Source organism: Lepisosteus platostomus, chromosome 15 (genome assembly GCF_059453375.1).
Source record: "Lepisosteus platostomus isolate fLepPlt1 chromosome 15, fLepPlt1.hap1, whole genome shotgun sequence".
Lineage (NCBI taxonomy): Eukaryota > Metazoa > Chordata > Actinopteri > Semionotiformes > Lepisosteidae > Lepisosteus > Lepisosteus platostomus.
In genome coordinates this window covers 7,977,236-8,049,324 of record NC_142625.1, presented here as the reverse complement: position 1 = coordinate 8,049,324, position 72,089 = coordinate 7,977,236, and the positions used below count along the sequence as shown (strand labels likewise).

Genomic DNA, 72,089 nt, shown 5'->3' with positions numbered 1-72,089 from the left:
CTTACACAAATACATCCCATCCAGAAATGATGATAAACCAAAGCAGACACCATCTCAATCCAGTAGATATAAAAGCGAGGATTAACTCCTTTCTTCAGCTCAATGTGTCAAAAACCAAACACATGGTCATATAGTAGATTATAGAAAGCATCAACCAGATAAAGGATGTAAAATAAAGGAGGAGGTCTGTGAATTTATGTCAACCAAGCATGGTGCAGAGATACTACAGAAATCGCGATCCACTGCTCACCCGACTTAGAATATTTAATGGTAAAATGCGACCCTTCTACCTACCTAGGGAATTCACGTCGGTCATTATTACTGCTGTATACATACCTCCTAACGCTAATGCTAAGGAAGCAGTCAAAACGCTGTCCAAAGCTATTAGTAAACAAGAATCAGCACACCCTGATGGTGTTTTTATTATTGCAGGCAATTTTAATCAGGGAAATCTGAAATCAGTCCTGCCTAGCTACAACCGTTGACTGCCCCACCAGGGGAAACAACACTCAACAAGGTTTTTAAGTATTACAGTATATGGCTGGTCTCTGTACTTTAAAGATAACATACAGATGCAGCCATTCTAAGTGAGCGGTACAGACACCGCGGTACAGATACCGCAGGTATGATGACACAGGATACCGCGGTGCGTGATTGGTTGACCGACAGGGGCACTCGTGGTCCATTGGTCTGTCGTAGAAAGACTTACTGTAAACGTCTTTACTGTGCCCGTTGTAGATATTGAATTTTACCACTGAAGGGAAATCTTAGTAGCTGAGCATAAAAAGAATAGGAGCATACTGTAACGCGTGTGAAGGCCATAAATGATATTAATTTTGGAACGTAAACATACAGTATATAGCTGGTCTTGGTACTTTAAAGAAAAAAATACACACCGGTATTCCATTTCTCCCTAAACATTGTAAGCTTCGAAGTCTTTAACTAACATGATACCGGAGTCAACAAGCATACTTTTAGAATTTGATTAAAAGGGAATATAATATGGAATCGCGTATCTCAAGAAATTAATAACGGTATGATTATATCCGTGTACTGCGGCAGGGCTGTGTAGGGCTGTATATAATATGGAATCGCGTATCTAAAGAATTTAATAACGGTATGATTATATCCGTGTACTGCGGCAGGGCTGTGTAGGGCTGTTTCGCCTACCTGATCATACGAGCTGTCTTGTAGCCTACTGGTCTAGGTGTGTGACTACCAACTGGCAGGTTGTGTGTTCGAATCCAGCTGGTGCTGGACTTTTCATTTTTATTTATTTATTTTTTAATCGTGTAACATAAACATATTACCGTATGCAAACTGTACTGTATACAGTATGTATATGTATATTTAATGTCTTAACTGTGCCCATTTAATTGAATTAAAAAAAAATTATTTAACACGAACATTAAGCTGTTTACATCTTCCGCCTGAGAACAGTCACCCGTTGCTACCCAACGCAGAATGGTGATTGGCTGACACCATCTGACACCCCTCTGATTGGAGAAAAAAGACGTGCTGGTGTGCTATACACACTACCAGGAAGAGGATTTCTTTCTATTCAAAACGTGTATTTTAAAAGTTTAAGAAGTAAAAACCTTACAGCGTACACAGATTTCTAAACTGATCAGGATCGTTATCTTTGTCTTATGCATAATAATGTTCACCGCTCTGTCCAGCAAATTAATAATAAACTTTATTTTATATAGCGTTTTAAACGAATAAGTGATTAGATTGCTCATAAACCTAATCACTTGCTTTTTCTTTTTATTTAGGCTCAGATTTCAACTATAGATCGTATTATTAATAACCATAATAACAACCAACCAACAAAAACAACCATATAAACATAATGGTGGTGCTGGACCTTCCAGTTTTATTTATTTATTTTTTAATCGCGTAACATAAACATATTACCGTATGCAAACTGTACTGTATACAATATGTATATGTATATTTAATGTCTTAACTGTGCCCGTTTAAGTATTGAATATTCATATCTAATTTTACCACTGAAGGGAAATCTTAACATAAACATACAGTATATGGCTGGTCTCGGTACTTTAAAGAAAAAAATACACACCGGTATTCCATTTCTCCCTAAACATTGTAAGCTTCGAAGTCTTTAACTAACGTGATACCGGAGTCAACAAGCATACTTTTAGAATTTGATTAAAAGGGAATATAATATGGAATCGCGTATCTCAAGAAATTAATAACGATATAATTATATTCATGTTGCAAAAGAATTGCAACGGACATAAAAACTCCCTTGCATGGTTTCATTACGACCAGAATCGGTCTTGAGATATTTTTAACTTGATTACCAGTATTTGAGAGGTATGTCTTAACACCGATACTACAGTGCTTAAGTACTGCTCACGTATATGTTTCTAGGTTTATATTATGCATTTCATACGGTCAAATTACTTTTGAGCAACTAATAAGAAGCGCGAAACGGTATGCGTTTTAGTTTCGTTTTGTGCTGGGACCCGTGGATTGATTAGAGATATCAAGTACATACAAGTCATTTTTTAAATGTTGTAGTTCGTCTTGAAAAAATGTTACGAGTACATCATCTATCAACAATTACACAGGTTCTGTTTCCATATTGCGGATTTTGGTTACGTAATATTATTTTCTAGTAATATACGGTAATATGTTACGCGATTAAAAAATAAATAAAACTGGAAGGTCCAGCACCACCATTATGTTTATATGGTTGTTTTTGTTGGTTGGTTGTTATTATGGTTATTAATAATACGATCTATAGTTGAAATCTGAGCCTAAATAAAAAGAAAAAGCAAGTGATTAGGTTTATGAGCAATCTAATTACTTATTCGTTTAAAACGCTATATAAAATAAAGTTTATTATTAATTTGCTGGACAGAGCGGTGAACATTATTATGCATAAGACAAAGATAACGATCCTGATCAGTTTAGAAATCTGTGTACGCTGTAAGGTTTTTACTTCTTAAACTTTTAAATTACACGTTTTGAATAGAAAGAAATCCTCTTCCTGGTAGTGTGTATAGCACACCAGCACGTCTTTTTTCTCCAATCAGAGGGGTGTCAGATAGTGTCAGCCAATCACCATTCTGCGTTGGGTAGCAACGGGTGACTGTTCTCAGGCGGAAGATGTAAACAGCTTAATGTTCGTGTTAAATTTTTTTTTTTAATTCAATTAAACGGGCACAGTTAAGACATTAAATATACATATACATACTGTATACAGTACAGTTTGCATATGGTAATATGTTTATGTTACGCGATTAAAAAATAAATAAATAAAAATGAAAAGTCCAGCACCAGCTGGATTTGAACACACAACCTGCCGGTTGGTAGTCACGCACCTAGACCAGTAGGCTACAAGACAGCTCACATGATCAGGTAGGCGAAACAGCCCTACACAGCCCTGCCGCAGTACACGGATATAATCATACCATTATTAATTTCTTGAGATACGCGATTCCATATTATATTCCCTTTTAATCAAATTCTAAAAGTATGCTTGTTGACTCCGGTATCATGTTAGTTAAAGACTTCGAAGCTTACAACATTTAGGGAGAAATGGAATACCGGTGTGTATTTTTCCTTGTGATATTTTAAGCTCTAGTTGAATGATAGGTGTCGCATTTTAAATCATTCTCGTAGTTAGAAATTATGAAACGCCCTGTTAAAAGCAAGGAAGTTTTTATGCCCGTTGAAGTAAAACAAAATGCCTGACAAAGTATGGCTTGGACAGATTCCAAGTGCTTGTACAAATGTGCTAAAGAAATTATACTTTGAGTATACAGCTTGTCCAAAGTCATCCATTATTAATACTATTAGTAATATCTTCAGTAAAGGCTTTGATGCATAAATATTTCTGATAAAGGTAGGTTGTGTACTTTTGTCCAACTGAGCAATCTTGCTTTCATAAAATATACCAACATTTTAATGACTGATGATTAACATGCTGTAATACACAGTTCAAAATTAAAGGCTCAAATGCTGTACATGAGAGGTTAAGCTCCCCCTGGCGGTTTTACAAGACGACGCCGGATAGTTAGTCACGTGACACAGGTGAAATGCGTGATACCGCGTGATACCGTGACACGGCAACCGGGGTATGCTGCGAAATACCTCACCCATTTTGAATGGCTGCATCTGTACACACCAGTATTCCATTTCTCCCTAAACATTTTAAGCATCGAAGTCTTTAACGTGATACCGGAGTCAACAAGCATACTTTTAGAATTTGATTAAAAGGGAATATAATATGGAATCGCGTATCTAAAGAATTTAATAACGATATAATTATATTCATGTACAGCAACACAAGAATAGTACACACTGTACAATGTCTGCTGATACTGTTTCTGTAGGGCTTTTTCAACACTCCTCATGTGACCTTGCCAGTGGCGCTGTGAGTTAGGTTTCTCTCTCATCACATGTTGGGTGTTTGAATCCAGCAGAAGCCATGACTTTTTTTTAACAAACATTTCTTTGAAAAAATAAAACGTTTCCCTGCGTCAGAGATTAAATAAAACTTCACTCGCACCAAACAAATTAATATTTCTAAATATCACAACATGATCGAATTTGCCTGGAAAGAATAGTATGAGAAACTTGAAACAAAGGAAGGAGAGGACCAAATCTACAAGATTGCTAAACATAGAGCGAGACAGAAAAAATATATTATCCGGGTGGCAGTACTCAAGGATGGAGAAGGCAGAGTCTTGATTAAAGAAGAACAGATCAAGCAAAGATGGCTGGAGTACTACAAAAATCTGTTAAATGTAGAAAATGAGAGGGAGAACCTAGTGGAAGCAGAAGTAGTGTGTAGACCAATCCAAGAAATTTCAGTAAAGGAAGTGACAGAAGCTATCAAAGAGATGAAAGTGGGCAAAGCAACTGGACCATCAGGAATAGCAGCAGAACACTTTAAGAACCTCGATGAAGAGGGGATTCAGTGGCTGACAAGATTGCTAAACAATATTGCAAAGGAAGAGAGAATTCCAGAAGAATGGACAAAAAGCAGTATGGTTACCATCTACAAGGAGAAAGGAGACCCAATGGAGTGTAAAAACTATAGAGGAATAAAACTTCTGGAACATGGATTGAAAATCCTGGAAAAAATTCTGTACAAGAGACTCAGGAAGATAGTCAGGATCCACAACTCACAATTTGGATTCTCAGCGGGAAAAAGCACAACAGATGCCATTTTTGTGATGAGACAGTTACAGGAGAAGACACTAGAGAAAGGGAAAAAGCTGTATGTGGCCTTTCTGGACTTGGAGAAGGCATATGACCGTGTGCCCAGGGAGGTGGTGTATTGGTGCTTGAGGAAGAAAGGAGTACCAGAAAGCATGGTGAAGTTAGTTCAAGCAACCTATAGAGATGCAACTACGAAGATGATGTAGTGTGCTCTCTGAAGGCACCAGTTCTGTAGGGTTTGGGCATTTACTGGGACAATTATTAATTGTAGCAGTAAATCACAAAATTGATTCTTTTGATGGCCTTAGAATCCAACCATGCAATATAACTCAAACAACGCACACACACAGGTACTAATACACGTGGATACATTTATTAATACATAGAATATGCATATAAACCTAACAGATCTTATGGAGAGGATTATCAGAATACAAAAGGTATATATATTCAGTCAGTTACGAAGTGTTACATATATCAAGAGGACATACGTTCAGTATATCATTCATTTAGACCGTTTCGTAAATGCACTTGGTTATAACTTCTACATTAGATACTCAAAACAAGTACATAAATCTTAGGAATTAAATTGATATCAACTGGTTGGGATAACAATTTAATTCTCGAGCAGTAATGCAGTGAAGTTGAATACTCATCCAATCTCTGGAGATTCAGATCTCCTGCGGGCACAAAGAAACAGTTGCAGGCTTGTTGCTGTCCAATCCGAGCTCTCTGGCTCCGTGCCAGGCTGTGCTGTGCGGCTTGCGACGGTGCGCTGCTGATGCTCACTGACCAGTTAGTTAGTGTTGGCTTTAACAAGCAAAGTTTGCGCACAGGAGAAAAGATGACTGTGGGTCCCAGCAAGTCAGGAAGAGGACCGGTTCATTCCTGATGAAGAGCTAGTTCTGAATAGTGATTCAGCTGTCCACAGTTCTGACCTGTTCACGAGGCTTGCTGCTGATGCTAACCTCGGGTGGATCCTCTGGTTACTCTCTGGCAACCTCCACTCTTGACTCTTAGAACAAAGGAAAGTTCTGGCACTCGGACACACTGGCCGTTCCGTGGTTGTCCGGGCTGAGTCTCAGGATGGTCAGGAGGCGCGCTGCGAGAATGTCCTGCCCTTGGGAGCCTTCTGCTCCTGGGCCGTCCTGCCCTGGAATTCTCCTTTGAATTCCTTTTAGAAAAGTCCACAGAATTCTCTCAGGCCATCTGTGTTGCCTGTTTTTACCTGGAGGAACTTCAGCTCGTTCATTGGCTGAAAGTTTCCTGGGCATCAGAGTCCCACGTGGGTTACTCGGCCCTACCAGTCCCTGATTGGTTGATCAAGGTGAGATATGAGTCACTTACTCCTGACACTTAGGAATGCAGTCCATCTGGCACTCCCTAGGCAGATAGGCGCCAATGGATGACCATTGATCATGATAGCCAGGCTTAGCTAAGTGCATCCCCATTTAGGAGCTGTCCCTTATCAAAAGAAAACATCTTTAAATAAGCCTGCATGAATAGTTTCTCTGTGGCTGCACCACAGAGATGAACAGAGAGATGGTGCCTCATTTGGGAAAGCACTGCAACACTTAATTCTGTCTTATTAACAAGCATTGCCGCTACAATGATAACACAACGGGAGAGACAAAAGAGTTTGAAATCACAGTTGGAGTACACCAAGGATCAGCACTAAGTCCTTTCCTTTTCATAAACATTATTGACACACTGACAGAGGAGGTAAGAACAGAAGTGCCTTGGGAACTCATCTTTGCTGATGATGTGGCACTGATGGCAGAAGTAGAACTACAGGAGAAAGTGTTCAAATGGCAGAGGAGTCTGGAAAAGGGTGGACTGAAAATGAATGCAGAAAAATCTGAAATAATGGTAATGGAGAGAAGAGGAGATACTATGACCAATGTTGAGGAGACAAATGGAGGAAAACTGAAACAAGTTGATGGCTTTAAATACCTTGGATCAAAATTGGTAAAGGGAGGAGAAACACTAGAGGCAGTAAAACAAAGAGTGAAAGCTGGATGGAACAAGTGGAAAGAAATAACTGGAATAATCTGTGACAGGGAAATTCCTAGAAAGTTAAAGTGCAAAATGTACAAGACTGTGATTAGACCTGTACTACTATATGGAGCTGAATGCTTGGCAGTTGGAAAGAGGGAAGAGAACTTGATGAGAAGAACTGAAATGAGGATGTTGAGATGGATTCTGCAGATTTCAAAGAAGGATAAGATCAGAAATGAAGAAATCCGTAGACGATGTATGGTGGTGGATGTGGTTGAGAAGATGCTAGAGGCGAGGTTACGGTGGTATGGACATATCATGAGGAGGGACGTTGAGGAAGTAACAAAGAGGGTAATGGAATTTGAGGTGGAAGGTAACAGAGGAAGAGGCAGGCCTAGAAAGAGATGGATAGATTGTGTGAGAAAAGATATGGAGGTATGTGAAGTAAGTGAGGAAGATGTGCTCGACAGAGACAAGTGGAGAAGAGCAACCAAAGCAGCTGACCCCAGGACAGTCTGGGACTAAGGCTGTGAAAAAGAAGAAGAAGAAGAAGAAGACAACATGATCGAATTTAAGTCATTTTAATAACAATGAGTAGTCACCTATGCGTTACAATAGAAACATTTATATTGATTTAAATCACCTTTATTTAAAACCCATAAATAAAGCTGATACTGTTTAGACTTTTAATTATTTAAAACTGTATTACAGCAGCACAATGCACAATGCACAATGCAACGTAAATCGCTATCTTTGTCTTCTGCGTAATAATGTTCACCTCTGTCCAGCAAATTAACAAATTAACAAATAACAATTATTAATGAAATGCTTTTATTCATTCTTAATCGAACTCACAAGTTGTCATCTGCTGTTGAAGCTCTGTGAGACTAGACTCACACATGGCTAGACTTGACTATTTATCCATGACATTATGTTTATGTTTATTAATCTTCCTTGTTATGCACTGAGAATGATAAGCACCCCGAACATGGGGGTGGCGTAGCGGTCGGCTCTGGCTTTCCCATCTATACCAATGCTCTGCAAGTACAACCCCCCTCTCTGCGGGAGTGCTGGCTGTGATGAATTAAACTGGTTTCACAGGTATTTTCAAAGTAGAAGGGGGCGAGATTTCCAGCGAAAGACACCTCCCCCCCCTCCAAAACCCAGTAAGTACAGTACTTACTAGTTAAGAAAGTTAGGCTCCTCAATGAAATCGCTTTAACATGCTAATGCGTTGGTGTAACAGTCCGGACGTGGCAAGCTTCTAATGTCTCCCAACTACGGCGAAAGGAACCCTTCTTTCATTGGAAGACAATGAACATATTCTACCCGTACAGGAGAATATAATGCTGGCGCGTGGGCGCGGTGGGGTGCTGTACCAGCTGTAAAAAAAAAGTTTGTTTTTTTTAAGTCAATTGAGTGTCCATAATATTGCAGTAAGTGAAAAGACCATGGGCATTCTTCCTACCCCTACATTCTCAGAGTAGAATAGAATTTTCCTTTGACAAAACAAGCCTCGCCAGATAATGTGAATCGAAACCTGTTTTTCTAGCTTTTAAAGTCGTGCGATGTGTAAGCAGGAACACATCATTATATCTTACATATGAAAAATACATAATATAGCTCCCAAACAAACGCAAACGTGTTTTTAATAAAATGCTTTTATTCACTCATAATCTGACAATTTCAGGAAGACTAAGGAAGGACTAAGGAAATTGTCATCTGTTGTTGAGGCTCTGTGAGCTCGGTGACTTTAAGACCACTTGTTATCCCAAGTTGTTTGAATCGCCACAGTTCAAATAGAGAAAAAAGAGCTGACTGACAAGATTTAAGATGTGGCTGTCAATGTTGGATTAAAAAAAACACGTTTCCCGACGTTAGTTGCATTGCTTGAAAAATAATTTGATTTCGAGAGACTGGATAAGTAATTCAAGTGTTTTTTTAACTTCCTGAAAAACAAGTAATAATTTAACAATATGTGTAAATGTTTTATGATATGTCGCTGTTGTGAATGTCTGTGGAGTATATCTTATTTGCCTGTCCTGGCTGTGCTCTCTTGCTCGCCCCCCCCCTCTCTGTCAATTCAATTCAATTCAAGGTGCTTTATTAGCATGACAGATGGGTACAATCAGTGTTGGGTATTAACTTTGTAATCTGTGGTCCTTTTAACTGTTTTTACATCTACTGTATTGCTTTGAGATGCCACTTTTAAAGGTGATATATAAAATCAAGGCTTTAACTTGCTTTAACTCCGCAAGTCTGAGTTCTTGTGTCTGTCCTATCTGAGCCCGAAAGTATTACAATATGTATATTTATAGCAGGTGGTGTACAGCTTTTTAGTATAGATTACACTTTTCTAAAATGTATTTAAAAAATAAAAAAGATTACAATCTAATTTTTCCACGTTTGATCCCAAGATCCCAAGAAAAATAAATCTAAACGGGGAGAAAGCTATGCTGAAAGTTTATTAAGATACTTAGAAGACAAAGATATCAATTTATGTTGCATTTGTCTGATTGTGAATCAAAAAACACATATATTTAAACCCGCGTTTGCGATTTAAATCAAAACGCAATTTAAATCAATATAAACGTTTCTATTGTAACGCATAGGTGACTATTCATTGTTATTAAAATGACTTAAATTCGATCATGTTGTGATATTTAGAAATATAAATTTGTTTGGTGAGAGTGAAGTTTTATTTAATCACTGACTCAGGGAAACGTTTTATTTTTCCAAAGAAATGTTTGTTAAAAAAAAAGTCATGGCTTCAGCTGGATTCAAACATACAACATGTGATGTAGGAATCAGGAACCTAACCCACAGTGCCACCAGCAAGATCGCATGAGGAGTGTTGAAAAAGCCCTACAGAAACATTATCAACAGACATCGTGTTGCGGTACATGAATATAATTATATCGTTATTAATTTCTTTAGATACACGATTCCATATTATATTCCCTTTTAATCAAATTCTAAAAGTATGCTTGTTGACTCCGGTATCACGTTAGTTAAAGACTTCGATGCTTAAAATGTTTAGGGAGAAATGGAATACTGGTGTGTATGTTTTCTTTAAAGTACCGAGACCAGCCATATACTGTATGTTTATGTTCCACACGAGTGCCCTTGTCGGTCAACCAATCACGTACCACGGTATTTTGCGTCATGACTCGGGAGGCCGTAGCCAATTACCTCCGGTACGTGTCTGTGCCGCACACTTTGAATGGCTGCATCTGTATGTAATTTTAGATTTACATTATATTTAATAGATTTAATGATTTAATAGCTTTAATAGATTACATTTTTTTCTGCAAATATTATATTTAATGTCTCATGTTGTTCTTTGCTCATATCACAAAGACACTTTCACGAAACATTTTCAAAAAACATGAAAATGAATGCTTTAATAAGATAACATCTTAGTAAGGAAACTAAAACATAAAGATATGCTCAATTAATATTGCTAGTGCTAGAGTGGCTATAGAAAGTATTCATTCCACCTTGGATTTTTATTTTACATTTTATTGTGCTTCAGTATAAAAACATTATGTGTTTAACTGGGTGTTTGGCCACTGATTGATCACAAAACACTATAAAGTGTCATATTGAAAACAATTTAAATGTACTGCTAAATTAATTATAAATATAAAACATAAAATAACTGATTGCATAAGTTTTCACCCCCTCTTAGTCACTCTATGGTAAAGGCTATGGTCAGCAATTATAGCCATGAGTTTTCTTAGATATGTTTCTACCAGCTTTGCACACTTGGACACTGCAATTTCTGCAGAAAGAAACTTTCGAAAATCAATTAAAGCAAAAATAAGATATTTGCTGAACATTTCTAGTGGTATATGAATATGTGTACAGTGTTATTTTCTACAATACATTCACTTGCTATTTCAATAGCCGCAAAAATCCAAGATTATTTTGGTGTAGAACAACAGTATTCAAGTGCTTCATACATTGAAGATGCTACCATCTACTCTTAGGGATGAACCTGGTACCACTTACATGTGTACTTGAAATAGATGCACAGTTTATACAGTAAATAGAAAATTATGCAACATTTTCTGGGGGAATATCAAGCATCAATTTATAAACAAAATGTTTGCAGTAAATGTATGTGTTCATTATTGTTCATCTTTGTTCATGGATTGGTGCCTTACAGTCCATTCAGACCACTAACTCCTAAAGAAAATTCAGATGTCTGCCCAAATTTTAACTCTAATGGGGAACTTGTAGATGAGACTGACATGTCTTTTTCAAGTTAGATGCATCAGAAAATGTTTGTTAGATACCCCTGTAGGGGTTTTGTGCATTTACTAGGACAATCACAAAATGATTCTTCAATGACTATTAGAAAATCAACCTTGCAGAACAACTCAGCAAAGCACATGCACATATACTAATACACGAGAATACATTTATTTATACATAAAATGTGCATACTGTATATAACAGATCTGATAGTGAAGGTTAGCAGAATACAAAAGGTATATATTCCATCACAAAGAGTTACAAATACCAAGAGATACATTCAGTATACCATTCATCTATACCAGTTAGTTAATGAGCTTTTTGATTACAACTTCTACACTAGAGACTCAAAAGCAAGTGCATCACTCATATGAATTAAACTGACATCAACTGGGATGGAGGTAACAATTGAATTCTCTAGCTGTAAATGTTGAATACTCATCCAATCTATATGGATTCAGATCTCCCACGGACACAAAGGAACAGCAACAGGCTGTTGCTAAGTCCAATCGGCGTCCTCTGGCCCAGTGCCAGGCAGTGCTGATCCGGTGTGAGGTGTGGGAGAAGGAGGGAGAGATTTCTGCTGCAGGGCTGGCAGTGACTCTCTGAAGACCGGTTCGTTCTTTACTCTTCAGACTCTTTAGACGGGAAGAAGACCGGTTCGTTCCCAGTGTAGCGCTAGTCCTGAATACTGAGATTCAGCTGTCGACAGTTACGACCGTAGTTCACTTGTTGATCAGGCAAGCGTTCGCGGTGGGGTACCGTCAGTTCACAAGGCTTGCTGCTCGGCTAACCTTGGGCGGATCCTTTGGTTATGCGTGGGCAACATCCGATCAAAGTCAAGTCCTGGCACTCAGACACACTGGCCAGGTTGAGTCTGAGAACGTCCTGGAGTTCTGCTTTTGCAAACATCAGTCTAACAAATATGATGGGTACTCGAGTGGACGAGATTGCTAACAATATACAAGAGCAGCTTGCAGAGAAAGCAACAAAATTTACTGCATATTCACTTGCTGTTTCGTTGCTGTTCAGGATTTTATGCCCAGATTAGATTTTCTTGCATCAAAGAAAAGAGCTCCGGTTTCTGGCTTGGCAAAGCAACAGTAGACTAATAGTTATTTGTGTTTGTTTTTATTCATTTCAATTCATGTGTTTATTTCAATTCATTTTGTGCAATATACATTGGCAAAAATGACCTAAAATGTTTGATCTTATTTTTATCTTGAATACATTTTCTTTTTTCTCTCCCTTCTCTTCTCTTTTCCTCCTTCTCTGTGATCTTATTTGGTGTGTTTCTGGACTGCTCATTGGCAATCATTGACCCACAGCTTAATTAACTAGGCAAACCAAGAAAAACATCACAACTGACTTTGATCAGGGGATTACACTTCGTGCAGTGCAAAAAAAATGGAAACTGAGTTGAGTCTGTTTTTGATCTCAGACCTCCCAAGACCTGCTGCAATCTGAAAACAGATTTCCCTTCCCACCAGCCTCTCAAAGCCTCTCGGTCACTAGAATCTTGCAGCTGTTGAAGCAGCCCTCCACACAATAACGCTTTGAGGGCAGACATACTGTACAAGCACACACTGTAGTCCCTAATGGCTAGTATTTTGGTTCTTTTTATAAGCATTAGAGAAACCAAGACTTGCCAAGTCTTGTCTTTGTATTCAGGAGATTTGTGACTTGGAGAGTCAAATGGGCCCTAGATACTCTTAAGTACTGTCTACTAAAATGAGAATTCATCCTGGACATGGATCACCGGGCCCCGCTCTGGATTAACAGCATGAAGCACTAGAACTCTTGGGTCACTAGGTGGCACTTGACATTGCAATCCTGAGCAAAATGCTGTCCACTGCTTCTATCACGGTTGTCAAGATTATAGTGTCCAAGATTTGGTGCTGCTCTGTTATACTTGTCTTTCAAGATGGCATTTTCCAAGGTCTTCTTTAGATATGTTTATCATTTCTTGTTATGAATTGTTAAGAAAGGGTTGTCAGGGACCAGTAGGTGGCAGATTCAGACCCTGTGTGGGGTTGGAGTAAAGGGCCGAGAGAGAGAGTGTCCATAACCGAAGTCCAAATCGTTAGGCAGTTCCGTGGTCAGAAGGAGAGCAGAGATCTGTAAACCAGAGAGTCGAGTCCGATAACCAAATCCGATCTGTAAGGCAGGTCCATAGTCGGCGGGAAGGCAAAATCCATAATCCGAGGTAGCGAGACGATCAAGCGGTTTGGCTCAGGTGAGAACTCAATAGTGAGCATGGAGAGGTGAGGTGGAAAGGTTTAAGTAGAGAAAAAAGGGGAAGAGTGGCTGGATAAGAGGTTAACTGCGGTGAACAGAGCTCATTGGAATGTGGCGGCGAGTGCGTGGTGGCGTGGAGACTCTGACAAGGGTGTCTGAGTAAGTCGAGACACTTCCTGTGAATGGTGAATTTGTGAATTTGAAGACAACTTTAAAGTAAATATTAGTAATGTTACTTCTGTTTCCAGTGAATCCATCCTGATTTAACCATGACAAAATTGCATTTTTTGGAACAGGAACAGGAGCCTTGAGCAGACATATGGACACTAGGAATAGAAAGTGATGGACTCTTCTGCTGTATCTGTGAATCATTCACTAAAATTGAAAAAAACATATTTCAATAAACATAACCACACAAAATGTAAAAGCTTACTATATAAAACTTTTTTCTCTTAATGACTTGCATCATCAATTAGATGATAACAGCTACAAATTACTGCAGGCCAATACACAAGTGAAGGCTCGAAAGCTTTACAACTTAATGCAACGTCATGCAGGTATTTTGACAGTTGTGCATCTCATTGGATAGCTGATCTTGTCACGACCACCAGGCAGTCAAGACCAACTCTTAAGCGAGCTAATCAGCACCAGCAGCGGGTGATTATTAACAAATGCCGCCGCAAGAGTTAAACCACCTGCACACACTCCACTGTGCGGTGCGCAGTGCTATTTATACCATCTTCACCTGCTTCCCGCTGCTCGGTATTGAGTCTACTCCTTGTGAGCTCTACCTGGCGTTTTTTCCTGTACCTCGTTTATTCTGGTTTTTGGACTCCCCTTCTGCCTTTTCGACTTTGCACCTTGCCTCTCGCCTCGGACTGTTTGCTACCGGAGTTCTCCCTGGATTACTATTTGCCTTACGCCTTTTGACCACGACCGTGCCTCTCGTTTTGGATTGTTCGCCTGCCTCATCTTTTACCCGTGCCTGCGTCTGCACTGGATCCTTGTATCTTCCCACCAGGGATTCCTAACAGATCTCTCCTTGGGCTCAGATGACACAGAATGGAGTCTAGTCTGGTACATTTCTGGTTATCCATTTAGAGCCATACACAATAAACCTCTTTTGTTACACCTGGGCTGAGAGTGGACTCATGTCCTGATGTTGCCCCAATAACCAGCGCATTTAGGAAACTTGTTTTTTCTTTCCACATCAACTTTCCTCTGAGCCACACTTTCTCTGACCACCTGAGCTAGTCCACCTCAGAACCTAATTCAAACCTCACCTCCCCCGAACTCCTCCAAGTCACTCTGAGCACCTGAGCTAGTCCACCTCAGAACCTCATTCCAGCCTCACCTCCCCCGAACTCCTCCGAGTCCCCCTGAGCAGCTGAGCTAGTCCTCCTCAGAACCTCATTCCAACCTCACCTCCCCCAAACTCTGAGTCCCTCTGAGCTCCTGAGCTAGTCCACCTCAGAGCCTCATTTGAACCTCACCTCCCCCGAGCTACTCCAAGTCACTCTGAGCTCCTGAGCTAGTCCACCCCAGAACCTCATTCCAACCTCACCTCCCCCGAACTCCTCCGAGTCCCTCTGAGCATCTGAGCTAGTCCACAGAGCCTCATTCGAACCTCACCTCCCCTGAACTCCTCCGAGTCCCTCTGAGCATCTGAGCTAGTCCACAGAGCCTCATTCAAACCTCATCTCCCCCGAACTCCTCCGAGTCACTCTGAGCACCTGATTTAGTCCACCTCAGAGCCTCATTCCAACCTCACCTCCCCCAAACTCTGAGTCCCTCTGAGCTCCTGAGCTAGTCCACCTCAGAACCTCATTCCAACCTCACCTCCCCCGAGCTACTCCAAGTCACTCTGAGCTCCTGAGCTAGTCCACCCCAGAACCTCATTCCAACCTCACCTCCCCCGAACTCCTCCGAGTCCCTCTGAGCATCTGAGCTAGTCCACAGAGCCTCATTCGAACCTCACCTCCCCCGAACTCCTCCGAGTCCCTCTGAGCACCTGAGCTAGTCCACCTCAGAGCCTCATTCCAACCTCACCTCCCCCAAACTCCAAGTCCCTCTGAAAACCTGAGCTAGTCCACCTCAGAGCCTCATTCCAACCTCAACTCCCCCAAACTCCAAGTCCCTCTGAAAACCTGAGCTAGTCCACCTCAGAGCCTCATTCCAACCTCACCTCCCCCAAACTCCAAGTCCCTCTGAAAACCTGAGCTAGTCCACCTCAGAGCCTCATTCCAACCTCACCTCCCCCAAACTCCAAGTCCCTCTGAAAACCTGAGCTAGTCCACCTCAGAGCCTCATTCCAACCTCACCTCCCCCAAACTCCAAGTCCCTCTGAAAACCTGAGCTAGTCCACCTCAGAGCCTCATTCCAACCTCACCTCCCCCAAACTCCAAGTCCCTCTGAAAACCTGAGCTAGTCCACCTCAGAGCCTCATTCCAACCTCAACTCCCCCAAACTCCAAGTCCCTCTGAAAACCTGAGCTAGTCCACCTCAGAGCGTCATTCCAACCTCACCTCCCCCAAACTCCAAGTCCCTCTGAAAACCTGAGCTAGTCCACCTCAGAGCCTCATTCCAACCTCACCTCCCCCAAACTCCAAGTCCCTCTGAAAACCTGAGCTAGTCCACCTCAGAGCCTCATTCCAACCTCACCTCCCCCAAACTCCAAGTCCCTCTGAAAACCTGAGCTAGTCCACCTCAGAGCCTCATTCCAACCTCACGTCCCCCGATCTCCTCTGAGTCACTCTGAGCACCTGAGCTAGTCCACCTCAGAGCCTCATTCCAACCTCACCTCCCCCAAACTCCAAGTCCCTCTGAAAACCTGAGCTAGTCTACCTCAGAGCCTCATTCGAACCTCACGTCCCCCGACCTCCTCTGAGTCACTCTGAGCACCTGAGCTAGTCCACCTCAGAGCCTCATTCCAACCTCACCTCCCCCGAACTCCTCCTCTGAGCTCCTGCACTTGTACAGTAGCTTGACTTGCCATTCAAGGGCCCTGTATGGCTGGGGCTGGATCACAACAGCTTTCATATAAAATTTTAAATAGACTTTAATTTTTAAGATTTTTCCAAAAACTGGAAAAGATGAAGTGCCATGCTACCAGGAGTGTGTCCAGAATGTAAAATGTACAGAATGTACAGTCTTTCTGGACCTCCACTGTACACAAAAGCACACTTAAATATTTCAATTCCACTGTCTCCTATTACTTGCATCATAGGTGATCTATCTAAGATTAAAGCAGGACGGATCCCACATTGTGCCCTGTTTGCAAGGATAGACTCAGTGAAAACATTGAGAAATATTTACGATTTATAAGGAAAAAACAGGCAAACTTAGAAGTGGGTGATAGATGTAGGACACAGGTCCATGTGTTTTCAGGAGAAAATTTATTTAGAATTTGAATTTTTTCACTGGTGAGTACCCAAACACAATAGGGAACTCTATAAAAAAGCTGCAACATACATTTTATTAAATGCTAACAGAAAATCCACAAGCATCTACCAATGAAGACTGATTACAAATGTCATCATTTAGATGTATATGTTGTAGTAGTTTTGGAACCAATTATGTATAATTTCACATCTCGGTGCACAGCTACCTTTGGATCATTTGTTGACATGTCACAGACAGCACAGTCCCGTACCTCAGGTACAGGTGCACACTCTTCACCACAAGCCTGAAGGAGCCTGGGAGACCCAAAGGTCAATGTGATAGTTCTGGCCAGCTAATCCAGCCCAACCCTCAGCAGTGCTCATCCACTTGCACATCCCCACTGGAATCTCAGTCACAGTTAATAGTGACCTGACCCAGAGTCAAACCCACAACACCAAGAACATAGAATTAAGAATCTGCACTCAGATGAGCACTTTTACTTGTTGAGCCTCTCAAGAGCTTTGGAATCTTGCCTTACTTTTCTGTTAATTATCCAGCCCAGAGAATAACGAACATAGAAAGGGAAACCTCTAAACCCACATGATCTTAAAGCTTAAAGCATTTTTCAAAGATTCATTTGATTTAATTTTAATTATTCCTTTTGATTTAATTTGTATTACTTTTTATTTCTATTAATCAGTAAAAGAAAAGCATATACAGTATTTTCCTTCTATTTCTTAAATTCAGGATTAAACAAAACAGGCAAGACACTGAGTTCAGAATGTGCCTCTTGAGGGTAAAATTCAGACAGCCACACTGTTCTCCACAACAGATGGAAGCATGTATGTGTATTTAATTTCAATGCTTGTGTTGCGAGCATTTATTTCATCCTCAATCTTCTCCAGCTCAGATCTGAATTTTAAAATCAGATCTTGGGGTCTTTTCTCTGTGAATTGTTTCTCTGGATAGTCTCCCAGTTTAACCTGTGAAAGAGAGGAGCAGAGTATGATGATGTTGAAATTGTATACTACTTGACAGTAGTTATGTTCTGTGTTGATCAGTACAGATACATGGTTAATTGTGATAAAAAATGCAATGCTTACAGTATAGTTACAGTTTAACATTTATATTTTTGCTCTTGAAGTGGAAAGATGAAGAAGTTGTTTTGGACCAAAAAACATACTAAGCAAACTCTAAGCCTGAATAGGTTTAAATAGCTTCATTGGAAATTGAACAAAACTCTCTCCTGCAAGTTAAGTAGAGAATTAAATGTTAATATTGTATTTTAAATTCTTTTTCATGATATTTCATCCTCATTCTTCCCTCAGCATCTATGTATTCTATACTTTATGAAGACAATAAATCTTCTTTGATCCTGGTTTTTATTTAGGTCTGGAACATATTCTGGCCAAATTATGAGAACAAGCTGCTAGCTATGGATCTGCTGGAAAGCAGAAGTTTTAGATATGTTCCATGATACAGAAGTATTATCTGAAACGTCAAAGCAGTATACAGATGCAGCTATTATAAATGAGCGAGGTACGCTGCGGTAAAACTCAGTGGGCGTGTCATGTCATATCGTGTCATACTGTGGTTGTGATTATAGTATCCGGAATTACCTTGAAAAACCTCCAAGTGGAGATAATAAAGCTTAACGTCTCATGTACAGCATTTCAGCAGTAGCCAGAAACGCCTGGTTTCAAATCCTGGTCAATGCTGAAGGACAATCTCTTTCAAATTAAGAATTTAAGCTGGATACTCTCAAGACTTTTAATCATTTTAAACTTTGTATTACAGCATGTTTATCATTAAACATTAAAAAGTTGGTATATTTTATAAAGCAAGATGCTAACTTGGATAAAAATACACAACCTACCACCTTTATCATAAATATTTTAATTATGCAAAAATATTTTATGCATCAAAATCTTTACGGAAGATATTACTAACAGTATTAATAATGAGTGACCTTGGACAGGCTGGAAGTTCAAAGTATTACTGTGGTCCACTTTCTTTGTAACTGTCTTTGTAAAAAAAAAAAAGACTTTTCATTGAGAAAAAGTTCATCCGATCACGTATTAGTTTCCAATCATACTAAGTAAGATTTGAGAATCTCCGATGCACCATGCCTTTCACATGCTCATAAACCTTATTAATTTAGGAACATAAACATATTATGTAAACTCTATATGGCTGGTATTGGTAGTCTAAAGAAAAAATACACACCAGTATTCCACTTTCTTCCTAAACATTTTAAGCATTAAAGTCTTACATGTGTAGCAGGGGAACCAGCACATAAAGCTGCTCCTTTATATGGGAGTTTAAGTTGTGAACAAATCAACCCCCGATGTGTAAATACCTTTCAAACCCTGCCCTGTCCATTTGAAAGCAGGTCTAAATCCCACTCCCACAGAAAGTAATAGTAGGAAAATCCGCACATGGTCGATCCCGTTTAGGTCAGTCTCCTCTGTCCGTCTGCTTTCTTATCGGCAGGCTTGCATGATCTGGAGTGCAGCTGCTGATGCTTAGTGCTTCAAACTCAGTTGTCTAATACATTCCGGAGGATCCTAATCCTAATCCAAAGAGTTGTATCACAAGTGTTTATGTTAATCTCTTTAAAAATTGTTTTGTTTGATAACTGTCAATTAATATAAAATGTGATTAAAAATGTTATCAAAAGCAATACATTCACATCATCCATCTTATTTAGGTTTTCAAGATAAGCCAGAATATATTTGTTTATTAACTTGATGGTGTCTAAACAGTCCATGTCAGTGTAGGAGAGGGAAACTCACTTTGTCAAGATAAGAGTAGCTGACCATCCTTGTGACAGCCAGAGTCTTTAAGGTGCTGTTTTTATCAGCTATGCTGTGAATGAGCTCAGAAAAGTGGAGATCCTGCTTCGTAGTGGGAGGAGGGCGGGTCATGGTGGGGGGAGCGTTAGGCATCCAGGAACAATAGTCAAACTGAGGGACAAAAACAGAAGCATGATTATAAATGTAAACTTGTGTTTAACTTTACTAAAAACAATCCCCTCCAATTTCATCTGCCAATATTACTGCAGCGCGCCCAGCAAAAAGGATCAGCAAAATTTCACGAACATCCATGAATACATATTGTATAGGAACATGCGCAAGAACAGATGTACATATTAGTTAAGTATAATGAAAAAGGAACGAATCATGCTTGAGTCTGAACTCATATGCTTTGTATGGAAGAAGGTTTTGCTAAGTGGTGACTGTAAAGATACTGATCATGTAGGACAAGCTATTTAGAAAATTAATCTCCTGTCAGCTAAATCAGTCCTTTCCTTATACCACAGATGATTTTGCATTTAATATACTATATAAAATTGGGAAGCAAACTCCTCTTTGAACATATTTTATTATATTATTTTTTATTAACCACACCAAATTTAGAATTAAGTCAGTATTGTTTGTTAGAAACTTACTCCACAGAAGAGCAACCAGATTGTAGTATATCCCAGGGCCCAAGGGAATATCGTACACTGACAGACTGAAGGAACTAAACGAATATCATTATCTTCAAAGGCACTGACAAAAATAATGCAGAATTCTTCTGTATCAACAGTGAAACATAAATCAGAGGACTCAAGTGCAACTACCTGGAAGTGCATTTAAAACCAAGGAGTCTTTACCCAGTGGGTCGTGGGTATACGGAACAAGTTACCCAGATCTGTTATTTCTGAAAATAGCCAGACAAGATAGTACATGATCCACTTACATGCAATCCTAGCTAATTAATTAAAAAATGCTCCTACATTATACAGTAATAGCATTAATTATCATCTGTGAGTCAAAACTGGTTACCACTGCAACATGACTTGTGTGATTTGTCAAAATGGCCAGTGGATCTACACTTGCCAAAAAAGATTGATAGGTGACATTTGTGGTGTATTAGGTGTTAGTGAAAAGATAAGCTTTATTTAATCTGTTGTACTACTTCTTCAAATCAACTTAATATGAAATATTAACATATTATTTCTCCCTTCCACAGTTTAATATCCCCGGATGCATCCCCATTACCACTATGGTCTTAAGAGATTAACCCGTTAGTGCAACACTAAAAGAATGTTATTTTAATTTTTGAATTAAATACAGTATATGGAATTATTAGTAAGTGTATAAATAGTAAATAGAAAACAATTTTCCTCTAGGTTTTGATTGCAAAATATACATATTGTAATATATATTGTATTTAAAAGCTAATAAAAACAAAACAGAGGTCAGTAATGACTTGAATAACTTATGGAAGGGTACTGTACAGGAAATTGTACAGCACAATATATTGCAAGTCTGTACTTATATATTATATTATATATTATATAATATATAATATATAGGGTTTTCTTTAAGGAAACCACACTGTTGCCACCACAATGCCGCAAAATTGCAACAAAATGTTTTTTTTATTTATAATATGCTGTTTCTAGTGTGTTTCTCTGTAATTTCTTTTATGTTTTAATTTTAATTTCTTTAAGTTTCTTATTCATATACTGTAGATTCATTTCAAAAGCCTTCAAAATAAAATGGACTTCGGGATTACTTGGTTTCACTTTCTCTGCAAGCAATTATAAGATCAGTAACTTTAATTGTGTGTTGTTTATACAGTACTTATTTATGTAATGTAATGTTTAGTTGCAGCGGATTCACAGTAGGGGGCAGCAAAACTGGGTGTGGGCTTTTATTTTCACTCTCCGTCAATACACATTCCCAGCAGTCACTGATGCTGCTTTAGCTTAGTAACTTCAATTCCCACGAACCCTTCAGGATAACTTTATGGTTACTAATGCACCTTACCATAAGGCAAATTACAGTACAAAGTACAATTCAAATGACTACTCAAAAATTTTGTTTTAATCTGGCCTTTAAAATATGAAGATTTTAAAGTCCATATGTCTAATATATTTTATAATTGAAATCATACATTAATATTAACAAAACATTTTTAAAGCATGATCTAATAATAAAATCAAATTAATATTTATACTATATTTATCTTTTTATTAATTTTATATATCACAGTATGTTAAAGTTTCACTTTATATTAATACACATTTATTTTATTATTTAATATTTTTATTTCTTTAAATTTAAAGAGCAGCCATATCACACTCTGGCAACCCACTGAAGCTAAGCAGGTGTGAGCCTGGTCAGTACTTGGATCTGAGACCTCCCAGGTGAAACTAAGGTTGCTTTTGGAAGAGGTGTTAGTGGGGCCAGCAGGGGGCGCTCACCCTGCGGTGCATGTGGGTCCTAATGCCCCAATATAGTGACACTATACTGTAAACAGGCGCCGTGTCCTGGCCAAATTTCCCATTGGCCCTTACAAATCATGGCCTCCTAATAATCCCCCTTTATGAATTGGCTACATTACTCTGCTCTCCTTCCCACTGAGAGCTGTTGTGTGGTGAGCGTTCCATCATGGAACTATGGCTGCCGTCGCATCATCCAGGTGGATGCTGCACATTGGTGGTGGTGGAGGGGATCCCCATTACCTGTAAAGTGCTTTGAATGGAGTGTCCAGAAAAGCGCTATATAAGTGTAAGCAATTATTATTATTATTATAATTGACTGTTTCTTAGACACGGCACATTAAGGATTCACTGAGCCACCTGTCAGTTTTACAGAGTACTGCAGTCCTGCATCAGATCACTTAAATTAAAGCTGTTGTGCTGTACCTTTCAAAGTACTGCAGCATGTTTTTTGTGGCAGGCCACAAAACACCCAGAACATTCTGATTGGCTGCATCTGTAATTCAAGTTATGATCTTCGTGCAATGTAATAATGTGTTAACAAAGCTCTACTACTTTTGTCATACACAGTGGCAAGTGGTATTCACGAACCAGTAGGGTGCTATTCCTTCTGGACCAGAATTCTCAAACTAATGCCGCAGTATAGTGACAAGGATCACTTTGCTGTACAACGTGCCATGCGTTTTGAATGAATCCTGAGGTCCTGACTCCTTATTCATTAATGATCCAGTGACTGTAAGCGTAGGGGTATTAACACTGGTGTCCTGGCTAAATTCCACTCTGAGCCTTAACAAGTTGGAATTATTTTCCCCTTAATTCAACTAGTGAAGTAGTTTCTCTTTTCACCACCTGGTCTGGTGGTGCAGAATTGCTGCTGATGAAAACTTTCATGTCTACTTCAGTGTAGATAAGTGTTCTCTCCTATATGTAAAACACACTGGGATATACAGACCCAGCCATTCAAATATCTGAAACGTATGCTGCGCTAAACACACAGTGGTCGATTCGCAACGAACTGCTAAGTACAGTGTGATTTTTTTAAAATAGGGTAAAATGGCTTGTAATACCGCCAGGTGGAGATGGGCTTAGCTGAGCTGGGCAGAGTTTCTAATCTAAGAAAACGCAGAGTTTCTAATCCCAGTCAATGCTGAGGGACAATCTTTTCCAATTACAAAATTTCAGTTGTATACTGTTCAGACTTTTAATAATTTTAAAATGTGTATTACAGCATGTTAAACATTAAACTGATTAAAAAGTTGGTATATTTTATAAGAGCAAGATTGCTCAGTTGAACAAAAGTACACAATCTTCCACCTTCTTCATACTGTAAATATTTTAATTAAGCATAAATATTTTATGCATTAAAGTCTTTAACTTGGTAACTTACATTGGGTTGTGGTTTTAATGTGTGTATCTGGTTAAATTATTATAAGTGAAGGTTTCGTGATTTAGGATTCCTTCACGGAATTCTTTAAGTTAAAGGAGGGAAAAATAGTTATTTTTACATGTTGTGTACCGCCTCTTATATTTGTAGAAACAATCCAATTTAAATGCAATACGGAATATATTATTAATAAGATTGTAACGAATTCGGGTTCTTGAGCTTGTGCCTTCGCTGCTCCTGTCCTGGCTCATCCTTCACCACATAGGCTCGAATCCAGGTTTCTTGTGCTGCTCAACAGAGGTTTTGCTGGCTGAGCTACAGAAGACCTCCTTTAGCACCAGCAGCCAGCAGCCCTAGTATACAGAGGGGAGTAGAGGGCTGTACTGTCACCGCGCTGCAACCGGCTTCTACCATCTGTGTGCCTGCTGTCCGTTACAATATTGATCATGAATGACCATGGACGAGCAGTAAACTGAAGAGTTAGAGAAGACACGTTGAGTCTTGTCTTTTCAGTTTGGCATTTAATCTTTGCAGTGATCCTTTTGGCTATATTTTTTACATAGCCAGATGAGTAAAAATACATTGGATTAATAAATGGAGTAAGAAAAGATATTTCACATATACTTTGAAACCATATGGCTTTGGAACAGCAGGAGGCAAGACCCGGCTGGGAGGGGCGGTATTTTGATTTTCCAGCGCGAACCGTATTCGCTACAATACTAGAATGAGTCCCTGAGGCGTATCGTTCAAATTTCGGAATTATAAAAAAAATAAAACTTTGCTCAATTTGCACGAGAGACAAAAGGTACCTTTTGAGAAGTCATGTACTGCTTGCAAAGTAGCTGATTTTGACAAACACCTAATTTTGCTTTGAAGAATTTAAAATCTGTCTGTACTGTAGCTTTATTTAAATGAGCAGAAAGTCACTTTGCTCTTACAAACGGCTCTGTTAAGCGGAGTTTGTGTTAACACACCGCACCATTTTGAATGAGTTTTAATCAACTTTGTCTGTCCAGGGGGGTTGGGCAGAGTGATGGAGAGTGAAATAAATGACTGCCGGCACTTTTCCTTCCGCCCTGGTGCAAGGTGATAATGCGGAAAACGGGGTTTTTATTTTACTGGGATTGTGAACATTGAGTGAGCACTGGGGCGCACAGTGAGATTAACACAGTGAGATTACTGAGATGGATAGTTTTAGTAAATATGTTCACTAATATCTGAATTTGTGCTTTCACGAGGCAAGATAAAATTGTATCTAGCTGTGAATCAGCTACATGACCTTGCCCCCATGAAAACTTTGGGAAAGAGGTTTAGTGGGCAGCGTTACTCACAGGGTAGTGCCCATAGAGTGTTAGTTTTAATACTGTACAGTATAACAGTATAAAGCAAGTACATTTTTTAAAATATTTGTAATCTCTATTCTTGCAAGTACATTTTGTATTTAGTTTGTTTCTGCGTGTTAGCTGGTGGGCAAACGTTCAAGGTGAAAATCCTTCCACAAGGAGTGTACCTTTGAAGCGGAGAAGACCGCACCGTATGTTTTCAGCTCTGCATGTCACTTAAACCATTTCTCTTTAAACACTTTCTTTAATCATAGAGATGGGAAGACGCCCCCCTACACTTTCCCTGTGCTTGCCTGATCTGTCCCCAGTTTTAACCATTCTGTGTCCGAATCACAATGGGTGAGAGAGTAGGGAGAGACAGAAAAAAAGTGAACCGTCTTAATTTTAAATGATATTTTATCTTCATTTTTTATTTTAGAAGTATGTATTTTACTTATTTTCTGATAGTCAGTCTTTACATATATTTGAACAAAGTCTTGTAAATTAATGTTTTTACAAGATGTAGAAGAAGTGCATCAATTTATCACAGTGCAAATTTTAATGCTTAATATTGATTAGTAATAGTTTATGTTAACGCCTGACTTTCTTGTTTAGATGTATATAAAATATTGAACTAAGTGTGACATACAGTACAGGAACATCCAGAAATACAACCGAAAATAATCTATGGTATTTGTGTAGATGAAAGTTTTCTAAAATGTATTTAAAAAATAAAAATGATTATAATGTATATATCTTCCCACGTCATTAGGAAGTACAATAAGCAACTGCTTTGTTTAACGATGGTTACAAATGTAAAACTGATTGATGAGAAATCTAAATTTTAAAGGCATACGGACACATTCAGCACAAAGCTAAAGAACAGGAACTCCACGCCTCCTCTCAGGTCTGCCTCTTTGACAGAGCTCAGCAGGTGGTGTCCTGTTTCCTCAGCAACCTGCTGATTGTTTTACACTTCAGGAAGAGTTAAGAAGGAATGGAATTTTATCTGTACGATATGCATGTTGTGTTTACAAAATCAAAATGTTTCTAATGTTTAATTAAAAAGTATAAAAAAAATAATCTTATACAAAGATTCTAAAATGATCGTACTTAAAAAGTGTCAATAACTATCTAAACCCATTAATAACAATCTAACCCCATTTTTTCATGGATTTTAAAGTCATGCAATTTTAGGTAGGGGCACGCTATTTCTTATTTTTGATTTTCTCTAAATTTGAAAGAATTAGTTGCCCATCATGCCATAGAACGCTACATTTTGATTTTTTTGGTATTTATTTATTGAACGTGTTGTGATATATAAAAATAAAATGTCAATATAATGTACATAATATTAACTACATTAAACACAGATTTGTTAAAAGAGAACTCATTCCCTGAGCAGAATTCGAGCCCCACCTTCCAGAATGCGAGTCATGCACTGAAGACATTATGCCAACAAGCTGCTCAGCAGCTTAGGCTATAGCTGAAAAGGGAAAATGTTTCCACGTAATCAGTGAAGGTGGAACGTGGAGCGAATGAGTCATATTGATGCAGATGTTTACAAAGTGGACTACCGTAATAATTTGAACTATATGAATATAATTAAATAATTAAATATTGTTATTAATTTCTTTAGATATGCGATTCCATATTATTATTAAAAAGTATGCATTTTTTTTACTGTGATTCATACAAAAGGTTAAAACATTATAACTTTTTATAAAGTATATAAACAACATAGTAAGAAGGAGCACATAAAATGAAAGACTTTGACACTTAAAATGCTTATGAAGAAAGTGGAATACTGGTGTGTATTTTTTATTTAAACTACCAATAAAAGCCTTAAACATCTTGCATAATATGTTAATATTCCTAAATTAAGTCATTTATGAACTTCAGACACGTTATGCTCCTCTTCTTTTTATTCTCAGCTACCAAAATTTACGTTTAGTAAATATTAATATTCAACATTAAGTGGATTTAAACAAGCACAGTAAAGAGAATAAATGAAGCAATCATTTCACTAACAACTAATGCACCACTTGTGCCACCTGTCGGTCATTTTTGCCAACCAGTCACATACTGGGGTATTCCGTGCTAATCTGCAGATAATTTTGTAGTATGGGCTTTTACAGCACATTTTGAATGACTGTATCCGTACGTTAATACTAAACACTGTCTTATTAATTTCATTACACAGCTATCTACTGAAGATGAGCTACACAAGCAATATAAACCTTTTCATAATTATTTTTAATACCTATAAATTAATAAAAACTATTCAAATCAATAGTATTTTATATATTCAAGAAAGAAAACATTAGTACTTACTGAACACTATAAGTATGTGAATGTTGGTGTTTCAACTTACATTTGTTGTTGAGTTATGGTAATCTAAATTTTTAGAACATTTGTAAAAATAGAATAACATTCTAACAGGATTGCATTTATATGTTGTGTTTTTTCCATCTTTACTGTGCTCAGCAGAAATAAGGGTTCAAGATGACCAGGAAGGCAGGACTACATTAGATAGAAAAGAGATTTGAACAGAAATTGGTTGTTTCCAGTCATTAGAACAGAACTCACCTGTCCACTATTGACTGCGCTGTGTTGCACCGAGCAGGTGAATATGACCACGGTGAGAAAGTTCGTTAGTTCATGAACGGTGAGGAAGGTTTCTGGAATACCTGTAAGAGATGTGGTAACACACAATGACACTGATTGACTTCACAATCCTAGTATAATACCATTACAATGCCAGTAATAGTGCTGAGACATTATTTTATGGGAACACAAAGTGGATATTAAGTTATTTTTTGGTTAATACCTCTATATATATGGAGAATTAGGACCTGAAGATATGCTGCTCACCCCCCACCCTCAGAGGTATCTGTTTTTAGACACGCAAATGAGTGATAAAATTGAGTGATTGAGTGATTAAGTGTCTTCTAAAGACATATTTATTAAATTATTTCTTTGCAGTCCTTCTTTATCTCAATTGATCAATTATTTATCTAAATTACTATTAACATATTAACATTAAAAGATTAACATTGATATATATGACTACGAGTCTTAATCAAGAGTATACTGAGTCTTATTCAGTAGTCTGTTTTATTGTTTTAGTAGTATCACGTACAGTTCAAAGATATCAGGAACATATCTATTGTGATTTGATATTGCCATTTGATATTAGGCTGTTCCTGCCCATTTCCTGCTAACAAGTCAGTCTGCATGCATCCCCCCATATGGAACATGCCTGAATAATGGGGCATTGGCCTTCCTTGTTGCGCCACAAGGCTATAACAATTGTCTACCTCTCCCTCAAGGAGAGATAAGAGCTGCACAGACATAACCATAAAACCATTTGGCCATGAGTAAAGTAGGCCTGGTGATTCTCAAGTCAAGAGAGAAGCTTCCTCAACAGACGAGACAAGATCATTTACTTGGGCTCCTTAGCAAGGAATGCAGGGAAGGACTTCTGTTAAGCTTCAGTTTCAAGAAACTATGCAACCATAATTTAAAAACATCCAATTATATATAACCTCAAGAAACAAGGGTTATCTGATCAAATGCCTATAGATATAACGTTTTTATCTTAAAAAAGGGCTACTTAAAATAGATTAAACTGTCAGAATTCTGATTGCAACTAGCATTATGAAAAGATTTAGATTTTAGAGAATAGATTATTCTGATCAACCAACATGAGATGAGGATCTGTTTGGAAAATCGAGTCACCCCTGGTTAAACAAACAATGGCATTTCTCAGATGTCTTTTAAATGTGAAATATATTTTTCTGCACAATATTTAAATAGCTTTTTTAAAAAAATACTGTGTATTTTCAAAAATACAAAAACTGTGTCCCTTCATTGCCTGTCTCTTAATGTTCTTGCAGGTAACCATGTTAAGGGTACTGAATTTGGCACCAAGCCTACATTAGTAATAATAATAATAATAATAATAATAATAATAATAATAATAATAATAATAATAATAATTAATTTCCCTACGGGATTAATAAAGTATTATCTATCTATCATTGCTTACACTTATATAGCGCTTTTCTGGACACTCCACTCAAAGCGCTTTACAGGTAATGGTGTGCAGCCCCACCTGGATGATGCGACAGCAGCCATAGTGTGCCAGAACGCTCACCACACATCAGCTATCAGTGGGGAGGAGAGCAGAGTGATGATGCCAATTCATAGATGAGGATTATTTGGAGGCCATGATTGGTAATCTATAGATTCATCAACAACTGTGTTACAAGATTAGATGTGTTGATATGTTCTTTAGAATTGTTATTGTGTAGACCAAGCATCTGCAGTCAACACACATCTTTCAGTTGACTTGCTGTAGGAATTGCTCTGTGTTTGTTGAGAAATGCATCTTGGGATGGTCAGTTTCCAGAGGAATATTGATAGGCTAACACCTCTATCAAATCAGTAATTACAGTCTGGCAATGTTCCAAATTTTCTGTTTCTTTGGCCCCATATAATCAATATCAATTTCCCAATTGCTTTTGTTTTTTATCAACTTTTGTGAGTTTAAATGTTGGTCCATTGTTATCTTCAGAGTGCTGACCAATGATAAATTGCATATTTATCAGTCTCACCACCTCCATGGTGAGTTGTAAGTTTTAACTATGTCTTGCAGAATTGGTTCTCACACTGAATGTTTTCTCATTCAATAACCTTTCTTATCAGCCAGCTAGTGGTGTCAGGTATGGCATTAGGAGCACCTGGTTGGACCCTATGCAGACTGTAGGTAACTAGTGGTTGGCATCCAAATCCCAAGGGGACAAGGCAAAAATCATAGTCGAGGTAGAAAAGCTAGGTTGGGTTTCACAAGAGTCAGGTCGAGAGCATCCAAATCCAAAACGAGAGGAGACGAAGTCAAAACAGGAAGAAAACAAGGTTGGGTAGCCAGAAATCAGGTCAAGAGAAGATTACACTCACAAGAGAAAGCCAAGGGTTGTTCTCAATAGTGAGCGGGGACTGAGTGGAGTGAGAGGATATAAATAGGGAAGAGCATGTGGGATGACAATTGATTCATTAGTGTGTGGGTGTTGGCGGTGAGAAGTGCACATAGGAATGCGGTTCGTGACAAGTGGAGTTGCAATGGGCACCAGGATGGGACCCAGCTACGCTAATATTTTTGTCAGCTGGGTAGAAGAATGCTTTTTCGCTTCCTACACCTGCTTTGTCACCTCTACATGCAGTACATTGATGATTGTGTCAGTGCTGACACATGCTCTAATGACCAGCTAAAGCATTTCCTTCATCACTTCACCAACTTCCACCAATCCCTCAAGTATACAGTTAACATATCTCCCATTATGCTTCCATTTCTGGACATTAAACTATCCATTAACCTTCCAGGACTCTCTACGTCTGTCTATTACAAACCCACAGATTCACAGATCTTTCTCTTGTACAGCTCATTTCACCCCACACATACTAAAAATTCTCTCCCTTTTTCAAGTTCCTCAGGCTCTGATGACTTTGCAGTGACAACATGGACATACAAACCCAAGCCTTTAAAATGCACTCTTTTTTCATCAGCAGAGGATACCCCACCTACCCCACCCATGTTATTGACAGGGCTCTCTCACTAGCCAAAATAGCTCTTGGATTATGAACTCAACTAGGAACTCCCAGCCTCACAGCCACATTCCTTTGTTGCTTCCTCACCACCCTAACAGCCTTTCTATCCCCAGGGCCATTAACAACAACTTTCCCATCTTACAGGATGATTCCTCCATCGGTACCATTTTTTCTGACCATCCCATCATCTCATATCGCCGAGCACCTTTTCTGCGTAACCTTCTTGTTCACAGCTCCCTTGACCGCCCTCAGCAACCACCCACAACAGGTACTTTCCCTTGAAACAGAGCTCGCTGTATCACCTGCAAGTATACATCTAACACCACATTCATTCAAGGCCTCTCAGGACAATTCCGGATCACTCAGATGACATCTTGTACCTCCAGCAACCTTATTTACTACATCTCTTGCAGAAAATGCCTACTATCTACATTGTTGAGACAAGAAGGAGACTGGGAAACTGCTTTAGGGAATATGTCAGGGCTGTGAGTAGCGTTGATATTGCTTCTCTCCTGCTCCCACCTCCTCTCCACTCCTGGTTTGTTCTCCAGTACTTTATCAACTGCCGATTTTCCTCTCTCTCACACCTGAAGAAGGTTTGACAGCCAGTTGTGTTTCTTTTCTTCTCTTTTCAGCATGGAATAAACCTTTATGTGTTCCCTTGAATTTATACTACTTCCATGTGGGAGACGTCTCTGGAAATCATTTATCATTCATCACCGCAGTAATATCTCTCTGAAATGTAAAGTAACTCTCTTATCTTCTGTAACACTATTTTACCATCTTCTCTGTTTGTCATTTTTGTATATTGCTGTATTGGACTATAGTCTAAAACCGTGGTTCTCAAACTGTGGAGCGCCCCCAGGTGGTACACCAGATGACCCTGGAAATTTGTTATGTGCAGCGAAAAATTGGGATGAGTTTTCATATTTTCTAATTTAATAAAATTAGTTTATGTATCAAATACGCACCCTACATACTTAGCTACGACAATACAGTGCTAATACTTGAGTGGATACAAGGTCCACTATGTAATTCTAAATCATTATACAGGAATGCGTGCTCGGAACCTAAGTGACCAATTGTATTAAAATAAGTTATCTTTAGCAAATAGGGAGGTAGGAGAATTTGCATGATTTTAGAACACTATCAATCTTGTAAGCACAGGAAATTTGATAGATAACAGAAAAATGCTTAAGGACAGTGTTCCGCTCCCATGCGCATGAAATAAAAACTTCTTTTAACTTCTGAAAAGGACTTCTGACTCCCGACACAGTCACTCCTAGAATTATTGATATGGCAGATGACGTCAAAAGTATGTTGATAGAGTGCATTAAGATAAGCAGATGCTTTTCACTGCAATTAGATGAGCCAATTTGCACATTTACGTTAGATACGAGTTTGAGGGCATGTCCCAAGAGGACTTTTTGTTCTGTAAGCCGCTACAAGAACTACATGAGAGCACATATTTAAGCTTCTGGATGAATTTATTGAAGATTCTTGATGTGATTGCACCTCTTGTCACTGGAAGAACAGTTCTCAGAGTACTTTCCAGTTGAGGCCACACCAGAGTGGATCAGGAACCCCTTTACTGTTGGGAAGAGTTGCTCGAGTTATCATCTGATGCAACTTTGATGTCAAAATTGAAACAACAGTCACTGTCACTGATGTCTTTTGCTACTTCTTACCTTTGTGAGAAAGGCTTCTCTGCTCTCACTGCAATCAAGACAAAGTACAACAAAATGGATGCTGAGCCAGATCTGCGTTTTCAGCTCACTGCCCTCATCCCTGGCATTGCAAGGCTTTGCTCGACTAAATAGACTCAATCCTCTATCTGAAATGGTAATTGCTCAGTGCTATTTTTATTATGTGTGTGTGCTCACATGTTCATATTGGTAATAGAGATTTTCTGGGATTCCTATGAGAAGATGACTTGCAGGTGGTACTTGGGTGCTTTGGTTTGATCAGGTGTGGTAGTTGGTCCAAAAAGTTTGAGAACCACTGGTGTAAAACAAAATTCCCCCAGAAGATGACAAAACTTTAAGTGAATTTAATCAAATTTGTCAGCACACAATATAGTTATCGTCATTTTCAGCTATTTTTAATTAATCACATTCCTATGCTGATTACCTAATTAAGTGTCACTAGGTTAGTGTCTACAGGGACATCTGAAGGAGATTGCTACAGGTTAGCAGACCAAATTTCAAATGGTCAAGAAAAACGATGATAGTTTAGCACTAGAAATATCACTTATGATAAAAATACAAAGCCATGCTATGTAATTAATCATGTTCTCTTATGTTTTGAACCCCAAGAAAAACATTTAAACAAGATCTTGTGTTGTTAATGTTGGCCTACCTGACTGTTCCCTTCCCAAGAACCCATTGGTGAAGATATCCTCTATCCAGGCCTGCAGCTCTGTGTCTTCCAGGACATCTTTGTCCGCTGGGTAGTAATTTTTCAGTATGCCCTCCACAAACCTGACAAGGAAACACAGCAGTTAAGCAATTCACTGAACACTGCAGAAATATGTTTTGCAGGATGTGCAGTGAAGTAATACAGTCAATGAGATACAACCATTGTAACTTCACAAATTTAAAAACTCTTTTGGTACTTGAAATCTAATTAAAAATAGCTCTTTGTCAGATTTTATCATTCAAATGATCCTTTTGTTTATGTGAATGTGTATTGTTTGTGGGTTTTCTTGTTTCAGGGTTCACTCAACAGATTTCAGAATTAACAAACTTTTTTATCACATTATTTAGGTAAAGAAGAAAGTAATCTTACCAATGTCTTCCTTATGTCGCAGTAGCCATTAATTTAAATACAAATTAAAAGTTAAAGTTTTATTTAATTTAACGTTTGTGAGTTTAAGAATGGATTCATCCACACTCCTGTGCAATAAAGGGTTAAGTGTTTTTTTATAATGTTTCTGTTCATTTTTATCCATGTGAAAGGTGTACCTACTCACATCCTTCCATTAAACATTTTGAGTTATTTTGAGTAGATGTCCATCTATTCTTCTATGTAAAATAACTACAAAAATATCAAAATCTGTTGCTGACATGTTGTGGACTTGCTAAACAGTCAGAAATTACCGCATGAACACTGTATTTTGGGGTTTTGTGTCTACACTCGTGTTCATCTCTTGCTGCTTAAACTCTGATGTTTCAGCTTCTGAGTAACGACAGGCAGTTTGAACATGACCACTGTTTTTCTCTTAGACAAAGAGTCCTAATTAATGAAAACTGTGGTTGTCTGTATCCCTGCTATGAAGACGCCTGACAGCCCCACCTGTTGATCGCAGCCCACAGTTTAAGGCCGTCATCGCGGTAGTGGTAGTTGGGTATTCCTTCTACCCCACGAGCGGCGATGTCCTCTGGCAGACAGAGGGAGCTGTAAGTCAGGGAACTGAAACCTCTCTGCAACACTTCAGACTTCCCCTTTCCTCCAGAGCTGCAGGCCTAATACAGAAGGAAACAAAGAGACATTAGTTTGAATCTTGTTTCTTCTAATTTTATAACTAATTTTGTAATTAGAATGAAGTCGAGGAATGTTTTTCCTATGTATAAAATATCTAAAGAGAACCTTCAACTATGACTGATTATAGCATAGTGTGTTTTTGTTCCATATCTGGAAATCTTTCATAGCATCTTCTTTTTGATGCTGACAGGATTTATAACAAATAAAATCCTTAAATTATGAAATTTCCTTGAAGCCACCCCAGGAAAAAAGACACTTTAGGGCACCCTATCAAATCTAACCTGCTAAAATCTAACAAATCTAACATGATAAAACCGCATGTTAATGTATAGAGCCAGGATCTGTAAGATATTGTTAACCAGCATATAAACCAGAAAAAAGATAGGAACCCAACCCTATAACCTTGTGTTTCAAAGATTTCTAGACAGTTTGCAATGCCTCATGCTTATAGCCATGCAAAATGTATTAACATTAAGATCTACCATTTATGAAATTACTGTTGAACTGCACACTATGTAAATGTGTCATTTAAATTTTACTTTTTACTATCATTCATACTCCTATAGAACCACACAATTATTTCTGCAGTAAGCAACTAGTCATACGTCTTAATAAATTTGGTGCTGCTTCTCTTAACTGGTACTTAAGAAATAAATCAATAAAAAAAATTAATTTGGGAAAGTTAGGAGATCATTGACAGATGTCCAGTTAAATTAGATAACATAAAATAGTTGGTTTTATGAATTTAGAATCCATTATAATAGATAGATAGATACTTTATTGATCCCGTGAGGGAAATTGCAGTGCAACAGCAGCTTAATACAGACAACACAGCCACAGTGCAATGAATTATATAATAATAGTACAATACATACAATACAATACAAGAGTTACTCACAGTCCGGACACACAAGAACAAACTAGAACAGAACAGTACACAGAAAAATCGTATCACACATATGAATATAAATATAGATGAAAAGATAGATATAAATATAAATGTATTGCACAGGTCCCTGGCATATATTGCACAAAAAATGGTAGTAAACGGGAAAAAGAAAAAGAAAAAGAAAGAGAACAGATGTAGCAGTAGATGTGTAGATGCGTTTAGTCCAGAAACAGGTCACTGTCGATGTTGCCTCTGCCAAGATGCAAGGTGGATGCATTGTACAGTCTTATGGCAGAAGGCAAGAATAACCTCCTGTAGCGCTCCCTATCGCACCGTGGATTAATCAGTCTATTGCTGAACGTGCTCTTCATTCCTGCAAGCCTGTCATAGAGGGGGTGGGAGAAGTTGTCCATGATGGACAACTTAATGTAACAATACTATAATGTAACAATAATAACAATATATAATAATGTCCATAATGTAACAATACTATAATGTATACAAAAATTCTTATTCCTCAAGCAGTTACATAAAAGATTATGGTTTCAGCAAAGGAACAACAAAATATTTAACAGTGTTTAAGACCTTATGGAGCATTTTATTTTGAGGTAAAATTATGATGATATTGATTTATAGTAAGTTTGATTTTTCATCCATTAAACAAGTCTTTGTGACAGATTTGAACTTGGAAACGTCTACCTAAATGTTTTAATTACTACAGTTAATAATAGAAATGTAGTGCAGTTTCAATGGTTATGTGGCAAGAGACTGACCTCATCCAAAACTCCACCTTCAGACATCAGCTTATTTCTTGCCAAAAGATTGATGTGAAAGGTGTATCGCATGTGAGGAATCAGGACCTTCAGTTTGAAAAGAAAATATAACTTATTAGTAATATGTAGACACTTTAGGAAAGAAAACAACAACAATGACCAATCTGAGATACAATATTGAGTTGTAGTGGAAGGGATCTCCTTGGGGAAGCCTTCATCTTTACTTGAAACCCGGATAGACTTGAAACCAAGATGGCCTCCTATTAATTGTAAGAGGAACAGATTCAGCTGGAACAAGTGTTGGCACTCAAAGAACTGGAATTCCATGGGAAAGAAAGGGTCTCTCTGAGAGATTAGGCTTCTCATAAAATTCGTACTCAGAAAAAAGATTCAGTCTGGGCCCTGGCTTCATCTGGGAATAAGAAATTGGTAACTCTGGCAACTGGGTTTTTGTGCAAACTCATATGGCCACCTCACCACTATTTTTTTTTTCATTGTCAATAAGCAGACCATTACACTTACTGCTATTTTAAAATTATTTGCCCAATTATTTAAGGATTGGTTAAGGGTAATTCTAGTTATTGTTGTTGGAGAATAACACAGGTGTCTAATACTGTTTTAATATTTGCTCTCTTTGGTCCAGAATATTATGTATCACACTCTGAAACTGAAAATATTTTTAAAAGTATCAATATCAGCTGGGACCACATCCAAAATTTTAGCGAGCCACTATAAGGGATTCTTTTGTTCCTGTTACAGAAGATAACTTCTGCTCACCTGGATCATGAACAGTGTTGTATTTGTCCACAGCAGGAAGTCTGGCCATTTAATGTAGCAGAATTCACTTGTCTGGGGACATGCTGTATCTCTTTGGGCTGGCACAAAACAGTACAGCCCTAGAAAACTACTAAAATTGCACTATTTTGCCAAACAGATCTTACTGCTGTACTGGGGACTAAAGAACTCCTGTACATACATTTTCCTGTAGCTGGACAGTTTCTGGTCTGTGGTGCTAATTAAGGAAATATTGGGATGATGTCATGAATTTGTTCATTGTTAATATTCTCTCAGTCCATAGAATTGTTCCATTTTAAAAGAAACGTAATGTAACCACAATCTGAAGACGTACATCAGAGTATGTGTTTATGCATGATTTATGTCCAGCCCAGTAAAACCTTTAATGCACAGCTGGGGATGATCCTTAAGGAATCACTACATTAACTATACAATAAATGAATTATTATACTTGAATATTCATTCTAAGTGACCCAATTAGATTTTATTTGACTCACAATTCTGTGATAATTGAGATAAGTACAAGATGATGGTGACAGTGTCTCATCAGTAGAATCCAGACACAACTTTCACTATTAATGAAGGTCTACAGCTAAAAGGTCAGTGTCAGAAATGTACAGGAACAGTACCTTGAACAAAGGGTGCACTGAGGGTAGCTGCCTGAGTGTGGCAACAAAGAATAACTCTGCAATGAAGTGGGTTCGCAGTAAGTGAGTAACCAACTCGAAATAGTTAAAGTCAGCACTGCGCACATAAGTCTTCGCCAAGAGCCAGCAGACAGAGTCGCTGGGCAGGAATATGGGGTTTTCTGGTCCTGCCTTCTGCTCAAGCTATAACGAGGAAACAAAATGCATTAATAAAGACCCACTATCTTTTGTACAGCTTCTGTCACTGGGTTTAGAAAATGTTTAACATTCACATTGAAGATAATCCCTCACCATGTTATGATGCCAAAGTAACAAAACTGCAAAAATGTAGACATCCCTATATCAAAACTTTCATTAACCATAAGGGGGATTATTGATAAACCTTCAAAGGTATTATAATTAATTAAACATAATTAGTCTATTGTAAAGCCTACACATATCTTAATTTAGATTGCTCAATTGGAATTAAAAAAAACAGGTTAGTCAACTTCAGACAACTTCTTATTGCACTAAATAAGTTTTGTATTACAAATGTTTAAACAATGTTTGAAATATGTATTATTGGGTATTTTAGATAAGTTAGTAATTGCATGAATCTGACACCTGGATGGCAATGGGCATCAGGTTTTCTTCATTATCCAAATACAAAAGGCAGAGAGGAGCAGGAAGGTATTGTTTTTTGTTATCGATAATATTGGTTTCAATGCCATCAAGCAGTTCATAGTCCACCAGATAGATAGTTCCTTTCTGTGGAAACAAAATTAAATGAGTTAATTTTGCTTTTTGTCTTTACAAACCTAAATGAGATGCTACAATACTTGACAAATTTATTAATGCTAAGAAATGGAAGACTTATTTGGTTGACTTCAAAAAGAAAAAAGAAAGGTTTTTTGATATATTTGTTAATGCTTTCACAGACTGATTATTATTATTTCATGATCGCGCTCCAGGCACCTGGGCTGAATTCTGGCCTCAGGAATCCTTTTCTGTGGTGTTTTCATGTTTTCCCACTGTTGTGAGGGTTGTGAGTATTGCTTTTCTAAAGTCTCCCCCTCCTTTATATCATATGTGTTTAATGTTAATACAAAGTACAATATCTAGGCCTCTCTGACCACTTAGCTATTCTTTTCAATTTAGAATTACCTGTTTTAAACACTTCCCCCTCACACTCTGTAAATTTCCACAACTTGCGATCAATTGATCAGCCTAGATTTGCAAATTCTGTTCTGTCCTCCTTATCTTGTTTCTCTTCCTCTGATCCTCTAGAGGACAAAAGATACATTTGCTTGATAGTTCTCTTTTATTTACCCTCGACATTTTTGTGCCTCTAAAAACTTCCACCATTGTTTTCTCTGTCCCCTGGTACACTGACCATCTGTGATTTATGAAGGCAGTCACAAACTTGATTGTTGGTGGGGTCCTTCTGGCCTAAATGTACATGATCAGGCTTGGAGAGATTACTTGTCTAAATATATGGATACGATAGAGTCTGCTAGATCCACCTACTTCTCTCACATCATTGAAAATCACCATAACAACCCCAGGCATCTTTTCTCCACCATCAACAGACTGCTAAAGCCTAACTGCCCCACCGAGTTACCTGCTCATCACAACTTTGGAACACATCCTTAGATTTCTTTAGCTCCAAGATCAACAACATCCTGCATCACATTCTCTAAACTACACATATCATTTCCACACCTGCTCCCTCCTCATCCAACTTTTCTGGTTCCCTTCTCTCCAGCTTCTCTCTTCTTGACTCAGCATCCCTCAGTAAACTAGTTACACACATGAAATCCACCACCTCTATTTTAGATCCCATTCCCATCCCTTTGTTTCAGTCCTGTTTCTCTTCTTTCTGCCCTGTTGTCCTCAAAATAATAAATAAATCCTTGAGCACTGATGTTGTACCAACGGTCCTGAAAAATGCTGCCATTACCCCCACGCCAAAAAAGCATACCATGGCTCTGGAAAATCGAAACAATTTTCGCCCCATCTACAACTTACCCTTTCTTGCAAAAATTCTAGAATGTGGTGTCACATTTCAATTACATAACCACCTCACGACAAACAACCTTTTCGAACCCCTCCAATCTGGCTTCCATCAACTTCACAGCACAGAAACTGCCCTAGTCAAAGTCACCAACGATCTTCTAATAGCTTCTGATTCTGGTCCTCTTTCTATACTCATCCTTCTTGATCTCAGTACTGCTTTAGACACTGTTAAACATAACATCTTACTTTCTCTTCTTGAGACTGTGTTTGGAGTTTCTGATACTGGTCTTAAATGGTTCAAGTCTTACCTCACTGATTGCTGTCACTTTGTCTCTCTTGGCAGATTTAGTTCTGAAATTTGTCTTATTAAGTCTGGTGTTCCTCAGGGCTCGATATTGGGTTCTCTACTTTTCAGTATTTACATGTTTCCACTTGGTCAGCTTTTAAGATCACATGGCCTCAACTATAATTTCTATGCTGGTGATACTCAAATATACATCCATACCAAACCTGACACTTATGTGGCTGCCTCTATTCTATCTAATTGCATCTCTGACTTAAAACTTGGATGACTCAAAACTTCCTTCATCTTAACTGTGACAAGACTGAAGTCATGCTTATTGGCACCCCCCATCAACTTAGTAAAGCCAATCCTGTAACCCTATCTGTAAATGGTTCTGTACTTGAGCTTCAATCTAAATTGAAAACGTTGGGGTGATATTTGATTCAGGCTTAACATTCAACCCACATCTGCAGCATATTGTTAAAACATTTTTCTTTCACCTCAGAAACATTGCTAGACTACACCCTATACTATCACTAACTGTGGCTGAAAAGCTGATCAACAGATTTGTCTTCTCCCGAATTGACAAGTGTAATGCTCTACTTGCTGGGGTATCTAAATCCACAGTGAAAAAACTCCAGTATGTCCAAAATTCGGCAGCATTACTCCTATCCTAGAGTCCTTGCACTAGCTTCCTGTCAAGTTTCATGTCTAGTTTAAAATCCTCATGCTCACCTATAAGGCTCTGCATGGCTTGGCACCTAAGTACCTCTCTGATCTATTATGGCCCTATTCCCCATCTTGCAACCTTTGCTCTTCTAATTCTGCCCTCCTTACTGTCTCCCAGGTCCGTCTACATTGTATGGGTGACAGGGCCTTCTCCTGTTATGCCCCCAAGCACTGGAACTCTCTGCCCAAGGATATCAGAGAGTCACGTTCTCTGAACTCCTTCAAATCCAGACTCAAAACCTTCTTCTTCAAAAGAGCCTTGACTGAACTGCTTCCATTCTTTACCTCTCTGCTCCTACTGTATTTAGTACCACTACTGTGACCCCTTCATATTCTCATCGTGTTCATCTTGTGTATTTTTTATTGTTTATTTTTAATAGTTTTTGTTGCTGTTGTCATTCTGTAAAGCACTTTGAGAAGCCACCTTAAAGGCCATATGCAAAATAAAGTTTATTATTCTTAATATAACGCAAATAGTGGGAGAAAATATCTGTTAGGAAATATTCACCTTAATATTCAACATTTACTGTAGCTGTTGTAGAGGCTGATTAACAGGATTTCACCTACCAAGTTTCACTTGGAGCAATAAGCAATAAGTATTGTAACTACACGTTCCTTTTTTTATGCACCACGTAACAAGTGATTTATGGTTTTGTGTTGTGGTAATTTTGGTTGACCTGAGATTGTGAATTCTTCCACAGCTCTGTTGTAAGGCAGCTCCTGAGGCTTTGACTCTTTCCCAGAGTATGTACAGTATACTCCGGGACTGGACACGGTAGCCATCTAGATCTTTCTTTGCCCCTTCCAAAGTTTATAAGAGAACTAAGAAAAGTACAGATGCAACCATCTAGAATGTGCATCACATCTTACACTAACTGTAAGCAAACTGCAGTATATCTGAGTTTTGGCCAGTGTTCTGCAATCAGTTCTGGAAACTGTTTAAAACAAATGTGTAGGTGGCGAGTGTATTCAATTAGACGTTATTGAAATAGCAGTTTTATTTAATCAGTGTTTTTCTTAGTTTAATAATAATATGCCTTGAACACATACTGTAACATTTCATATAAACAATTATGTAAACAAAAATAATATATATATATAGACTAGTTACTGTTGAAAGAAATGTGTAAAGTTTTTTTCTGAAAAGGAATTAGATGTCATGAATGGAGACTGGATAGGACCTTGTTTTTTTAATGTGCCTGGTTTCATGGACATTCTCAGTAAACAACGAATTTAATGGAGTGACTATAAACTAAAACAACTGAAATTGTTAATGATTTGCAGTTAGACTGTTAAGGGATGCACCACTGAAACGTTTTAATTTCATTTTAATGATTGCTTTCAAAGAGCCGTGTAAAAGAATGCATCTAGATGAAGGCAGTGTAGATGACAGTGTTAATACTGTCGCTGTCATTTTCCATCACCCCACTAAAAACATTGGTAGAGGTCTCTTTGTAATGTAAATCAATCCAGAAACCAGTCATTCTAATGCCCCATAGTCTTTTGTCTTTAGAAATATTCCGTGATGTCAAGAGATTCTAATATTTGTAGTATCTACTATCAGGTGGGAATTAATCAAGATTCAAAATTGATAATCAAAATCTCCCAATGTAAAAAATGGAGCCAACAAATTCTTTACAAAGAAATATTTTTTCTGGTTGAGTTTGCATGGAACATAATGAAATGTATCCTAAATCAGCACATTCCACTTTTTTCATTGTCAAAACGCTACTGAAAAATTGACCCTGTTTAGTAATACTGTATACTCACCATCATCACTGCTACAACACATGTATGATGTACAATATTAAGCTGTAACCAGTATTGACAGTTAAAAAAGATAGAAATTATAAAACGAATTTGAAACTAGTTATTATCTCTTTCTACTTCTTCTATTTCACATACGCATGTGAGATAATGGTGTGCCCACTGGGTGTTGTGCTTAGATTACTGAGGCTGTAAAGACTTGAAGTGAGCTCTGGGGGCCTTTTTCACGTTGCAAGAAATGGCCAGATAAGTTTAGTAAACATATTGATAAAAGTCTGTATTTTCAGTTCCACAGAGCAAGAGCAAATTGTATCCAGTTAAGTACCTATAGCAACATATCTACTATTCTTAACCTGCTCCATGCAGGTTGGTTTAAAGTGTGCTGACCTTATGGTTAGGAGCTCAACTCACAAACTAATCAGACCCCCGCCAAAAATGATGTCACCTTTCTTCAGGGACATAGCTGACGTTGAAGCAGCTGTCAGGAGATCTTTGTGGGAAGAAAGTAAACTTAGAGATCACCAAAACATTTTACAGTTCTCTGATAATTATTATTTGAACATAACTGTTATGACCATGCATTACACCATCAATTGCACTCATTACCTCATTTTCCAATCATGTCCCTTTCCTTCACTATTTAAACTCCTAGTTCCAACACTTCCTCGCTCGGTATTAAAGTCACTGGCTAGTGAGTTTGCTGCTTGCTTGGTTAAACGCTCACTGCACACTTTACCTGGAACGATTATCCCAGATTTAGACCTCTCCCTTCGACCTTTGGACTCTGCCCTTTTGGATTGCGCCTCTTGGATTCTAACATGTACCACATAGGGTTAATCTTTTTATTGACATACTGTTGTAACAATAACCCCCTCAGAATAACATATCTTCAGAACCTACATGTTTTGTTTTTTAAAAAAGACTATAAATCAGATATCATGTGTAAGAGGACCATGATGAAGCGTCATCTCTAACCGGTATTTCAGGAATGAAACACTGAAAATACTAGATATGGACCTTAGCAAAATTGCTGCCAAAAAGAATCAGCTGACCAGTAAATGGAAAGGGTCTACCCTGAGAAACAATGAGACACAGCTGAGCCGCATCAGGAACCAAAATATAAGTGCCCCGGAGGCAGTGAACAGGGCAGAAGCCGGTAAGGTGAATGCGGTTTGGAGGAAAAGAGAGGAAAGAGGTGCATGTTAAAGATCGGGCTAAGGAATAACGGACTACTGAAATGAGAAAAGGTTTATGGTTTTGGATTATGGACACTGGTTAAGGATACATCGCGGATTGGCTTTATTATGGACTTTTGGAACTCGGATCGGATCAGGACTAAGGGAACGGATTACGGACTGTATTTGAAAGACAGTTGGAGGAAGAAACGCCACGAAACTCAGGAAAGAAAAGTGTGGTGTGAGTACTACCTTCATTTACATACACTTTCCCCCGGAGACACCACACATGTTAAAATGGCATTCTGGTAAATTGTATTCAATTATTCAAACCAATTATAATTCCTAATCAAGTGGTGATTCCATTTATTAACGATTTATTTATTACTACATCCATTATTATAATTAAATAAACTGTGCTATCTAATAAATACAATTTTAATTTAGTATAAATCTTATTTATTTATTTTTTATTAAAGAAAGAGTTTTTATTATCCCCAAGAGGCAATTAGTTAAAGTTCATCTTGTTCATTGGCCAGGATTTGACTTAAGGTCTTCCTTGTGGAAGGTAAGAATTCTACTGCTGAAACACCAATGCAAACCAACAGATCTCTCTGTTTGGACAAGCTACAGTAAAATAAAAATTACAATTGTCGCTTAGTGATGGGTGTAATGGATTGAACGTTTCGCAGTCCTTTACATTGTATAGAAACATTATACATATTTTGTTAAGAAGTGAATCTAGATACAATGGGGAACACCACTGATTGAATGCCAGTGTCAACATTTCCAGCTTCAAAGCAAGGGGAGGTTTGCTGAATTGTAGTGGTCCCAGATTCAGTGATCAAAGCAATCTTATAGTTTACCTTGGTTAACCTTAATTAATAAAGTTCTGGGGATTGTCAGTCAACAGTCCAGGAACATAGCATAAAACACATAGCTTTAGAAGAACAGACAGAAACCAAAAGAGAAAAGGGCAGAAACAAAAGAAAGAGGATGGGAGAGAAGGTGAGAGCTCATTGTCCAGATCATTCAGAAAGAACAAATTGGAGCTAGGTATCTGTACTTTATTAAGAGTGCTTGCTATTCTGTTGTTGTTAGGAACTTTGATTTCCTGTGTAAAGAATCCCTCTCCTGGTATGTGGGTGCATTTAAAGAATAAAGAGATAGGTTCTCATTCATTTTGTGATATATGGGTTTAAAGAGAGAAATGTATCTGCAGGTTGTATTCTGTTTAGTTTAGAAGGCAGTTCTTTTTTTTGGTTATTTAAGAATTAAATACTTTGTATCAGTCTGAGGTTTTTCTGGATGTTTAGGATGTTAGGCCACTGGCTCACTTTATTTGTAAGTTTGTAAATAGTGTAACTTGTGTGTTGTATGTTTTTGTTACATAAACAATATATTAACTTTTAATAATGTGCTGATTTGTCTAACAGTCACAGCTGTGGTACTTTAATGATTCACTGCTCCACCTGGCAGTTTTACTGAGTAGTATGGTCCTGCATCAGATTATTTAAAAAAAATAATTATTTTAAAAAATAATCTGAGAGCTGCGTTGCTGTTCACCATGTTCACCATCACCATGTGATGCTTATTGCAATATACCACCTGACACCTCATGCATTCTAGATGGCAGCATCTGTACCTGTCTCAAACTTTGCTCTGGTATACAAATGCTTCTCTGAAATGTCTCAGTGTCTCAGAAGAATTCTTAGCACCTAATATTACAGATCTGTTTCTCCTTAAATAATTAGGTTGTTGGCTTTAATGGAGAATGGGGAGAACTCACACTGATTCCTCCATTCTTCTTCCCTATTGGACAGCTTCCCGAACTGTTACCCAATAGAGTTTGGAGGAGATCTAAATGATATTCCTCCCCCTTTTCTGAATCACCTAGCTATTCAAGTGCATCTTCTTGTATATCTCCTAACCCAGTCTATTTATCCCGGTTATTGAGACATGATCACACATTATATATTGTCTGAATACACTTCGCTTATACTTCGCTCAGTCAAACTCACTTTTGTGTGTGATGTGTGTAGCGGCAATGCTTGTTAATAAGACAGAATTAAGTGTTGCTGTGCTTTCCCAAATGAGGCCCCATCTCTCTCTTCATCTCTGTGCCTGCACTATTCATGCAGGCTGATTTAAAGATGTTTTCTTTTGATAAGGACAGCTCCCAAATGGGGATGCACAGCTAAGCCTGGCTATCATGATCAACGGTTATCCATTGGCGCCTATATGTCTAGGGAGTGCCAGATGGACATCTAGACTGCATTCCTAAGTGTCAGTAGTAAGTGACTCATATCTCACCTTGATCAACCAATCAGGGACTGGTAGGGCCGAGTAACCCACGTGGGTCTCTGATGCCCACGAAACTTTCAGCCAATGAACGAGCTGAAGTTCCTCCAGGTAAAAACAGGCAACACAGAGAAGAATTCGTAGGAGAATCTCTCAGGAGAATTCCGGGGGTGCGAGACTATTCTAAAGAATTCCAGGGCAGGACAGCCCAGGAGCAGAAAGGCTCCCAAGGGCAGGACATTCTCGCAGCGCGCCTCCTGACCACCCTGAGACTCAGCCCGGACAACCACGGAATGGCCAGTGTGTCCAAGTGCCAGAACTTTCCTCTGTTCTAAGAGTCGAGAGTGGAGGTTGCCAGAGAGTAACCAGAGGATCCACCCGAGGTTAGCATCAGCGGCAAGCCTCGTGAACAGGTCAGAACTGTGGACAGCTGAATCAGTATTCAGAACTAGCGCATCATCAGGAACGAACCGGTCTTCTTCCTGGCCTGCTGGGACCCACAGTCATCTTTTCTCCTGTGCACAACTTCGCTAGTTAAAGCCAACACTAACTAGCCTGTCTTCAGAGAGCAGCGCAGCAGGAATCTCTCCAGCCGCACCGAGCACTGCTTGGCACCAAGCCAGAGAGCGCGGATTGGACAGCAACAAGCCTGCAACTGTTTCTTTGTGCCTGCAGGAGATCTGAATCCCCAGAGATTGGATGAGTATTCAACTTCACTGCATTACTGCTCGAGAATTCAATTGTTATCCCAACCAGTTGATATCAATTTAATTCCTAAGAGTTATGTACTTGTTTTGAGTATCTAATGTAGAAGTTATAACCAAGTTCCTTTACGAAACGGTCTAAATGATCTACGGAATGTATGTCCTCTTTATGTTAAAGTATTACATTCTTTGACCTTCTCATACAACAATACAGTGCACTGCTAAAGTCAACTATTGAATCCTTGCCTGACTTATACATTTATTTAACACCAAGCAAATAACAATAATGTTGTTTTAATATTCATCATTAACACTATACAATGTATACAATCTGTGATGGAAGAGAGGGAGAGGATTAATTCAACTTGAAGTCTCCAAGTTCATCAATTGGAAGTAGGGACAATTTATTTCTGTGTTTAGTTAGACCTGCTACTCTCAATATGTTACACTCCAGGAAGAAACAACTGGCTTCTGAACGCATCTCTTTCTTAGCAATGAAGAGCAATGACGACAAACAATCCACTTAGATATATTGGATCTCAGAATTATCTGCCTGAAGAAGGGAATGCTGAAAGCAGAGGTTTGTTCCCCAAATCTGCTCCTAGAGAATACTGCTCCCAGAGTATAACCATAATCAGGTGTGTAATTACATTCAACAGTATATTTGCTGGTAAAAACACCAGTTATAATCCATGAAGGAAAATCCCTCCAGGACGGTACTCTGGAACATGCTGAGAATTACAAGTTGCACCAGCGTATGTTTATTGTTTTAAATAATTGAATTCATGAACTACACAGTAAGGACACAAGTCATTTGTGTAGATGTAAGACTTGCAGCTGATTTGAATTATAAAGAATCCGGAGAACCATTTGGAATTACAAAATTCTGGGTTCATTTTTAGATTCCATTGCTTTTTAATTCTTCTATAAGTACTAATGTAAAGGACTAAAACACTGTCATTCTATAAATTTGAAGAAATTAATCTCCTAACAAATTAAAGTCAGTACTGTCACTGCTTTAGGTGACTGAGAACCGTTTCTTATGTTTTAGATAAGGTTTGTGACTCTTGGAAGAGTAAACAATTTTAACTTCAAAGCAGAAAGGACATTTGTTGAGGTCTGGGGGGTCTCTTGAGCAGAAACAATTGTAAAGTTTACCTTAATATATCTACAGTAGGTAAGTTGTGGATTAATAATTGTCAAGTAGCAGTACAGACACACACAATATATGATTACATTACGAGCAGGAGGTAGGAAAGTAAGAAACAAGAGGCAGAGAAGAGAGAGGAGTCTGGGGGAGTTGAGACTTGAAGATTGCGACGGACGAGAGCGCCTACTTCATGATCATCCAAACCAACCCTGACCGGAGCTAAGTATTTGAACCTTGCTAGAGAGCATGTGCTTTCCTGTGTTTTTAGGGAACTTGGGTTTCCTGGGAAAAAGATACCTCAGTTAGAAATGTCTTTCCAGCTTAGGGGTGCCATATAAATGGCTGACCCTGTGCTCTGACCCCAAGTTTCTCTCCCTGTCTGTGTGTCTCATGGAGAGCAAGCTGGGGTATGAGAAAAGACAAATTCCTAATGCAAAAAATTGTATATGGCCAATAAAGTGATCTTATCTTTTCACTTATCTTAGGGTGCATTTCTATGGATAGGGATGTAGGCTCCCATTTATTTTGTGGCATCCGGGGTGCAGAGAGAGAGATGTAACTGCAGGTTGCTTTGTATTTAGTTAGAAGGCAGCTTTTATCCTATCTCTCTTATCTCTTTCTATCCCCGGGACTATTAATGACAACTTTTCCATCCTACAGGATGATCCCTCAATTGGGGCCCTCTTTTCGGACCACCCCATCATCTCATATCGCCAACCACCTCATCTGCTGTGAACCTTCTTGTTCACAGCTCCCTTGATCGCCCTCAGCAATCACATCAGGCACTGTCCCTTGCAACAGAGCTCGCTGTATCACCTGTAAGTACATATCTAACACCACCTCCTTCAAGGCCCCTCAGGACAATTCCGGACCACCCAGATGGCATCTTGTACCTCCAGCAACCTTATTTACTGTATCTCTTGCAGTAAATGCCCAGCCATTGACATTGGGGAAACAGGAAGGAGATTCGGAGACCGCTCCAGAGAACATGTTAGGGCTGTGATTAAAGATTTCTCCAAGCTCATTGTTTTACATTTCACCTCTGATGGCCATGGTCACACTAATCTCTCTGTCTGTGTTCTCAAAGATGGTTTTCCTAACTCCCACATCAGAAAGACTACAGAAACTAAATTAATTCTGCAGCTAGGATCACACCTTCCCGTTTCTCTTAACGACAGACTACTTTTCATCTAAATTCTCTTTATTCATTGTAGGTTTCATTTCACACCTCTCTTCACCTATCCTGACTTCACACCTCCTGATTGGCCTCTCTGTCTGTCCCCTGCTCCCACCTCCCGCTCCTCCTCTCTCCCAGCTTTTGTTCTCCTGCTACATTACCTTTGCTTACTGCCCTGTCTTTCTCACATATGAAGAAGGCTCCACGGCTGAAACGTTGTGTTTTTTTTTCTTCTCTTTTCAGCATGGAATAAACCTATTACTTATCTCTTATGTGGCCTCAGTAAGGATATAGAGTTTAATCCTTAGTAGCAGTCTGGGGGTGACCTTTTTTTTCTGGGTGACTAGAATCTTAGGTCTCTGAAACGCCTTGTTTGTAAATACTGTACATAGAGTAACTTGTGTGTTGTATGTTTTATGTGAGTAGTGTAGTTTGTGTCTTTTCATAGTAATAAATATTTGTTTAATCAAGGGTGCCTGGATTATTACTCCTCTCAACCAAGCTGTGACAGAGAACAAATAATTCACGTGCCTCTAATTATACCAGCTGCTTGGTTATATTCTAGAGAAATCACTTAAGTTGGGGGTTATGAATAATTATTTCACTTATGAATTAAACCACTCAGTCAAATCTTGATTTTCACCATTTTTGTAACCCCCTATTTGTAACAATACACTTATTCATACTGTATAATGTTTTAAGCAATTTACAGTCATACTCACCTCCAATTCTTCCTGAAGGGAGCTGGATTTTTCCAGGAATTCATGGACCATGTCATTGGTAACTGGGAAGTTTGGTGGGATCTGTTTGCACTGTTTGATCAGTATGGGGTTGGTGCCATTTAGATACTGGTATCCAAAAAAACTGTCTTCCTTCCAATATTTTTGCACTTTCTCTGTATTAACAACAAGGACATGCTTTTACATGTAAGATATCATGGGTTGGTGTTTTTACTGCCATCCTCAAGCTCACGCTCACTGCTAAGACCTTCAATATATTTATAAACTTTGAGAAACATAGAAGCACTGTTTGATTGCCTATTTGTTCCTGCTTGCCTTCTGCTATTATTGATGAAACTGTAAAACAGATTCTGGGTAGTCTAGTGCACTTAAAGTTTCAGTGTTAAACATAGCTGTCAACAACTACTGAAATGTAGACTTCTGCTTAAATGCAATATTTCATATACCAATATCATTGTAACATTAGTCACTTTGACATTAAAACTTAATTTAATTGGTAGATTTAAATTATCCTCCAATATTGTTTTAGCAGTTGATAAGGCTTTTCTGTTAATTGAGACAAGGTAATCCGGTCATTAGTTGCACCTGTAGTGCATTGAGTCTTATTGAGCTAAGGTGTAAAGGTAGCAAACTTTTTAAGAAAAGGGCTGAAGCCTGTAGAAGGGGAGGTAGACACAGATGGAAGCAGTCAGGTGAAAAGTAAGGGAAACTACAGTACATACCAGGAAACAAGTCAGTTCTTTTCATTGTATTTTTGTAAAAAAGTTTCTGTATTGAGGGAAAAGTTAAACTACCCTGTGGGAACTTTCAGCTTGTGATTCGTGATATATTTTATACACTTTTGGTACTATTTTAATTTTAAATACAAAGGAGGACTGTGCTTCCATTGGCTTCGTTGGAAAGTTGTTTATAAAATATCTGCAATAAAGATTGTTTTTTTTTAAATTCTTTGTGGCAAACGGGTGGAAGGTGGAATGCATTTGCTCTTTCTGAATTTCTGATGGACTAATCATTTTTTTGAGTGCAAGAGTGAGTGGTAATGGTGTAGATTAATTCAATTTGTTTGCTCCTTGTAACTTTAATAAATGCTTACTACTTTACTAATTTCCAGTAATATGAGACTGCTGTTCTTAGAGCTGATTTACCCTGTAACCTTTGTGCTGTAAATCCATTTGGGCAGTGGTCACCAGGGCAGATCGTTGCAACATTATGCTCTCCAAATTAAATAAATTGTACACTTAGATCCAAGTGAGTAAATTCTTAATGAAGTGTTTTCTCCAGATGTTGGACAAAAAAAAAATTAATGATTTTTGGGAAAGTGTAGATATGATGCCACAAGTGGTAATACATTTAAAATATTTATATAGAAAAAGGGTGTGAGCATCACAAAAGCAGATGCAGAGAAACCAAATGTCTCCAGATATGTTTTTTTGAATTAAAGATAAAGAAAACATTTGACAACTGCATTTTGGTAAATTTTGTGAGTTTATCACCATCATTTTACAGTGTGTTATCTGAACTAACTACAGGTTTTTATTTATATTTTATCTTGTTCAAATTAAATACAATTTAAACAGAATATTCAGCTCATTTGGTTACAAAATATTATAAACAATTGTATACTCAAAACAATTTAGAAATATTTGTCATAAATTAATCTGTCCCTGAATTAATCTCTGAATTGCAGCTGGATAGAGAAAATGTTCTCTATCTTAACATGGTAAGCCTTTCAGGTTTTTGAACATCTCAGATTTTTGTTGGACACTTGTGCATGTAAAGCAGAATAAAATGTTCACTATAGAAATGTATATACTAAAATTCAGTTACTCATCTTCTTTATTGTGAGTTATTCTAAATTCAGTTCTCTCATTCTGTGTGTCTGACATTTCTTTCAGGATTTGAATTAATCTGGATCCCTTCATTTTTACTGGTAGGATTGTTCTTTCAGTGTGGTGGCCAGAACTGAATGGAATATTACAAGTGAGTTCTAGTTAATGCATTATATAATTTTCACATGAAATTGTGTGATTTATCTTTCTGGTGTTTCCACTACATGAGGTCCTCTCTTGTTTGCACACATTATGTTCCTAAATCTTTAAGGTTGGTCAGACAAGATATACTGTACCTCTTCTAAAGCCAAGCACATTGTCCTCTAAAATGCAGTTTTCCTATATGCATCATTTAATTGCCATTCAGGACTTGTTGATTTGAATTTGGTCAAACCAAATCTATAAACAATTCCTGAGGTTTGTAAGACTGATTTATAAATCAGAAGGTCTTGTCTTAAGGTATAGTATATACCTTAAGATACATAAGGGGCGGTGCAGTGGATCTGTGGCTAAGGATCTGAACCTGTGGCTGGAAGGTTGCTGGTTTGTATCCTGCGGCCGGCAGAGGAATCCTACTCCGTTGGGCCCCTGAGCAAGGCCCTTAACCCCAACTGCTCCAGGGGTGCCGTATAAATGGCTGAAACCTGTGCTCTGACCACAAGGTTCTCTCCCTGTCTGTGTGTCTCATGGAGAGTAAGCTGGGGTATGTGAAAAGACAAATTGTATATGGCCAATAAAGTGATCTTATCTTAATAATACAACACTATGCTCCAAAAGGCCCCTAGCAATAGATACTGACACCGTGTATTGTTATATTATGTACAGTATATTGTGACATTGTAATTAGTACATTTTGAGATGTGATTGGATTATTAGTTATTCACTACAATTAATATCAAAAGTGGAATAATCCAAATTAATGCTAAATGCCTTAATTCAAAGTGACTTTAAAGTTATTATGACTTTCAATTCTAATACTCAAAAACTTTAAGTTAACTTTTAAAGTGATAACATACAACAGACAATACCTGATATATTTGTTGTTTTGTAGTGGTTGAAGAATTTCTCGTAGATCTGCATACTCTCCCAGGAATCCCTATTGCATGTAATACCTCCCAGGCCAAGGTCTGCTAGACTGGGAATAGAGCCACAAAAATAGAATAAATAAAATCAAATAAAATAGAGAAATAAAATAGAGAAAAAAATAATTGAACTTAAATCATTGAACTGATTCATACTGACCACATGTATTTATATATATATAGTTGCACCTCAGTTGGATATCTCTAAGAAAGCCACTATATCAGTCATTTTTCAGTCACCCCATGACTGAAGTTATAAAGACGGTAGACAGAATTACTCTTTTCATGGCACCAGACATAGACATCTTCTGTCACTGATACTGTGTAATAATGAAACCTTTCTGAATATTTCCTCTGTTATGACCAAAAGGTTGCATTGTTACTGACCCAACGTTTAAAGCTTCTTTTGTTCATTTAATATCTCTAGCATCCTGCATCCTCTGTACAAATGTACAGAATTTCTTGAGTTTTTTTTTGTTTTTTGGGGATCAGCTGGAACCCTAATTACTTGAGGTGAGGCCTGTAAAGAGGGACTCATTTAAGCTATCATCTGTCCCTTATAAAGGTGGATGCTACGTTAAATAGCAAAGTGCTTGCATCGAGACTTGGGACTAAACATGACTAAATGAATCCTTCATAATCAGACAGAATTCATCATATCACATGAGATCACAATATAGGAAAATATGTTCCTATTATGAATTAGCTTTGATCATAAAAAAAAGCTTTGATTATCTTCAAAGGAAATACTTATCTAGATGTATGTCTAGAGGTATGGAAAGTATTGTAGGCAAAATAGCATTTTTCCTAAGTTAAAATACTTTTTGCAAGTCATGTGTGCAAGAACACATCTCTACAAATCAAACTAAAACTTGGCTAACTTCAGCAGAACGTTGTAAAGACACAACAGTGAAACCACACTAGTCATACTAGATAGAACCAGTTTAGTATTCATAGTATTCACACTAAATGTAAATGAAGAGGGTTAGGTAGTAGAAAAATTTCAATCATTAGAATTAGCTCTATTGCTCTCTGTTAGAAGTTTTATAGCTCCCCAAAGCTACAGTATAACAGTATGTTGGCCAACTACAAGAAGTTGGATGAAAATATAATTATGTGCAGTGTCACTGCAGTAAAATACAAGAAGCTTTTCAGCCACCACCCCATCCCTTCAAAGAGTATTGTCACAATTTTAACGTAGACGTAACATACTTAGATATAAGCCAATCTTTAGTGTAAGATTGACAACATCCGGCATCACATTCTCTCCACTACGCATATAATTTCCATACCTCCTCCCTCCTCATCCAACTTCTCTGGTTCTCTTCTGCAGCTTCTCTCTTCTTAACTCAGCATCCCTCAATAAACTAGCTACATGCATGAAACCCACCACATCTATTTTAGATCCCATTCTCACCACATTTATTTCTGTCCAGTTTCTTTTATCTCTGTCCCATTGTCCTCAATATTATACATGAATCCATGAGCACTGGCATTGTACCAACGGTCCTCAAAACTGCTGCCATTACCCCCATGCCAAAAAAGCCTAACATAGCTCTCAACAATCTTAACAGCTTTCGCCCCATCTCCAACTTACCCTTTCTTGCTAAAATTCTAGAATGTGCTGTCACACTTCAGTTACATAACCACCTCATGACAAACAACATTTTCGAACCCCTCCAATCTGGCTTCCGTCAACTTCACAGCACAGAAACTGCCCTGGTCAAAGTCACCAACGATCTTCCAATAGCTTCTGATTCTGGTTCTTTTTCTATACTCATCCTTCTTGAACTCAGTGCTGCTTTTGACACTGTTGATCATAAAATCTTACTTTCTTGTCTTGAGACTGTGTTTGGAGTTTCTGACACTGCTCTCAAATGGTTCAAATCTTACCTCACTGATCGCTGTCACTTTGTCTCTCTTAATGGGTATTGGTCTGAAATTGAATTGAAGTGTTCCTCAGGGCTCAATACTGGGCCCCTTGCTCTTCAGCATTTACATGTTTCCACTTGGTCAGCATTTTAAGATCACATGGCCTCAGGTTACATTTTTACGCTGATGATACTCAAATATACATCCATACCAAACCTGACACTGGCTGTCTCTATTCTATCTAATTGCATCTCTGACATAAAAAGTTGGATGACTCAAAACTTCCTTCATCTTAACTGCGACAGGACTGAAGTCATGCTTATTGGCACCCCCCATCAACTTCGTAAAGCCAGTCCTGTAACCCTATCTGTAGATGGCTCTGTACTTGAGCTTCAGTCTAAATTGAAAAACCTTGGGGTTATATTCGATTCAGGCTTAACATTCGACCCACATGTGCAACATACTGTCAAAACATCTTTTTTTTCACCTTAGAAATATCGCAAGACTACGCCCTATGCTAAAATTAACTGTGGCTGAAAAGCTGGAGCTAATAAAGCTCAACCTCTCATGTTTGAGCTGTCGCCATCAAAGTCTTTAACGAAGATATTACTAATAGTATTAATAATGAATGACCTTGGAGAAGCTGTAAGTGTAAACTCAAAGTATTGCCCTGGTCCAAATTCTTTTTTTCATTGACCGTCTTTCTAAAAGTAACACCACAGCATTTCACTATCACGCATTTTTTTCCAATCATGCAAAGTACAGTAATTTTTGAGAATCGATTCACCATGCCTTTCACGTGCTCATAAAAGAGATTGATTTAGGAACATAAACATATTACCGTATGCAAACTGTACTGTATACAGTATGTATATGTATATTTAATGTCTTAACTGTGCCCGTTTAAGTATTGAATTTTTATATGGAATTTTACCACTGAAGGGAAATCTTAGTGCCTGAACATAAAAAGAATAGGAGCATACTGCAACGCGTGTGAAGGCCATAAATTATATTAATTTTGGAACATAAACATACAGTATATGGCTGGTCTCGGTACTTTAAAGAAAACATACACGAAACATGGTTTCATTATGACCAGAATCGGTCTTGAGATATTTTTAACTTGATTTACAGTATTTGAGAGGTATGTCTTGACACCGATACTACGTAAATACTGCTCACGTATATGTTTCTAGGTTTATATTATGCATTTCATACGGTCAAATTACTTTTGAGCAACTGATAAGAAGCGTGAAACGGTATGCCCAGGGCGTTTTTGTTTTCGTTTTGTTTTAATGCAGTGCAGTGGATTGATTAGAGATATTAAGTACATACAAGTCATTTTTTAAATGTTGTAGTTCGTCTTGTAAAAATGTTACGAGTACATCATCTGTCAACAATTACACAGGTTCTGTTTCCATATTGCGGATTTTGGTTACGTAATATTATTTTCTAATTTCACATTGTGAATATATGATTTGGGCAAACAGAGCCGCAAAGAAGTACATTATGGGTTGTTGTTTTTTTTTGCAGTTTTATCTAGAACAAGTGATGCTTAAACCTTTGTCTGATTCTTGTGAAACTATCCACACAACAGTTACCTAGGAGTTGACTTCAGTGATGTCACTGATGGGATGTTTCTAAAAATCCATCCACTGTAAAACGTCTTCTCCAGTTGTCCTGCATATGTATTCGCTAATGAAGCTGTGTGTTCTGAACCTGGTTCTCTACATTTCTGTATGAACCAGCTTAGAGGGCTAAAGACAGCTTGTGTTTAAATTGAGTGTAAGGTAATTTATGCTTCTAAAGTCATGGTCAGCATTTATTATTGTACTGTGCTGTAAACTTGTTCTGTGCCTAATCACATTATTTTATAGCTTTATCAAATCTGTACATTGTCTGTCGATAATGTTTCTGTAGTGCTTTTTCAGCCCTCAGCATGTGACCGCGCCGGTGGCGCTGTGGGTTAGGTTCCTGACTCCCATGTCACACGGTCTGTGGTTGAATCCCATGGAACTATGACTTTATTTTTTAACAAACATTTCTTTGAAAAAATGAAACGTTTCCCTTGGTCAGAGATTAAATAAAACCTCACTCGCACCAAACAAATTTATATTTCTAAATATCACAACATGATCGAATTTAAGTCTTTTTAATAACAATGAATAGTCACCTATGCGTTACAAAATAAACATTTCTATTGATTTGAATCGCGTTTTGATTTAAATCGTAAACGCGTGTTTAAATATATGTGTTTAAAGGCGATATACTGTATAAAAGAGCTGATTCTTCTGGAATGTGTTCCGCCTGGGATTCAAAATTATTTTTTTTTAATCGCGTATCTAAGGAAAATTGCAGTAGAACTTTGTTCATGCACAAACAGTGGCATGTTACATTATAATTTGGGTGTCTCCTCTTGCCAAAAAGTTCTAAATTGCATTTTGAGTGCGGTTTTTGACTTTTTCTAAATTGCAACCCATAAATAAAGTTGATACAGTTTAGACTTACTGTATTCTAAACTGTATTACAACAGCACATTGGACAATGCAACGTAAATTGCAAAAATGCACTTGGAATCTGTCCAAGCCCTACTACGAAAATTATTTAAACTGCGACACTTATCATTCATCTTTAAATAAACTTTATTTTATATAGTGTTTTAAGCGAATAGGTAATTAGATTGCTCATAAACCTAATCGCTTTTTCTACATAAACACAGCGTGATTGCTCTCTGAAAATGCTTTTTCTTTATATTTAGGCTCAGATTTCAACTATAGATCGTATTATTATAAACTTTCTTGGAAAAATGTCTTTTATGTAAACCATGTTTGCTATTCATTTATTTAGGGCTAAAATACGTTCATTGTCTTCCAATCGAGTCGAGTTGACATTGGAAGCTTGCCATGCCCGGACTGTTACACCAACGCATTAGCATGTTAAAGCGATTTCATTGAGGAGCCTAGCTACTAGTTAACACTGTACTTCCTACTTTGAAAATACCTGTGAAACCGGTTTAATTCATCACAGCCAGCACTCCGGCAGAGAGGGGGGTTGTACTCGTTAATGTCCGATGACATACAAGTGGAAAGATTACAGATTTTAATCGGCTTTTTTCTGAACCAGGGAAAATCTGATCATGTTTCTCTATAACAATAATAAAAAACTTTATTTTACATTATTTTACATATCCCGCTTACACATCGCACGACTTTAATAAATTTATTCTTTATTAATACTAAAAATACTACAGCAAAGAGGTCACTTGATTTTTGGAATAATTCCAAATAGCACAATGATCCACTGGCATCCCTGAAGTCTGTTTAGTCCATAATCTTCCAAATACAATCACTAAGCAATTATAAGAATTATACCATCCTATTTCTTTGTGATGTCCTGTAAAAACTAAACCTATTTTTATAAGGCTTTTACTCAAAAGATTTCCAAACACACAAAGCATTTGTGAAGTACTATAGTATTTCTAAAGGTTACTGGCACAACATCAATCATTAAAGCTTAACAATAAAGTTTAGATTGCTGACTATGGACTAACTACATTAACTAACTGCAATGCAACAGTATACATTTTACAAGTAATAATATCTGGTTGAATTCTTGCATTTGTAGCCAATTTAATGTGAGAGATTTTAAGTTTTACAGTAAGTCTAAACTGTATCAGCTTTATTTATGGGTTGCAATTTAGAAAAAGTCAAAAACCGCACTCAAAATGCAATTTAGAGCTTTCTGGCAAGAGGAGACACCCAAATTATAATGTAACATGCCACTGTTTGGGCATGAACAAAGTTCTACTGCAATTTTCCTTAGATACGCGATTAAAAAAAATAAATTTTTTGAATCCCCGGCGGAACACATTCCATAAGAATCAGCGCTTTTATACAGTATATCGCCTTTAAACACATATATTTAAACGCGTTTACAATTTAAATCGAAACGTGATTCAAATCAATATAAATGTTTATTTTGTAACGCATAGGTGACTATTCATTGTAATTAAAAAGACTTAAATTCGATCATGTTGTGATATTTAGAAATATAAATTTGTTTGGTGCGAGTGAGGTTTTATTTAATCTCTAACCAAGGGAAACGTTTCATTTTTTCAAAGAAATGTTTGTTAAAAAATAAAGTCATAGTTCCATGGGATTCAATCACAGACCGTGTGACATGGGAGTCAGGAACCTAACCCACAGCACCACCGGCGCAGTCACATGGTGGGTGCTGAAAAAGCACTACAGAAACATTATCGACAGACAATGTACAGATTTGGTAAAGCTATAAAATAATGTAATTAGGCACAGAACAAGTTTACAGCACAGTACAATAATAAATGCTGACCATGACTTTAGAAGCATAAATTACCTTACACTCAATTTAAACACAAGCTGTCTTTAGCCCTCTAAGCTGGTTCATACAGAAATGTAGAGAACCAGGCTCAGAACACACAGCTTCATTAGCGAATACATATGCAGGACAACTAGAGAAGACGTTTTACAGTGGATGGATTTTTAGAAACATCCCATCAGTGACATCACTGAAGTCAACTCCTAGGTAACTGTCGTGTGGATAGTTTCACAAGAATCAGACAAAGGTTTAAGCATCGCTTGTTCTAGATAAAACTGCAAAAAAAACAACAACCCATAATGTACTTCTTTGCGGCTCTGTTTTCCCAAATCATATATTCACAACGTGAAATTAGAAAATAATATTACGTAACCAAAATCCGCAATATGGAAACAGAACCTGTGTAAATGTTGACAGATGATTAACATTTTTACAAGACGAACTACAATATTTAAAAAATGACTTGTATGTACTTGATATCTCTAATCAATCCACTGCACTGCATTAAAACAAAACGAAAACAAAAATGCCCTGGGCATACCGTTTCGCGCTTCTTATCAGTTGCTCAAAAGTAATTTGACCGTATGAAATGCATAATATAAACCTAGAAACATATACGTGAGCAGTATTTATGTAGTATCGGTGTCAAGACATACCTCTCAAATACTGTAAATCAAGTTAAAAATATCTCAAGACCGATTCTGGTCATAATGAAACCATGTTTCGTGTATGTTTTCTTTAAAGTACCGAGACCAGCCATATACTGTATGTTTATGTTCCAAAATTAATATAATTTATGGCCTTCACACGCGTTGCAGTATGCTCCTATTCTTTTTATGCTTAGCTACTAAGATTTCCCTTCAGTGGTAAAATTCCATATGAATAATCAATACTACAATGGGCACAGTAAAGACGTTTACTGTAAATCTTTCTACGACAGACCAACGGACCACGAGTGCCCCTGTCGGTCAACCAATCATGTACCGCCGTACCCCGCGTCATCTTGCGTCACGATGCGCGACGCCGTAGCCAATTACCTCTGGTACGTGTCTGTATCACGCACTTTGAATGGCTGCATCTGTAACTGGTTCCTTTCTTCACCCCTCTGCTTTTCTTAATACCACCATCCATGTAATTGTGTTTTATCTTGTGTATTCTTTTTTATTTATTGTTGTTGTCATCCTGTAAAGCGCTTTGAGAAGCCACCTTTAAAGGCGCTATATAAAATAAAGTTTATTATTATTATAATAAACTACCTGTGCAGCCTTTTAAGAATGTGACATTCAGTATCTGTATAGAATACATTCTATTAAGTTAATAAATAAATAGAATACATTCTAATAGGTTAATTAGGTCTTACGCTTTGAAAATTGAAAAGTTCAATTCAGTCTCTTTGGTGTATGAAAATTGCAGCTCTGAAGGCAAATCCTCTGGTCTCTCATAATGCACATGTTTTGGAATGTTTTCTTCTGTAGCAGCCCATCTGTGTGAGAAACATTTAAAACAAGTGGTTAAGAGTGACTGGAACAATCCCATTACCAACCAGCTATCCCACATATCTTTTTAATATTTCTTTTATTCAATCCATCAGAGATTGATGGGACCAGGGAAACATCAGATGTGCTCCCACAGTTTCTCTTGTTAAGGAGAATTTGATCAGAAATGGTTCCCTGCTGGATAGAATTCTGAACAAATAAGCACAGCTGGTAAAAAGTGACATGACAGTAGCGGTCTCCCTTTATGATGTGTGATGTAACATCCTGATGTTCACAAAGTAATTCACAAATTGGTCTTTAGACTGGACTTAAAGTTCCTAAAAAAGTTCCTTTTTGTAGTATTCTTATTTTAGATATTAAGGGATTTGGGGTCAAATACTCAAATTCAACAAGGGGAAGTAATGGGCAAGGGAAAGGTCCCCAGCTGGGAGTCTTTCAGGGTGACTTGTTTGAGTTTGGGAAAGTTCTGGCAATCTAGAGCCAAATTAATGACATTATTAGTAAAGACAAATGAGTTTCACTTAAAGGTAATTTATGACCATGCTGTGACATTACATCCACTTTACTTCTGAAGATGCTCAGAAGTACAAAAATGAACTAGTAGAGTTTTAGAACAATGTTTTATGGACAGATATCCATGTTCCAAAGACAAGTGAGATCTACAAGTTAACTTTTACCACAACCATGGAAACAAGTGAAGAAAGAAAGGAACTGTAAGTTCTAAATGAACACTATATGATCTGTAAAGCATGGTGGAGGAAATGTCATTAATGGCCACCTCTTGAACTGACTCATTCATTTTTATTGATCATATAACTAATGATGGCAGCAGAAAAAATAATTCTGAAGATAAAAAAGTCCAAACACACAAAGAGTCTGCAGCACAATGGATTGAATGAATGTGAATGTGTGCTAGAACTTACGGCCACTTGAAATCACTGACGTGAACACAATGCTTTTTTAATTTCTAATTCTAGTCAAATGTATAACATGGAATGACCATGATTCAATATTTTCTAATTTTTTTTTCCAAGAAGCAATAGGAAACAAGTCCAAGTCTTGCTCATACTTGCTGGGAGTGTGCAACTGGGCAGTTTATTCTAGTCCTGTTTGAATTATCTGTATTTTACACCTACTGAATCAAGGTCCTCCGGCTCTCCAGCTCACTCTTTCTGTGTTTCTGCAGGATGTCAAGTTGATCTTCCTGTGGCTTCTTTGCTGGAAGACAGGGTAGAGGGGATTTTCATGTGTAAGATAAGTGAAGATGTAATGTAGCATTGTCAAAACTTTACTAACCCCTTACAATGATTTTGACTGTAAGGTGCTGGATTGGACTTTTTGATGTCTATGACATTGTGTATTGTTTGTGTAGAGACAAATTAAGATAATTGTTCTGTAAAAACCAGATGTTATTAACATTTTATTGTAATATATTTTTTAAAAATCAATAAGTTGTTCTTCATATCTTGTTTGTTTGGACCAGATTATAGTTTATTTGGCACTAATGTATGGTTTATTTTCACAGGGAAAAACATTACTTTCAAATGAAGGAATTAGGTTCACTTCAAATGTGGTCTAGTTTTAATGCAGGCAGTAAATGTATTTCATTTGACACAAATAATAAGCATATATTATCTTGTATAATATCTAGTGAGCAACATTTAAAAGCAAACATTATATTGTAACCTTCACAGCAAAGATGAAGTAAAGCCCAATTCTACTAGAAATTTTCTGGTGTGCAACCAGACAGAAAAAAGAACAGATACAGTATACTCTTTTTAGTTCCATCCATTCCTGTCTGCTTTATCCAGTACAGGGTCACAGAAATCTTTTCAAATTAATTCTTAATATGTTCTAATTAATCTTTTCCAAAGAATCCTAAAGAAAAAGAGGGGAAGGGATTCACACCTTCCATCACTGATGTGCACAGGTGCACAGCACAGTTGAATGAAGCAGAGTCTTAAGAAGGTTAGATTCTACAAACCCAGAGAGGAATGTATAACACCAGATTGACACCCCTACACTTGAAAACAGTAAAATGGGTTTTCAATGACCAATTAGTCAAGACCGTGTTTTAATATCTCATCTGAAAGACAGCATCACCACTCTTGGACATTAGTTTGAGAAACTCTGGGCTAATGGGTACAGAGACACCTACTAGTGTCTCTACACCAAATCAGGAGTTGCTTAGTTTCCTGATATTCCAGTCACCAGCACCAGTACTGACCAGGTCGAGACTTGTTTAGCATTTGCGATCTGACAACATCAGACTACAGGGTAGCAACTCTGATGCCACGTTGTAAGCTATTAGGGGTCCCTATATTATTATCCAAAGTGAAATGTAAGGAATATTCCAGTACCTACGTTTTTATGATTTATAAGTTAGTCACTGTTCCTTTATTAAAACAGAATCTTATGAGCTGTTAGCAGATATTTAATTAAATAAACATATCTGTATATTAACTTTACTGTTAATATGACATGCAACAGCTATGCAGCATAGAAAACAATAGATTATTTTTATCCTTAAAACCCAGAAATGTCTATTATTTTTAAGGAGGAATGAATACCTTTGGCCTCTCTCAGCTCAAGGCACTCTTTCTCCTTCAGCCATCTGTAACAAGGGAAGTTGTAGGTTTTCTCCTCAAACTCCACTGTCACCATCGAACAGAACCAGTCATCTCCGAGCAGATGAGGAGACTTTTCCAGCCTGATCAGCACAATGTCTCCCAGATGTTTTTTGCAACTTAAGTAGTGCACATCAGTCTGTAAGAAAACACACGTCTGTAAAAAAACACACATCGGAACCATATGTTTTTATTGTACTTTTTTGTTCTAATGTGGAGTCTTTCTCCAAGCTGGAATAGTAGTGAATCCTTTGTGTGGTTTTAAACTTTTCAGATTATTTTGACATCCTTTACAATGGATTGTTTCACATCTTAAAATACTAAAAGGGAAAGTTAGTATGATCATTTTTACACATCTTTCACATAAAATCCAAAAATCCTCACAGTCTTTGAATGTCCTCAGTATCAACAATGAAACATGAACCATGAAAAATTGGTCCAAAATAAATGTGTCAGCAATATGGAAACTACAAGGAAGTGAATTTAAGAATGTGACGGAGAATGGCACAAGATGGTCAACCATGTTGTTAAAGCTCATAACCTGCCTCCTTTTAAGAACTGGCTGGAAGGGATCCTCAGATTAAACCAAATGAGCTAAATTAATTAGCCTAATCTCATTTGTATTTTTTCTTCTGTCCTTGGTTTAATGTGAATACACAGTTTTGTCTTAATGGGTCATTTACTATTACTAAAGAAATGATAACACCAAGATTTACTGGAATGTTATGCTCATGATGCTTTACTGTACCCATAGTTCTTTAATGCCACCTTTTCATTTCCTTGAACACAAAACTAGGAAGTTTTCACTCTCAAATATGTAGAAAAAGCTAAATATTTATGCAGAGATAAACGACCTGCCTAAGCAGGTATAGAAGCTTCACTGACATGTAACAGCCTTGGGATGTTTCCTTTACAGGAAATTCCATGCCTTTGTGCTACAGGGCTGTATGACAATGTGTGAGAGAGTAAGAGCTCCCCAGTGCTGCATGTGATGTAACTCATTATCATATCTAAATATTTAAAAAGCTTTCTTTATTTTGTAAAAACATTTGTCTTAAAACTTTGATTTTTTTTATTTTTAGTTTTATTTTCTTAAATATTGTCTTTAAGCTGTCATATTGTTATTTTTAGAATTTAACTTTTTTCCATCCATTTATTGACTGTTTAACCCGATATCAGTGTCACGGGTGATCTGGATACTATGCAGCAAGCGACAGGCACAAGACAAGACACACTCTGTCAGGATCTCAGTCATTACCAGGGCACACAGACACACTCACACCAGGGCCATTCTTCCCAGAAGACAATTAAGCCACCAATATGTCTGGATTGTGGGGGGGAACCAGAGCACCCCGAGGAATCCCAGATCAACAGGGAGAGAACATACTGTACAAACGTCAACCTGATACTGTAGCACCCCAGGTCTGAAATTGAACAGGGCCCTCTTCTGCAAGGCAGCAAGCTAACCACTGTGCCACTGAGCAGCCCGGACTGTTTTTTTCCTTGTTTCATAATCGTTAGGAAGGTTTAATTGATTATTTATTTTATTTTTATTGCTTATTTTTTTTATTTATTTGATTATTGGCTTATTTATTTACTCTCTCTTCCCTTTTGCATTTCAATTTAGAGAATAGCCCATTTCAAAGGAAACCATTAAAATCACAAAATGAATTTTACACTAAGGTATTAAAAAAAAACTTTATTTGTCATTATACTTACTCGGGTGCATAGTATAGTGAAAAGTGTTTCTCATTAGTCACTCAGATCTTATATCTGGTTATTACCAAAACTCACAATTAGATGAAAGGTCTACCCTCAAATATTGTCATACAATATATGTGAATGTTGAAGCATATAGTTATTTTATGTTATACATAATATTTAAGATGTACCAGCATATTTTCTCAAAATAAACTTTGATTTTGGTAACACTGGACAATGGCCTAAACTGCACAGCAATGTGAAATATACAAACATTAAATTCCTGTTGTCTATTTTATGAATACATGTTACCATTTGCAGGAACAAATAGAGAACAAACATGATTCTTTAGTTTTGTGTTCATAGATACAATAGAATTTATTTAGATACTCACAGTTCCACGGACCAGATTTTGACCCCAGTTGTGCAGATTAAAGGTGTCACTTGTGTCATCAGTACCTATCAGGGTGATATAAACATTGTCATTGGTTCCAGCAAAAGCCATCTTGCCAGTGGTCACAGACACTTTGCAAGTAAATGACACCATTGTTTTAAATTTATTTTATGATTTACAGATTGTAAAGTTTTTTTCCTTTGTGTTCAGCAGAGAAGAGATATTAAGTCTCAGTTGTGGAACTTCACAGTACACGTGGGCCCTTAAATAGAGCTGCAGTTGAATCCTCCCTCTTTATGAGGACACCCATACACACCCACATACATACACAACTTTAGTAACTGGTTAATCACTCACACAAAAAGTAAACAATATTGCATATTAATTAGTTTAAGATTAGGTTTTAGTTTATTTTATTGTTAAGGCTAGGAATTGTATAATTTTCAAATGTTTTAGTGGAGTTCTGGTAACATTAAATCAGGATTTTCCAACTCCAGAGATCTGGGTCCAGAAACTAGGAACAGATGGTTTAATTTTTCTATTTATTCCTTAATTACAATAACTATTACTTTTTTTCCAGATATAATGCTGTTTGTAATAATAATAATAATAATAATAATAATAATAATAATTTTTTAAGCTCCTATCAAACCCAAGGATTCTGTTCATCTTGAATAAAGAAAAAATACAGGAAAAGTACAATAAGAGTAGAGTACAAAATCTATTTTTTCAATTCAATTTCATAGCTATAAAAAAATGATTTGAATATTCTGACTTAAGCACAACCTTAATGTTAACAATATTTGGCACATCTTTTACAAATGTCTCTTTCTATTATTTATCTGTACAGTCTATACAGTATCTCCCACACTAATAAATAATTTAATATATGTGGCTAACTCTAATTTTCTTTTACTAGACTGTTCTTTTTTTCATAATGCTCAGTGGTTCTACATGACCACAATTGGTATAACTAAAGATATAACAATATAAAATGTGATTCTTGGGATGAATTAGGCAGATATGTGCTGGATACAAGTGAGTTATATATGACAGAAGATTAAAATCATCTTAAAATAAATTTGTACTCTTTTGGAAGAGTCTCTTCAAGTTTATCTTTTAATCTGTCAAATACAGCATGTGTTGTTCCAGAAAAAGAATAAAACATAAACCATCTCTATCACAATCTGCAATCTTTCTGTCACATCACCGGTTCCAGCAGCAGGCCTGGATTTTTTCATCTTGTTTGAGGAAATAGATATGCAAAGGTGGTGTTTCTCACCCTGCGTGTGTAGGTGAGACCTAAACCTTTCAAAGTTTGTAACCCCAGTTTTCTCAAGATTCCCTTTCCTGGGAAACCTAGCTTGATAGATTCCCGCTTGGAAATCACAAACCCTTATACATACTGTAAATGATGTTTATTAACTCAATGTGGGATATGAGAGAGAGAGAGAACCTTACATAGTTTGGCTTATAGTAGTAGGATAAACCCTTTCTTTGTTGCTTTCTTTTGTTGATATGAACCACTCTACCGCTTTCTTTAACTTACCAGTGGTTCAATGTGGTAACAACCAAGTGTGCTGCCACACACCTCTCTAAAGCTCAGTCAGCTGAGTCAAGCTCAAACCTGATGGCTCTAGAACCACTCCTCTGGTCAGACTTTACTGAGTGATTTAATATTTGTCATAAATGTCATTAAAATAAATTATAGTAGATCATTAAGTGTCTCCCTCACCTAGCAAGAAAAGCATCTACTGCAGTTTTTAATTTGGCAACATGAGCAAAAAATTATATTTCCCTTTACCACACAATTTAAAGAATTCCATGAAGTAATGTCCACAGATATCCATACTGTATATCAACTATATAATTACAGTCTTTCTTGTAGACAGACTTCATCTAGATGTCATTACCTACTGTACACCACTAATTCGGAAACGATAATTAATCTGATATTAAAAATGTTTTAACTGTGTACACTGGGCCTCAATGGCAAATTGCAACATTTACAATTTAAATATATTGATTGAATATATTGCTGTTACGTCCCAGTGTGTGGTCTGTGTTTTTTTTGTTATGTTCCACACTGCTGACTCTTGATTGTTCTCCCTCCCTCATTGGCCCACCATTACACCACTGTTCCGTATGACATCATCATCAATCAGCCTCTCAGCCAATCAGAACTCATCTTATTCAGTATATAACATGGAGGTTTTCAGGCAGGAGAGGCCTTTTGTTTGACTTTGTTCCTGCTTGGTTTTGCTTTGCTTCATTTCGCTTTGGTTATAGCTTCAGTTCACTTTTGCTTCAGCTTTGTTGGTTTGTTGTTTTGTTTTGTGTGTGTGTGTTTTCGTATAGCTTCGGCTTTGTTGGCTTCTGTTTGTTTCTTTGTATTTTCGTTTTTTGTGTTTATTCTTGTTTGCCATTACCTTGCCCTAACGTGTTATATGTTTAACCTCTGTGTTCTTTTGAACCCTGTTCCTGTTGATTGCTCTCGTTTTCCATTATTTGTATTCCTAGTTCACTTGTGTTTTTGTGTATAAGGTTAGTTTAGGTTGTTGGGTACATTCTACACACTTAGTTGATTTTGTATTAGTCACACTAGTTTAGTACGGGTGAGTGCCGTTTGTCTTGTATGGTTTTGGGTAGTCAGTGGAGGTTAGCTAGGGTGTTGAAGACGCCGAAGACCGTTTTGGGTTTTCTTTTGTAGACAGGTTAGCTTTACCTCACTTTCCTAGTCAGCTCCATTTTGTTTGTTATTTACATTTCTTTGGCACCACTCTAGTCACCCTGTGTGTTATTCTCTCCAATCCAGTCACATATTCTTCTTAAAATCATCACTTTTGCACTGACCCTTGTTGTCACACTTCCTTGTCCCTCACCAGAGCCCACCTGCTTCCAAAAGAATTATCCTAAATGTTACACCCCTTTACCCCTAGACACTTGGGGTCGTAACAGTTGCAGACTTGTATCAGCTTCTATGCAACATATAGTATAGTCAATAGTATATGACAAAGTCATTCAAATCACAACTCAAAACTTTTATTTACAATGTGTTTAAAGCCAGTATCTATAATATGTCTTTGTAACCAAAATCTAAAATGAATTATCTTTCTAATTGCCCTTAGTACACAATTGCTAATAATTCTGTATACTGTAATAAACACAACAATAATTCTGCTATTGTTATACAGTTTTGTGACACATCGCATTTGGAGCTGTGGTGGCAACTTGGTAACAACATCCTGTCTCAACAATGTAATCATTGTATTTAATACAATTGTTTGTTGCTAGCATACAGTACATACAGTACAGTATGATTAGCACATGGAAGCACTATTGGGTTAATAAACATTTAATACTGTACTGATTTGTCTGATAATCACACACAGATATGATATTTTTCATTTTTGTGCAAGGTAAATTGCAATATTAACAATTTCAGTTGTAGTCACTCCATGAAAGTCATTGTGTTCTAACAATTTCCATGAAACCAGGCACATAAAAAAAACAATGTCCAATCCAGGTGCCATTCATGGCATATAAACAACCCCTGTACAGCCACATTGCATTTTAAAACAGCAGCTAGGATATGCATTTTATATGTTTAAATAACATACAGTATGTTGTAACAGAAGAAATAAGGTTCTTGATCCCGAGATGAAGTAAAACAGATGAGTTTATTGCATGCAAGGAACAATAAAGCCGAAGTCTTGTTTCCCGCAAGAAACAACAAAACCGAAGTATTGTTCAACGTACTGTTACAAACTTTTGGGTTATATAGTGTTTTCTTCTCCGTTTCTGACGTCACTCGGTCTGATGGTAAAGAGGGGGGTTCATGGTATTTGGCCAGTTTACGATGTTCTGGACAAATGGTCAGTTTAACATTACACCCAGGGGGGTTCCTAGCTTGCATCTGCAATCCTTATCAGTTAACCCCCTTTCCTGCCATAAACCCCAGCTTGTGACTTAGAAGTCTAAACCCCCTACAGAAAGGATTAAATTCAAACCCCCGTCTTCACAACTTTCTTCATTCCCCCCTTATAAAATATGGCATACGTCAGTGTAGCCTATTTTTATACATACAATGTCAGGGCAGATATTTCCTTTCTTGGCGAACAGGTATGTATTGCCATGTCATTGTACGTTCCACGGTTATAGCAAGATGTGATACATGTTTTTGTGAACGTGATGATTACAATTATACATATAAACAATACTATTCCTACAGATAAACACTATAAAAAGGTTCCACCCCAGGCCCCAAACACAGACTTTACCCAAGACCCAGTTCCCCAATTTTCATTATAATAGTCCTGATATTTCTGTCCCTCATTGTAAATGTGTTGGGCCAGATCTGAGATGTGCTCAGAATTATCAGGAATATATGTGCAGCATTCAGTGCCAATTACTGCACAAGTTCCTCCTTGGGCCGCCAGTACATAATCTAAAGCTAGTCGGTTCTGCATGGCCACTGTTCTGAGGGCTACCATCTCATCATTAACAGCCTTCAGACTAGATGAGGTAGAATTTGCTAATTCTTCTAAAGTCGAGGCCATTTGAATTAACTCTCGACTCAGAAAGTTCATGCCGGCTTGTGGAAATATTATACCTAAATAATATTCCCAATCAGCCAATTTTCTTTGTGGTCTGTGGTTAGGTCCGAAGGGGCTGTGGATTTGAACACGGATATGAGGAACCACATATCCTAAATAACATGAGCCAGACCACTGGGCTGGCAACCATGGGTAGGCTCGTTTTCCACAAATGAAAGATGTTCCGTTTGGCGCTCCCCATGCCTCTGAAAATAAGAAGCTTATACCGAATTGTGGGGTGTGCCGATCCCATCCTGGAATTTGGAAGGTAGAGGTGGATATATTTGCAGCGATGGTAAGGTTGCAACGACTCCATCCAACCAAGTGCAGACCATTAGTGTGCTGAAAACATATGTTTCCCTCACGTTCCTTATTTAGAGTCAGGTATGGTGGTGTATGGCTTCTGTTATATTTAGGAGCGTAAGAGCCTGTGAAACTCGTGGGCTCTAAGCCTCGCTCCTGTAGATATTGAAATGTTGTGCAGGTTAAAGTCGTGTTATGGCAGCCCCCATAGTTTGTCATATTAAAATCTCCTAAATTATCCCTCCAAATGATCATGCCTATGACTTCCTCGAGACGCCAAGGAATGGCTCCCATAGGAAGTCCTCCCTGCACATATTTGGGTAATGCGGCACACACCCAGCAGGCACTTTGGTTGGTTTTCTTAGCTGTCAGATAGGAGAGGCCTAAAAAGGAATTAATTCCATGTTCTCCTTTGTGGGAGAGATGATCATTAATTCCTGCGGAACATAGTCCTACAGCAACAATTATCGTTATTAACAGAAATGATTTCATTCTGAGTCTGTAAATGGGGATGAGGCTCGTCGGCAGTGTGGCGCGTGGATCCAGCGATCTTTTCCTTCCACTCGAACCGCAGACTCGGTTGTCAACAGGATCTGGTAGGGTCCGTCCCACCTGGGCTGGAGAACCTGTGAAGGAAATTTCCTGATCCACACCCACTCTCCTGGGATGAGGTTGTGCCCTCCTTCAGGTGGTGGTCCCCACGCCTCCAGGACCTGCTCGCGGGCTCCTTGGGTGGCCTCTGTCAGCAACTTGCAATAATACAAAGGAATGGTTAATCCATCTGAGGAAACCCCAGTCTCAGCACCTGTAAGAGAGCTTGTTTCAAATTATTACAGGCGGCTTTTGCTGCGGGAACCAAGGCAATCTTGTCCTTGTACTGCACTCCCCCCTTAAGCAGATCTGTTAAGAGTTGTGCTCACCCTGTAAAAACATTGCACCCAGGCCCTGTTAAAATTTCACAATGCTAGACACAAAAGGGCCTTATCATAACTGCTTCTATTAGACACTCTAAAGCTGAAGCAACTCAGACTTGTGGGTTTCCTCGTCAGGGGAAGCACTCAGAAAACCATCAACATACTGAGTGATCACAGCCAGTTGAAGCCACGTGATACCCTGTTCTGGATAGTCATTCTTTGTAATGCATAATATTCCAACCCAATAGATCTGGAATAAAACCACCCATTAAAATCTGGTACTCGGCAAGTAAAACTTGCTGTCCCAATACTCCTGTGGCCTCCTGCCGTCTTCCCATATACATTAATCTATAGCACACTGTCGAACAGAGGAGTGAACCAAGCATGACAGTAGTGCTCCAGTATCCCCTAACAGAGAAACCAACACTCCATTAACAGTACATTTTTAACCACTGGACTGGGACAGACTTAGGGAGGCTACAAGGGATTTACAGGATCTAATCGTTAGGTAAACAGATTTTCTCACAAGACGTTATTCTCCCCAGTCTCGATTCTAAACCTACAGCGTTTCAGCATGTCTGGTTTCGAGACATTCGAATAAAACCAAATTGTTTCCATTATTGCAACTAATTGTATAAAAATACAAAAACTGTTTAACTACTTTTACGTCCACCTGTACTGTACTTATATGTTTCAGACGCTCTTATATTTTCCAATCTCCTTAAGTTGATTTTCGTCAAGTCTCTTTAGTTACGTCTCTAGCCAGTCCCGCTGGCTAAACACACTCACACCGTCATTTAGTATACCAAAACTCACAGTTACACACATACATGCCGGCACACAAATTCATAAAACACACATACACATCGAGAATATATTTTTCTCTTCGTAATACAATGTGCTGTATTCTTGTTTTACTTCTACATGAATCCTTTTAATTCCTGAAGCGCACTCCAGGTTCGCTGCATTTCTAATTTCGGGTGCGGTACTTTAGCCCACCGGTCAATATCTTACGGTTTTGGATTTGATCGTATGGGGGAATCAGGGAAGGTAGGTGCGAGTGCAGACCCCCTCGACGGGGTGCGAGACAGTGTTAGAGTGGCGCTGTCATCAACGGCGCCAGCCCCTGCTACATCAAGTCCTTTCCCTCTTCGAGTGAGAGTACAGATCTGCGGGCGCCCTCCCTCTAACAGGGGAGACCCTGATCCGTCTTTATCACACTCATACCAAGTGTTATCCCAATCAGACCCCCCTTCTCCATATGGCCACTGTGGGAATTGATCCCAATTATTTTCGTTTCCTGCCTGTTTGTTCCCTGTGGGAGAGCAGGATATAACTTAGTCGCCGGCTGTAGCACATTAACCAGTGCAGCGTGACCAGGAGTTAATTCCTTCTTTAGTTTCTCATTCTCCTGTACTGCCTCTTTTAGCTTTTTTTCTATACTCTTTCGTAGCGAGTAAAGTATCTTTTCTTCCGGGTTTTTGTTTTCCCCGTAAACACACTTTTAAATCACATCCCAATTTCTTTTTTTTTTTTTCATGTATCTGCCACCACTGGTGCCGGCCGTGCACCAGGGTGGGAGCTACATGCTTGTGCTTTTGCCAATCAATACTCATATGCTTTCTTTACAGGCGTCTTCGCCCCA

At 37.9% G+C, this 72,089-nt stretch overlaps 1 protein-coding gene across 2 annotated transcripts; it reads right to left on the bottom strand.

Moving 5' to 3' along the window:
- Positions 1-17,073: 17,073 nt before the first annotated feature.
- Positions 17,074-64,880, bottom strand: LOC148647985 (polyunsaturated fatty acid lipoxygenase ALOX8-like). Of its 2 annotated transcripts, XM_088607470.1 has the most exons (14): positions 64,633-64,879; positions 62,481-62,676; positions 61,047-61,128; positions 59,775-59,897; positions 52,133-52,239; positions 49,258-49,430; positions 37,858-38,001; positions 37,237-37,437; positions 35,813-35,899; positions 33,962-34,131; positions 33,026-33,147; positions 27,647-27,747; positions 19,872-20,042; positions 17,074-18,059 (listed from the first exon to the last, which is right to left on the bottom strand). In XM_088607470.1, the coding sequence occupies exons 1-14, from the start codon at positions 64,783-64,785 to the stop codon at positions 17,880-17,882; spliced, it is 2,010 nt and encodes a 669-aa protein (XP_088463596.1). In that variant the 5' UTR covers positions 64,786-64,879; the 3' UTR covers positions 17,074-17,879. The 2 variants fall into 2 exon arrangements, with proteins under 2 accessions (XP_088463596.1, XP_088463597.1); XM_088607471.1 differs by lacking the exon at positions 19,872-20,042 and having other exon boundaries at positions 64,633-64,880.
- Positions 64,881-72,089: the final 7,209 nt, after the last annotated feature.

Excerpts from the sequence above, each read along its gene's own strand:
- LOC148647985 (XM_088607470.1), bottom strand. The coding sequence starts at position 64,785 with ATGGTGTCATTTACTTGCAAAGTGTCTGTGACCACTGGCAAGATGGCT. Across the intron at positions 61,129-62,480 it reads TGAGCTGAGAGAGGCCAAAG|CAAAGAAGCCACAGGAAGAT; the intron begins GTATTCATTCCT and ends CCTGTCTTCCAG. Across the intron at positions 27,748-33,025 it reads CTTGGGAAGGGAACAGTCAG|GTATTCCAGAAACCTTCCTC; the intron begins GTAGGCCAACAT and ends CATCTCTTACAG.